The sequence below is a fragment of the Saccoglossus kowalevskii genome, chromosome 9, assembly GCF_978046115.1.
Source record: "Saccoglossus kowalevskii chromosome 9, keSacKowa6.1, whole genome shotgun sequence".
Classification (NCBI taxonomy): domain Eukaryota; kingdom Metazoa; phylum Hemichordata; class Enteropneusta; family Harrimaniidae; genus Saccoglossus; species Saccoglossus kowalevskii.
This window is the reverse complement of record NC_140649.1, coordinates 28,370,971-28,435,641: the sequence shown is the minus strand read 5'-3', so window position 1 is coordinate 28,435,641 and position 64,671 is coordinate 28,370,971. Positions and strand designations below refer to the sequence as shown.

Genomic DNA, 64,671 nt, shown 5'->3' with positions numbered 1-64,671 from the left:
CATCACCCAGTTCTCTTCTACATGCTTCTATTGAACCACTTTGCCATAACCCCAGGTATAGATCCCATGAGTGGCTCTTCAATTCCTTGTAGACACTACTTTTTATTATACACTTCACTGCTGTATCCCTAGCTTCAGCCATATCGCTAAGGTTCTATACTTACCCTGTTTGATCTCCACAGAGTCGATGTGGCTCTTCACCAATGTTTAAGGATTCATCTACTTCATTCTATGTGAATTATTCAGAATCGTCTGCTTCATCTGCTTCTATTTTAGCATGAGGACTATTGCATGCGTAATCATTCTGACCTTGTCAGTTACATCATCCATTATGTCCAGTGTCTCCAGTGCGTGTTTGCATAACACTTACACGGACTAAAAAAATTGACATTCGGTTTAAGTCCCATCATATATTCTTCCTTACTGTCTGAGCTTGTTATTCTTGCAACAGCCATTTTTCTTTCCAACTTAGGCTTTCTGTCAAGATAGGGCTTTGATTCTGTCATTTGATTAAGGTGCAGGGAATCCAAGTAGTGTTTGAACAAGTTCCGGTGCAACTTCCTCTCCCTGCTACTATGTTCCTATCTAACCACATAAATAAGCACGTCATAATTCGGTATACTCAACACTCTGTAGGGTTCTTGTTCCCAGTCATTGGCTGTAGCCAAAGATAATTTGCATGCTCGTTATTTTTTGCTTAGGAACAATAGTGTGCAAATTGTCAGTGGCTCGTATGAGTTAGTTGTCACGCAATATGCACAAGCTCACAAACGATGAAAGCGTAAACACTATCAATTTGGGAACCGGGAATTAAAGACTACAACATAGAGTAAACTTTGTTGGTTTGACAATGCTTCCTGGTGCACACATAATTGTATAGATTATCGTCATGGTTTCTAAAGATTGGAATTGAAAATCATAATACATGCTTTACACAGAACTAAACCGAGGAAGTGTATAAGGACATTTAATATATCATAATTCGAAACACAAAGTGGATCAGTGATTTATCCCCAATATTATTTCTTAATATAGGGAGAATAGGATACCAGGAATTAGACACATGTGATAGTGAATCTGTTCGAGAAGATGGACAAGTTATAACTGTGATGGAATTCCTAAATGAAGAAAGGTTAAATGTCAGAAATATTCGTCTCTGTCTGAAGCATTGACAGGAAATAGCACCATACATCATACAAAGCCGACACCATATTATGCAGTATATTTGGAAACAAGATACATGTAGTGTAGTAGAGATCAAAATAGAATGCTAAACATATTGTTTTTATTAACCGGTATAGCAAAAGCTGTTATGATGTCTATCAAATATCCAGTCACACTATAGAGTATGTGTCATCAAACCAGACCAGACAAACAATGCTGTAACATATCACTGTTTTGCTAGCAACATTACAATAATGCTAGTCAAGACTAAAGAATTGCTACAGATTGTGAGTAGTCATAGCCTCCATGCAGTTCACAGTAAAATTCATTAGTTTCATCCCTGATGTCATATGATCTGTATAAAAGTCCTAGAACAATTTATGAAAGCAAGGACTTTGTCGAGATGGTGTTATTTCGCCAAGAGCCAACCCATAACCCTTCTGATTTTACATAGTAGATTTTAGCATTTGAGGCACATTCATATAGATGGGACGCCATTTTCCTAAATTCTCAAAATCCCTGCAGCGAGTGATGAAAAATTCAACGTCGTCTGCATAAGCTGTCAATTTGCAGTGACGGCTTTTTGGGATTTTGATACCTTCGATCTTTTTTTCTTTCCTGATTGTATCAAGTAATGGCTCGATAGCAATGACATAAATAATTGATGATAATGAACAGCCCTGACGTATGCCCTGAGAAAGTAAAACATGGGCTGTGAGGGCGCTGTTTATTCTGATTGTGCATTATAATATATGAGACGGATATAACTGATGAAACCAGTACCAAACCCAAAAGCTTTTAAAGTTTTGAAAAGGTATTCATGATGAATCCTATCAAAAGATTTACCTTTACCAAATACCTAGGGGTCAGTTATTAATGTTGGAATAACCAATACAATCACGAAGTAAGTTGATATTGTCATGAATGTGGCGGTTTGGAATACTACAACTTTGATCAGTATGTTAAATTGAACCAATAGCAGAGCGGAGACATAGTGACAATGTTTTAGTGAGTATTTTGTAGTCACTACAGAGCAGACTCACAGGGCGCCAATTTTTTAATAGTGTATTGTCTCCTTTCTTGGGAAGTAAAGTGACAACCGCCTTCGTGCATGATAGGGGCAAAATACTGTCCCGAACAGAAGCAAACATGACATCAAACAGATCTTGACCAATGACATTCCACAATTTCTGGTAGAATTCATATGGTATCCCAACAATACCAGGGGTACGCCCAGCAGCGAGAAGTTTGACCGTTTTGTTAAATTCCTCATAAGTAATGACGTCATCCAGTTCATCACGGACACTTTCGCAAAGCTGTGGTAATCATCAAGAATAATGTCTTGTGAATTTTTATCAGTAGTGGCAGAGTTATACAAGTTTTTGTAAAAGTTTCGAGTGATATGTAGTTTGTCTTTCAAGTTTTCAGCGAGACTGCCATCGTCATGTTCAATCTCAATCATATACAACTCAGCATGCGTAATCATTCTGACCTTGTCAGTTACATCATCCATTATGTACAGTGTCTCCAGTGCATGTTTGCATAACACTTACACGGACTAAAAAAATTGACATTCGGTTTAAGTCCCATCATATATTCTTCCTTACTGTCTGAGCTTGTTATTCTTGCAACAGCCATTTTTCTTTCCAACTTAGGCTTTCTGTCAAGATAGGGCTTTGATTCTGTCATTTGATTTAGTTGCAGGGAATCCAAGTAGTGTTTGAACAAGTTCCGGTGCAACTTCCTCTCCCTACTACTATGTTCCTATCTAACCACATAAATAAGCACGTCATAATTCGGTATACTCAACACTCTGTAGGGTTCTTGTTCCCAGTCATTGGCTATAGCCAAAGATAATTTGCATGCTCGTTATTTTTTGCTTAGGAACAATAGTGTGCAAATTGTCAGTGGCTCGTATGAGTTAGTTGTCACGCAATATGCACAAGCTCACAAACGATGAAAGCGTAAACACTATCAATTTGGGAACCGGGAATTAAAGACTACAACATAGAGTAAACTTTGTTGGTTTGACAATGCTTCCTGGTGCACACATAATTGTATAGATTATCGTCATGGTTTCTGAAGATTGTAATTGAAAATCATAATACATGCTTTACACAGAACTAAACCGAGGAAGTGTATAAGGACATTTAATATATCATAATTCGAAACACAAAGTGGATCTGTGATTTATCCCCAATATTATTTCTTAATATAGGGAGAATAGGATACCAGGAATTAGACACATGTGATAGTGAATCTGTTCGAGAAGATGGACAAGTTATAACTGTGATGGAATTCCTAAATGAAGAAAGGTTAAATGTCAGAAATATTCGTCTCTGTCTGAAGCATTGACAGGAAATAGCACCATACATCATACAAAGCCGACACCATATTATGCAGTATATTTGGAAACAAGATACATGTAGTGTAGTAGAGATCAAAATAGAATGCTAAACATATTGTTTTTATTAACCGGTATAGCAAAAGCTGTTATGATGTCTATCAAATATCCAGTCACACTATAGAGTATGTGTCATCAAACCAGACCAGACAAACAATGCTGTAACATATCACTGTTTTGCTAGCAACATTACAATAATGCTAGTCAAGACTAAACAAAAAGAATTGCTACAGATTGTGAGTAGTCATAGCCTCCATGCAGTTCACAGTAAAATTCATTAGTTTCATCCCTGATGTCATATGATCTGTATAAAAGTCCTAGAACAATTTATGAAAGCAAGGACTTTGTCGAGATGGTGTTATTTCGCCAAGAGCCAACCCATAACCCTTCTGATTTTACATAGTAGATTTTAGCATTTGAGGCACATTCATATAGATGGGACGCCATTTTCCTAAATTCTCAAAATCCCTGCAGCGAGTGATGAAAAATTCAACGTCGTCTGCATAAGCTGTCAATTTGCAGTGACGGCTATTGCTATTTGGGATTTTGATACCTTCGATCTTTTTTTCTTTCCTGATTGTATCAAGTAATGGCTCGATAGCAATGACATAAATAAGTGATGATAATGAACAGCCCTGACGTATGCCCTGAGAAATTAAAACATGGGCTGTGGGGGCGCTGTTTATTCTGATTGTGCATTATAATATATGAGACGGATATAACTGATGAAACCAGTACCAAACCCAAAAGCTTTTAAAGTTTTGAAAAGGTATTCATGATGAATCCTATCAAAAGATTTACCTTTACCAAATACCTAGGGGTCAGTTATTAATGTTGGAATAACCAATACAATCACGAAGTAAGTTGATATTGTCATGAATGTGGCGGTTTGGAATACTACAACTTTGATCAGTATGTTAAATTGAACCAATAGCAGAGCGGAGATATAGTGACAATGTTTTAGTGAGTATTTTGTAGTCACTACAGAGCAGACTCACAGGGCGCCAATTTTTTAATAGTGTATTGTCTCCTTTCTTGTAAAGTAAAGTGACAACCGCCTTCGTGCATGATAGGGGCAAAATACTGTCCCGAACAGAAGCAAACATGACATCAAACAGATCTTGACCAATGACATTCCACAATTTCTGATAGAATTCATATGGTATCCCAACAATACCAGGGGTACGCCCAGCAGCGAGAAGTTTGACCGTTTTGTTAAATTCCTCATAAGTAATGACGTCATCCAGTTCATCACGGACACTTTCGCAAAGCTGTGGTAATCATCAAAAATAATGTCTTGTGAATTTTTATCAGTAGTGGTAGAGTTATACAAGTTTTTGTAAAAGTTTCGAGTGATATGTAGTTTGTCTTCCAAGTTTTCAGCGAGACTGCCATCGTCACGTTTAAGATGAGAGGTGGTCTTTTTTGTACTATTCTGTTTTTCAACTTGAAAATAGTACGAGTTGAAGACATCGCTTTCACGCAAAAATCTGTGGCGCTGTTGCAGAACAAGGGGTGTTAAAAGCATTGTTTTATTATGATAGCTCTGGGGGAATGTTCCGTTTTTCATGGTGTGTTCCATATAATGAATTTCATTTTCAAGCATGTCTTTATTGTGTTTGAAGTTGTTATTTTTATTTTTCCCAATATCCCAACATTGTAGATTTCTGAAACTGTTGCGCTGGTTATTTCTGGTGGTTTCATGAAAAGTAAAGAGTGATCAGAAAAAGCACAAGGATCGTTGGTGATTTTAATTGCATTAATTTTACTGCGCATGTGCTTGCTGACTTAAAACCTGTCAAGGCGTACCCGATATTCGCGCGCTCCCATGTATAATTGGTGATGTTTACATGATAGTGACGCCATGCATCAATTAGCTTAAATCCCTCTAAGACATTATTGAGCGAGCGGGACGTGCGTATATCTGGCTCATTGCCGCCATTGCGATCAAGTTCAGGTGAAAGAGTGCAGTTAAAATCACTCCTTATTATCACTGGGTCATTGTTGAGACCGTTGAGGTGATTTTTAAGTTTTTGAAAGCATTCAATGCGTTCATTACCATTAGTTGGAGCGTAAACATTGAAAGGGTGAACCGGACTATTATTAACTTTTACATCTGCGTGTAAAAGATGACCATGAATAATATTAGTTTGTGATAAAACAACAATATTTGAGTTGGGTGCAAAGAAAATTGTCACACCAGCGTGATTGGTAGGACCATGGGAAAACAAACCGATACCTTGCCATACAACTTACCAGGCATTGACATCGGAAGCCAATGGATGAGTTTCCAGCAAAAAGTTTCAAAAATTTCAAAGTTTCAAAAATTCAAAGATTCTGTACCTTTTCATGGAATCACGGCAGCCATTAACATTTAAAGTAATTCCTGAAATGGAAACTGCCATGACAATGAGAAGAAAGAAAATATATATCGAAGTAATGGACATAAAAGTTATACAAATTCTACAAATTCTCCCGTTGTTAAAATATACTTTTTTATTTTGTTGATCAGTTTAGCGGGACGGATTTTTTGTGATGAGTTCAGTCTCTGGGAATAACGATAATTCGTAAATCAAAGCACATTTCAATGAATTTTCTGGAATGTAGTGTAGCTGCCAGAAATTGTCTAATTGCCTCATTTGATATCTGAGACTCGTTATCCCCGAGACCAGAAACAACTGGCCCCTCATCTTCACCGTTGTCGTCGTCTTCTATGTCTCCGGTTTTGTTTTCCGAGTCACTGGGAGTGATGTAAATATCTCCTGTAACAACTGATGACTCTGATGAGTTTGAAAATGAGTCCAGTGGTGAAAAACTGGGTGATTCATCTATGCAAGCTGGCGGGGAAGTAGACAAAGGCGTATCGTTCGCTGTAACAATAGAAGGTGCAGGGGCCAGAGGCGGGGATGGGGGTGGCGTTTGCGGCTTGATAGCTGCAACTTCAGCAAAGGTAGGTTGGCTGGAAATGGTCACCCATGCGTACACGCGACTCTCAATGGGAGGTTTCAATGATGTAGATGGGGTTGGGAGAGGGGCGGAGGGAGTGGTTTGTACCCTCTCTTCAACTGATGCAATCACATTTTCATTATTAGTATTATATCGATTTTCACTCAATTTTTTCACCACTAACGGATGACCGCGCGCGTTTCTTACACCTGTTCAACTGTGTATTATCATCGTCCATTTTACTGAGAACGTTATCATCGTTTGATTCTGTGGTGATTAACACATTATGCCTGACCGGTCATCTATAACAAAGGGTTAGCAGTCACTATTGTTGATAGTCATTATTATTTGCTGTGTTTGTTTCAGTTACACCTGTCTCAGTTTGCATTTTGTTGTCATTGTGTTCTTTTTCTTTGTTTTGCATATCAATAGTCTCTTTATTTGAACAGTTTAGATATTATACGTTTGTATATCATATACGATTGGCAATAGACCGTTAATGTTAGTATCTTTAAGGTGTACATAAACCTGCCTGAGAAATGATTGCACATGTTTTAGAGTAGGTCGTTTGCAACCAAACGAGATAATACTGATGCCGCTCATAACTCGTCCATATGGAGCAAGGGCCCGACGTATAAATATATTTGGTAGGAATGGCGGAACATTTGATAAAACCATTTTGGTGGATGGACGCACAAGTGGTTCAACCGAGATAGAAAAATCCCAAATAACCATCGCATAAGCACAGACCATGTCAACACATGACACTGACGACATGAAATTCCGTCAACAATTTCGCAACGAACCTTAGATTCATTGCAGGTGTGGTCGAAGCCTTTGTTTGAGCGGCCGCCATCTTGGCCGGCCTTAGCTCCGACTCACAACCAAACAAAAAACCACACCAAAAACGATAAAATGACCAACAAAATTAAAAAATTAAATACACACAGACAACCAGTAACACTATATACAACAATTAGAAACGTTAAAAAAGAAGCACTGTGCTTGCAAAGATAGGAAAAGACTCTCCAGTTGGCCGAGAGCAGGAGCGTTCAAAAAACACGTCCTCTACCAACCATTTAAAGTAGAATGGTATGCATATATTGTAGTAGTATGGGAGTGGTCTGGTTCACATATATAAATAGAATGGTATGCATATATTGTAGTAGTATGGGAGTGGTCTGGTTCACATATATAAATAGAATGGTATGCATATATTGTAGTAGTATGGGAGTGGTCTGGTTCACATATATAAATAGAATGGTATGCATATATTGTAGTAGTATGGGAGTGGTCTGGTTCACATATATAAATATAATGGAATGCATATATTGTAGTAGTATGGGAGTGGTCTGGTTTACAAACATAAATAGAATGGTATGCATGTATTGTAGTAGTATGGGAGTGGTCTGGTTCACATATATAAATATAATGGAATGCATATATTGTAGTAGTATGGGAATGGTCTGAATCACATATATAAATATAATGGTATGCATGTATTGTAGTAGTATGGGAGTGGTCTGGTCCACATATATAAATATAATGGTATGCATATATTGTAGTAGTATGGGAATGGTCTGAATCACATATATAAATATAATGGTATGCATGTATTGTAGTAGTATGGGAGTGGTCTGGTCCACATATATAAATATAATGGAATGCATATATTGTAGTAGTATGGGAATGGTCTGAATCACATATATAAATATAATGGTATGCATGTATTGTAGTAGTATGGGAGTGGTCTAGTTCACAAGCATAAATATAATGGAATGCATATATTGTAGTAGTATGGGAATGGTCTGAATCACATATATAAATATAATGGTATGCATGTATTGTAGTAGTATGGGAGTGGTCTGGTCCACATATATAAATATAATGGAATGCATATATTGTAGTAGTATGGGAATGGTCTGAATCACATATATAAATAGAATGGTAAGCATGTATTGTAGTAGTATGGGAGTGGTCTGGTCCACATATATAAATATAATGGTATGCATATATTGTAGTAGTATGGGAGTGGTCTAGTTCACAAGCATAAATATAATGGTATGCATATATTGTAGCAGTATGGGAGTGGTCTGGTTCACATATATAAATAGAATGGTATGCATGTATTGTAGTAGTGTGGGCGTGGTCTGGTTCACATATATAAATAGAATGGTATGCATGTATTGTAGTAGTATGGGAGTGGTCTGGTTCACATATATAAATAGAATGGTATGCATGTATTGTAGTAGTATGGGAGTGGTCTGGTTCACATATATAAATAGAATGGTATGCATATATTGTAGTAGTATGGGAGTGGTCTGGTTCACATATATAAATAGAATGGTATGCATGTATTGTAGTAGTATGGGAGTGGTCTGGTTCACATATATAAATAGAATGGTATGCATGTATTGTAGTAGTATGGGAGTGGTCTGGTTCACATACATAAATAGAATGGTATGCATATATTGTAGTAGTATGGGAGTGGTCTGGTTCACATATATAAATAGAATGGTATGCATGTATTGTAGTAGTATGGGAGTGGTCTGGTTCACATACATAAATAGAATGGTATGTATATATTGTAGTAGTATGGGAGTGGTCTGGTTCACATATATAAATAGAATGGTATGCATGTATTGTAGTAGTATGGGAGTGGTCTGGTTCACATATATAAATAGAATGGTATGCATATATTGTAGTAGTATGGGAGTGGTCTGGTTCACATACATAAATAGAATGGTATATATGTATTGTAGTAGTATGGGAATGGTCTGGTTCACATATATAAATAGAATGGTATACATATATTGTAGTAGTATGGGAGTGGTGTGGCTCACATATATATAGTAATTTTTCTTTCTTTCTTCGGCATTTTTAGCACATGTACATCAGTGCATTCTGCATTCTCTGTGTCTTGCTCTTAGACTTGCATCCACTTCCGTGATGACCAACTCCTAAATTGCCTCTGTGCCACCTGTGGCCTGTCATCCTTATCATAGCTTTATATGTATTTATGGGGACGTTTGGCTGTGGTAACTTGTGCTAACACTTTATCTGGGTCTTCTGTGAATTTCACACTGTTTTCTCGTTCCCAGCCCAAACCTTCATAATCCACCTGTCAAGCTTTTATGAGGTAGTTGTAATTTACTGTATATGATGCTAATACTGTTCGACCATGACTGCAGCATGCATCCCAATTCAAGTGAACTCTTGTGTTGTTAAATAAAACAGACAAATGTTTTATATTGTTTTGAATATTTAATCTACTTAGAGCCTCTTAATCTCAATCTAGTCTAATATGTTTCTTTAAGACTGGAAGTGAAAACGCGTAGCATAATAATATAATAGGCTTGGGTAGCATGGTATATGCATCATTATTTCTAACACCAGCCAGGCGACCACACACCACCAAAATTCACGGCGTCACCCGCTGGGTCAAATATTCGGGGTCCAGGCGGAACTAGATGTTCACGATACTCATCCAAGCGATGACGTAATTCTGCTACTTTGTTGGGATATACTTCGGCGAGGTTGTTTCTTTCCTCGGGATCATCTGCATTGAAAGAAGACATCGTGTTGTTAAATAACGTATAATATTTCATGATAAAATAAATACCATCAAAATTTCAATTTTTAGATATGATGGAAAATGAGTTTTGGAAGTGGATATGTGCTTATAAACTTAAGTCAAATCAGATAAGCTATTACACACAATAGGGTTACATGTAAGTGACTATTTTCATATATAATGGTATACAAGTATACCTTAACTAAAGCTGTTTACTACCATGAATCTGTTTGTTCAATTAATATTTTACCTCTTTGAAAGTAATGATGACAAGGCTATTACTATGGTCAGATTTCGATTGAATACAACATGGGAATTCTCTAGCCGTTCCTGATTGATTGCGAATGTGACATTATGGTATTAGCTGATTTGCTCCGAGAAGATTATTTCCGCTCTTTAGAATAAAAAACAGAACCATACACTATGCTATAGGATGCGATGATCATCGCAATCCAAACCATACATGCCAAGATCACACGACCAACCTAAGTTACGTCAGTCATACCTATGATATTGAACAAGTATGTCACGTTTGCTGGGGGTGGTTCATTTCCAGTTGGAGGAATGGGAAACCCGCTAATAGGTTCGTCACCATAGTTGTACCAATCACCTGAAATACCAATACATTGACATACATTATATAATGCAATTACCATTGAAATACATAAATGTACTGCCTTCAGTGTCAACCATACAGTAATTTTTCTGCATATTGAATCCATTGGGTTATATTGAAAATATATTTACCTGATCTGTTCAACAATCGAAAAGGATACACTAAATCCGGGTTTCCTGTAATCAATTTATAATCCCCAACCCTAAAAAACATGCGGAACACGAGTCAGGATGAGATTGTATGTAGCACAATATTATTATTCAATTGACAGTCAAAAAACAGTTTAATTCATTTGTTTGTAGTTTATACGAACCACAAATAGAGGCACAAATATTAGAAATAAAGTGTATACTTTGTCAATTACATGACTCTTGGGCGTTCACAATGACGAATGTAATGGCATTCAACGCGCCTCAGTGATGAAACTTACACAAACTCGAAAACACGAAAAAAACAAATAGCACATTTTCTTACTGTATACGTCATTGTTACGGATTCAATGGCTGGTACATTCTGGGTCATCAATATTTTGCAAAGTTTCCATCTTGTATATGTTGGAAATAAAGAAGGTTTACGAACCAAATTTAAACATAGTTACACCCACCCACGCGCATTGTATTAACACTTACCTGATGGCAGCACCAGGGGACAACTCGTTATCATCGATATTATATACAAATTCTGTTCTTGGCGATGGTTCACCTTTTGAAATTGTCTTCCACATATCCATACCGTCAATATCACACTCTGTCAAGTACAATACAATGCAGATTATAGAAACTATAGTTAAAGTGACCTACAATGGAACGTATTTTGAAATAGTTTTAAAATCTTACCAGTTTTAGCTCCAGCCAATTCAATTATTGTTTTATGCAAATCGACAATGTGAATTAACCTAAAAGAAACAAAGGGAAATTAACATAAGTTACAGCAGTGACGTGTTTTCGCGCATCATTCGCTGGCCAATTGATTCATTGCCGGGCATTGTCGACGGGCCACCTAGTTACAACGTCAACGTCTTTATTTTCAACTCCAAGCTCAAAGGACAGCATATTGTCATTTGATCTACCAGGATGTCAGCCGGCTTTCGAATCATATCACGTGCATGTTGTTACGAATATTCATAATTAGCATTGTAACGTCATAAACCTACGATACTTTAATATGTTCATTGAAAACAAAGACCCTAACACGTGTACACACTTACATCAACCGAACCTCTTGATCGTGTTTGGTCAGTACAAACTCTAGGTGTAAGGCGAGGATATATGGGGGTAGCCTAAAACTACCCTGATGTAATCTGAAATCTAACTAGTGGGTGAACTTTTCGCGGAATTCATCCGGACAGCTCTCATGTTACAGTACAACGTAATCTTCAGATTTACGGAGATTTTTTCTTTGGATCATTCAAATAGTGGGGGTGTCGCTCTACTGACTGAGCATGGGAGGTGATTGAAGAAAAAACAATGAGTGACCCATGTTAAAACGTATGTCATACCATGTACAGCCAGGTATACTTGTTGTTTCATTATTACATTGTTTTACGCGAAAAAGTTGCATAACGCGTGTATGGCATATATGTAAATCAGTATCGATTGTTCAAACAGAGAAAACAAATACAGGTGCCTACGAGTTAAGTGTATTCACAATTGGTACAATTCACAATTGATTAGCACATTGAAGATACCCCTGAAGTTTCGGGCTTCAGCTTCAGCCAAAACACTTTGATGTCTATTACTCGTATTTTATTTATGTATAATCATTGATTTTTACATTGATGGTCCATGCAAATTATTTACCGGTCTTCTGAATTGCGCAGCAACAATTACGTTTTATATTGCCACTGACGCCGACTACCTAATACATTATTTTCACCAAACTTGTTTGACACAAAATAGCCATACACCATAAACAATTAGATATTATCGGACGAGCAGTAAATATAGCTTACACTATAGTTTTACGGATTGTAAATGGTGGCATATTTAGGGAACGTAAATTCAGTCGTGAGCAACACTGTGATTAACTACCAGTAACTTACTCGTTATTTACGTATCCAGTCTTCTTCAACATACTCCCATGGAAAAATGTTGGTATACGAGTAGCGCCTTCAAACAGTGTTAAAATATTTCCCCGTAATGGCCAATTTGACCCGAATGCAGATGCCATGGCTCCATTCTGTGTAAATGCACATAATCAAACGGACATTGTGCTATAAAGAATTAATCTGAGTCGGATGAGAAGTCAAGTAAAAATAGTTCATCAAATAATCACTAAACTATTTGTCCAGTAAAACTCATGGCAACGAAAAGAAAACGAAGTGAACATATACCAAAACATGTTTAATGACTAAACACATTAGATTTGCAAAAACGGAAATTGATTACTTACGTCAGATGTGAATATAAATAGCGTATCGTCCCACATTCCACGTGTCTTCAACGCATCCACCAAAAGGCCAATTGAATTCCATCACAGACAACTTTCCTGAAAAAGTAAAATAATATAATGTTTTTCTATTCAACCACAGATAATAGTGTTTTTTTGTAAAACTTCTGGCTATTGTTCATCGGTACTAATCAATCTGGGGTAAACCATTTACAACGTCATGAAATTTTTTGTGATTAAGAAAATTGTGGCGAACCTGAAATATACAAGTGAAATAAGATAGGGAGCAGTTTTTATGACCATGAGATTTTGAATTATTTACATATTGATGCTCAGTATAGTGTGAATAAATTACTTGAAATGCTCTTTGAGTAATTCAACAGAAAAAATCAATCGCAGCAATACAACTCTTTTTAAATCTATTGTTTTATTTCAGAATGGAATGCTTCTATACAATGATAATCGAATGGTGTTTATTTATACATATTGAATAATGTATAAACGATTACTCCATTTTCTGAACCTAAATATACATGCAAATTAGATATGGACTTGTTGGCATCTAGATGACGGAGCGCAAAACCCATGAAGCACATTGACTTCATCATGGCAGCCATTTTAGATTGACGATAATTAGGAAAATTGCTTATTGATAACGGATTTACACAATTCTGAATCAGAACAGCCCGAAGACTTTATACTACTAAAAAAACCTTGTATATAACGGACTTTTGTCATTCAAGTCTGAATATTATGAAATTGTTTGGTTCCATTGTACATATCAATCCCCATGTTAGTAATTGATTATGATTCGGTATTTTAGTGTCTCTAGATACAAGGATGTTTAAATTATACATACCATAAAATTTCCTGGTTCGATCATCTTCGATATCGGAATACAAATCTTCATATTCCTGGGGTACCTAGGAAACAACCACACATGCACGTTATTAATATAATCTAAAACTCTGCAGTGGATATCGTTCTAGTATATCTAATTCTTAATTGTTGTACCATTGTCGGTAGTCTACTGTATATATAAAAAATAAGTAAGTTACCTCAAGATTCTTTCCAGGTAAGGCCATACTGAACTCAAGAAATAGTGGATATTCCTTGTAATGTCCCATTACTATATCTACTGCTCTTTCAGCAGTCATGAACTTTAGAGAGGAAAAAAATAAGTACAATTTCAAAAATATCATTACATTATTCTATTACACTTAATTTCTCTTAAATTAAAAAAAATAAAAATGTGCATAGATTATTGTGCAACCTGATATTTTCAAAATATGCTTATATCATTAATTATTCAACATTGTGCCAAAATCCCCGGTTGTTTTGTGTAAACAAATTATTTAGTCGTTGCGGCGATCGCAAGGTGTCGTAGTCTATTCAGTGCCTCGCAGAGGGCAATTGATCCAGTCCAAGTATGCGTTCTTTGCCGTTGCTACCAAAAGTCTCAAAAAGAGGAAAATGTAGTGATGTTCGGTTTTATGTAATGTGAACTTAAGTCAATTGAAGGAATGACTTTAAAGTAGCAAATTGATTAAAACAATTTCATGTATGATTGGAGATTAAAAAAGCCATGTAGAGCGTGTTTGGTCTACCAATAGATGATTGACTTGAGAAATTTCCAATTTGGAGCTAATTAAAACAGGTAGACGGTACCGTCGCCACTACGATCTGTGTTATATTCGTATATATGGTGCTGATATTGTTATACTCCTTCTGGAAGCTGACAATATTCGGTTTAATATAAAACTGAATAGAGCATATTTGATATCTTGTAGTTGTGCATTTGCAAACCTTGTGTGATATAAATTCACCCTAGTGACTAAAGTTTGTAACCAAAGAGACAAAACACCGATTTTCGACATTACTCACTGGGAGATACGTGTCACTTTCTTGTACCACTCCGGTGTTGTCGCGGAAATCATATCCTGAAGCTAAAGGGGATAAAATGAATGAAATTTAGCTCTGCCTGGTAATGCCTCATCCGAATATTTCTAGTGTACAAATAATGAGACGAAACATTCAGAATTCACCAAAAGCAGAGATCTAGGCAAAGAATTGTAAGATCCTAGCTGGAATTTATGAAGAGAAAATCGTAATGCTAGCCAAGAGTGATATAAAATTTAATGCAAAGCGAAACAAATGAAATATGACGAAACACACTGGGCAACGTGGAGTATGGAGTAAGAAAAAATGAAACACCATCATGCTCGTAGGTGGAAATGTATTTTTGAAGTCTTGACATTTTTTATGTTGATTGTAAATATTCTCTAACTTTAAAACAGTTGAACATTGTTGGTCGCAGTCTATACGGTTTTCCCATACTTTATTTTACTTACCGAGTGTATTCTCTTTAGTGTATAAGGTGGTCCCCCCTGCCAGCCAACCATAAAAAGAATCAAAACCACGTTTATTTGGAAGATACTCCTCCTTACAGTATCCTAAATGCCACCTATGAATAAAAACCACACACGCTTGATTATGAAAAAACATGATAAAGTGTTGGTTGTTGCGCTATCCACCATCTTCCAATGCGATGGGTTGCTACAGAGAGTAAACCTGATTCATATACTAGTATATCCTCTATATATCACATTATATTTATTGATCCAAATATGTTCAATGTTGATAACTAGGAGCTAATGTTTACTGATGCACTTTTAAAATGTAGATTGGTGACGTGGTTCAGTGGTAATACATCAGGGATCTAGACAATAAGAAATAATTGTGTTACCATCAGTCTTATATTATCTACCAAGGAATAAACAACTTCAGAATAATTTGACTGTTGCTTCGTAACTGCTATGCTATACACGTTAATCCAAAGTTTGTATATACTGCATTGAAGCGTCTGCGTCTGCTGATATGTCCCAATTTTGGCTGCCATTTTGGATAATATAAAATTTTCAATTGGCTAAGGGAACTAAATTGTGGATGCATCATCTATTTAGCATGTAGTTGATGGTTTAAACCATAACCATAAATTCATATATATTTTGATTTTAATTTTTTAATCGCACAAGCCCACAGTACAGCAGTACATATGCATTTTTTAATTCAGCCGATGTGTTCTGTAGTCTACTTACTTTCCGATAAGGTGAGTTAGATACCCAACATCTTTCAGCATTTCTGGTAATATCTTAAGATCTAATGAAAGCCCGTCAGCTTCAAGAGTGAACAGCATTTGATGCTGTAAATAACAATAATAAAAACTAAAGGTGTAGTAGAATATTGTGCCACATGTTATTCAAAATGAATGTTTTATACTTTTATTCTAAGAAGTAATCATGAATGGCAATCGATCAAAATAACAACCTGTTACTTCGAAATGTGCATATTTGCATGTATTTTCAATAATAAATAACCACAGTCATGTTTAGATGGCTACTTGTCAAACATTGCTCACAAGAAATTGTATGAACAATTAAATAGTCAATAATAATATTCTATGAATATGCAAATTAGTGTATATCGTAGATCTGACATCAAAAATATCACCCATCATAATCGTAGACTCGTTTCAGAGATTGTAGATAATGTGGTGAATATGATCAATACATCGCCAACAATTTCTTGTTGAATTAACGCATTCTAATAATTTGTAATGTAAAAACATATTTTAGTGGGAACAAAAATGTAACCACATAAATGTTGCATCAAACGTAAAACAAACTAGTACTTAGTGTGAATTATAAACTTTAATCAAATATATAGTTTAATATGTTTTAAAATAATCCTTCTATGAAAAACAATTGCTTGAATGCTACCCCCTGAAAAAGTCTTCTACATCTTCATCATGTCAAGTCAACAGGGAGGTGTAACATTATTCGGGCCATTTTATGTCAGCTTAGTCTTTAACTCTGTATATACTGCGCATACTAGACATTTAGTTGTAAATGATAGACAAACTGAAATTGTATCAACAGAGACCCACGCTATCTGGGAATACAGATAATTGTGTTATCAAATTACAAATTACCTGTCTTTTAATTTTGAACGGATAATAACCGGTAAATAAAGCAGATCTTGATCTGAAGAATAAAACATACATGTAAAACATAATTAAGCAGATGTACAGGTTATTTGTTGATAGTAAAGTTCACTGTACAATCTATAACTACATACCAGCAACATTAATAGTGTTGACACTTACGGTGTACATGCAGGCTGGACGTATGATTGATTGAATATGACGCCATCAGCGGCGAGTTGATTGAGGATAGGCATCTTGAGATCTGGGTTGTGCCATCCTACGTCATTCCACCCTAGATCCTCTGCTAATATTAACACAATGTGTGGTTGTTTACCTACCAATAAAGCAAATGAAGGAATCTAAGAGCATAACACTGGAAAATAGCTCAAAAATTATAACCATGTCTGTTGCGAGTTGATTTAGAATGGATATCTAAGATAATTTAATGTGAATAAATAAATGAATTTTTGAATGTCAATACGATGTGCAATAATGTTAAACTGTTACAGTCAGAAATGCCCAGCAAGTATTCGCAACTGAAATGCATAAATTTGATGGGAATAAATAAATGATTTTTTTTAATGTCAGTATGACACTCAAAAATATTAGACTGTTACAGTCAGAAATGCCCAGTAAGTATTCGCAACTGAAATGCATAAATTTGATGGGAATAAATAAATGATTTTTTTAATGTCAATGTGACATTCAAAAATATTAGACTGTCACTGTCAGAAATGCGCAGCAAGTATTCGCAACCGAAATGACCAATTTAATGTGAACAAAATAAGTGAATTTTCCTTAATTTTGCTTTGGAGTGGAATTTAATTTGTGTTTTAGCAAGTATTGACGAGCGACTGAAATTAATAAAATTTATGTGCATAAATGAACCTTCCTCAATTTTGCTTTAGTTGGTATATTTTTTGTTTATACTTTGTTTTTTCCTGAGTTTAAAACAGATTCAGTCTCATATAATATAGTAAAAATGTTTAAAATGTTGGTTTCAACACTGTGCACTCAGTTCACTTCATGATTCATCAACTAAACATCACCTTTGTAACACTATGTGTGACGCCTAGCACGAATAAATAGTAAGACATTTGTTATTTATAACTTGAAAACGTGTTCACAACGTTTTACTCATAATTTGTTTTGGATCTGTGTCAATTTCTGTCTGTTAATAATATATAACCCGAGTTTGAATTAATATTGAGAATATGAAATATATTCAAAATTTAAATATGCATGATTTGTCAATATTGTTTGGTTATGGTATTTAATCTTATTTTCAATGTCTATACTACAATATCATATTAACATTAATGACTCAATAAATCCAGAGTTTGTAGAACTGATATAACGAACAGATATATGGATGGACCACTAGAAACTTAGGGAGGGCAACGAGAGAAAAAAAAATGTTGTAATTTGTGCAGCACTTCAAATATATTGAAGCTCTACTTAAAGAATATTATTTTTACGTCTTACCTGATTCGACAACAACCACCTGCAATACAAGCATAAATATAGTGTTTGCGACATTGCTGAATAGCTAAGGCGATCTATGCTCGTACGGCGTTCATGTTGATGAAAGAGCTCCTATTAACAGTCTATAGACATAGAGCGTACTTACAGACACAAGTGCTACCAATACTAAACAGGTTAAACGCATCTTTATAGAACTGTATCTGCACTTCCGTCAATGTACAATTGTTATCTATCAGCCGGGTCTTGGTATAGTAACTGATAGTACATCTGAAGATGTATTTATATGCTTCTGTTATCGGACATATCAAACGTCAGCCAGTAGCTATATTTATTTACCACTTTTTTTCAAATGATTGATTATGCAAGTATAACTGCAATCAGTAATGTAGGGTCCAAGCTATTTAACAATTTCTGCACGTTGTTTCATGCTCTTTATTTTCAAAAATAAATGTGAAATTGCTATTACGTAACATCAATATAATTGGATACTTTTATTGAATTCATATACCATAAACAATTGATATTAAATTGTTATATCAAGCTCATACTACATTACAAAATACTATAGCAAATCATCAATGTAAATTTGCACATGCACAACTGTGTAAATTGATAGAACAGACACGACTGACTCGCATAAATTGCATATATGCCATAAAGTATTTGTGATGAAGTTTTTATTTCAAACATATCTTTGCAGTAATTGGAAGACATACTGTTATAATCTGTAATTGCTGTAAGTTGTTACACAGATGACACTACATTGACTTCTAATAGTGATAATTCAAAATGTTGACATGGTTATGGAGTAAATCTGGAAATTGTGTTTTTGAACGTCATTTGCCTGTGGCCTTTTTCACATAACTGAAACAAGCATATACAGTATTGATGCACAGCGTGTAAGGATGGGGTAGGGCATCTTTTAAAATTGATCTTATATTTAGTGACACATGTTATGTGTAGTTTTAATTGGAATGCTTCACGATGATTGGTTAAATTTCTCGGGCAGTATGTTCAAACAAACAAATTGTAACTACTAGTTTCGTTTGATCTATGCACAAAGATAATAAAAGGTTACTGTAATCTAGTGTTGAACTTATAATCGGATTTGTATATTGTTTGGTTTAGTTTAGTTTGTGACTGAGATGACTACAACAAGATGGCAAATGTTTCTGATATACAATAAATAATTCCTCGTATTTAATCTGGATTTTCTAAAAATGGCTTCATAAATCAGAATAGTTCTGTGGGACATCTGTCATATTTATTTGTCTGTAGCTCAATCTTTAAAGAGTCTGATGTAATCCAATGTCCATGATAGATATGATGATGTCTCTACAGACAAAGCTTCCAATAATATATTTGAGATTTGTGAATCATATTATTACAAGTGTCGTATTAAAACACTTTAGCTTGCTGGTTTCTAATTTCCCAGCTTGTATCTGATAACCCAACACAAGAAAAACACTATATAAGGCTAGTTTTATTGCTAGATCATACACATGATGACAACATTATTAGCATCTATTGTCTACCATCAAGGAGTAACTTCAAAAATACTGTGATTTCTTCTTGTCCAGAAATTAATTGTCTACATTCAACACATGAAATGTTCTCAACCATTAATAAGGTTGGTAAACAGTTTTCTGTTGAATTTCAAATGGAATGTCTCGGTCACTCTCAGCAGCACACGCACACGTGTACATTTCTAAGACTGAAAATAATCAGTTGATAGGGCGACGAAAGTGTTTGATAAAGCAAACGAAAAATCGGACATAGGTTCTGCTGTAACTTTTCAGTTATATGAATCATGGGTGTTAATCACATTAACTTGTCCATAAGAATACGAGTTCACGACAATACGAGTTCAAAGTCATGAAAGCACTGCATTAGTTCAGGAATAGTCCTCTCAAATTGAGTAAGCAGTACTCAATGGGACCTTGTTCACATAGAACATGGCAATGATCTTCAGTGTTAAATACTGGGTGACACTTTTTAAGGCTCCCCAAGTCCCATTCATTCCATAACAGAGATATACCTCGAAACACAAAAGTTGTCTATGACCCTAACACTAAGTTGTCTCAAAAGATTAATAAAAAGCAAACATATATTGTTGTATATAATTCCTGGGGATAAAAAACTTCACATGAACAAAACAATGCTACTCTAGGTGGTAAAGTGGAACATTCCCAAACGTGATGCAATATGGTATTACCCTCTAGGCCGAATTGCCTCCTGGCACTGAGGTTGCATCACACGCAAATGCATTTTTGCATCATTTTCTTACTTTCAAATAGGGTGGAACCAACAGAAATCTCATAGAATACTCTATCTGTGCTCAGAGTGACCCCGCAATGTATCGTACAACCATGTCTATAGACTTGAATAGCATAGGTCAGCATTGGTAACACCATCTTTAGCACCATCCCTAGCACCTATCATATGCGTCTCTTGAGAATGGTCACACACACCGTATGTGAGCAATAACCATAGCAATGCTAATCTGTATCAGTACTATAAAAAAGGGTTGTAGAACTGACTAAGTTGCATGCCAATTTCTATCTTAAAACTTGATAATCGAACATACACGAAACACGCAACAATACTCAGCACACTTGTTCTCAACAACACCCCTCAGCACATTCTAACACTACCTACCTGTAGACAATCAATTTTAAGAGCCATCAGCCTTCCCAATATGAAGTTTCACAACACAGTTTAACAACAATGTGGGGTTGTATTCTCCTTTGTAATCACACAACTAAACTCATGTGGGGCAAATGTCTCACTCACATCAAAATGATGTACAGCTCACAACGACTATTGAGCCACGCTTACAACAAGCCACACATCTTGTACAAATGTACCGCAAAAGCTTCCTCAAATCAACATCTTTGTTAAAAGATGAGATTGTCCAGCGACAAGTGATTTAAACTGGGCAGGGGCATAACCAACCAACTGTGAGACCCATGCTATTGAACCACTTTGCCATAACCCAAGGTATAGATTCCATGAGTGGCTCTTCAATTCCTTGTAGACACTTTTTATTATACACTTCACTGCTGTATCCCTCGCTCCAGCCATATCGCTAAGGTTCTATACTTACCCTGTTTGATCTCCACAGAGTCGATGTGGCTCTTCACCAATGTTTAAGGATTCATCCACTTCATTCTATGTGAATTATTCAGAATCGTCTGCTTCATCTGCTTCTATTTTAGCATGAGGACTATTGCAAGCTTTGAATGCACCCGTCTTATCCAAGACAATATTCTTTCTTGTAGATTCAATCTCAATCATATAGATCTCAGCATGCGTAATCATTCTGACCTTGTCAGATACAAAATCCATTATGTCCAGTGTCTCCAGTGCATGTTTGCATAACACTTACACGGACTAAAAAAATTGACATTCGGTTTAAGTCCCATCATATATTCTTCCTCACTGTCTGAGCTTGTTATTCTTGCAACAGCCATTTTTCTTTCCAACTTTGGCTTTCTGTCAAGATCGGGCTTTGATTCTGTCATTTGACTTAGTTGCAGGGAATCGTAATAGTGTTTGAACAAGTTCTGGTGCAACTTCCTCTCCCTGCTACTATGTTCCTATCTAACCACATAAATAAGCACGTCATAATTCGGTACATTCAACACTCTGTAGGGTTCTTGTTCCCAGTCATTGGCTATAGCCAAAGATAATTTGCATGCTCGTTATTTTTTGCTAAGGAACAATAGTCAGCAGCTCGTATGAGTTAGTTGACAGATGATGGCAGTTTTATTTCAGGGGAGTGTTTACGTTGCGTTCCTGATGGTAATCCCAGGTCACGCAATATGCGCAAGCTCACAAACTATGAAAGCGTAAACACTATCAATTTGGAAACCGGGAATAAAGACTACAACATAGAATACATTTTGTTGGTTTGACAATGCTTCCTGGTGCACACATAATTGTATAGATTATCGTCGTGTTTTCCAAAGATTGTAATTGAAAACCATAATACACGCTATACACAGAACTAAACCGAAGAACTGAATAAGGCGATTTAATATATCATAATTTGAAACACAAAGTGGATATGTGATTTATGTTGAATATTATTTCTTAATATAGGGAGAATAGGTGACCAGGAATTAGACACATGTGATACTGAATCTGTCCGAGAAGATGGTCAAGTTATAAGTGTGATGGAATTCCTAAATGAAGAAAGGTTAAATGTCAGAAATATTCGTCTCTGTCTGAAGCATTGACAAGAAATAGCACCATACATCATACAGAGCCGACACCATTATATGCAGTATATTTGGAAACAAGACACATGTGGTATATTATAGATCAAAGTAGCATGCTTTGTATATCACGGAGTTACACATATTGTTTTTATTATAGCAAAAGATGTTACGACGTCTATCAAATATCCAGTCCACACTATAGAGTAAGTGTCATCAAATATATTGCCAGACCAGACAAACAATGCTGTAACATATAACTGTTTTGAAGCAACATTAAAATAATGCTAGTCAAGACTAAACAAAAAGAATTGCTACAAAATGTGGGTAGTCATATCCTCCATGCAGTATGTCAGACAGCTGTGTGAAGTAAATTCATTAGTTTCATCTTTGATGTCATATGATTTGTTTAAAAGTTCTAGAACAATTCATGAAAGCAAAGGCGTATAAATGCCTTGTGACAATTTATAGAAAAAAATGATTTGAAAGAAGAAAATGAAATATTCAAATTAGGCATTCTGATTGGAAAATTGCCAAACAATAAGGCATTACCCTCTAGACCGAATTGCCCCCAGACACTGAGGCTGCATCACCCGTAAATATATTTTTGTATCATACTTTCAATAAGGGCCGGCCCAACAGAAACAAGGGGTTTCCTAACTAAGCATCAAATCATATGAAACTTTGATATGGTTACAGTAGCATTTCAAAAAATAGAAAGGCCTTTCACAGTTAAATACACAAATGTGTAACTAAGAATGAAACCTTTTGTGCAATTGAACAATGCGTCTGTTTGCTCCACCTTTGTTCTCATGACACTATTTCAAAGGCTAACTTTAGATGGCTACTGCTAAGAACAATTGCCACATATACCGCAAATACATTGGCAGAGGCACTGTATGAAGCAATACTACGGGCATATTCTCAATTAGTAATATGGAATAAATGGCAAACTCTGAATCTCCAAATGTGTATGGGGGAAAAGTGAAAGAAAATATAATACTGAAGCGGTCTATGAATTTTGGCCGAGTTAAAACTGTAATGTGATGCCTTAATCAAAAAGGGTTAAATGTCTGGCATATTAGTCTCTGTCTGAAAAATAGACACGAAACATCACCATACTTCATACGAAGCCGACACCATATCATGCAATATGTTTGAAAACAAGATACATGCAGATCAAAATAGAATGCTCTGTCTCTCTGAGAGTTACATATATTGTTTTCATTAACAGGTATAGTAAAAGCTGTCATGACATCTATCAAATTTCCAGTCACAATATACAGTATGTATGATGAAATATAGTCAGACCAGACAAGGAATGTGACAGTGGTCATAATTTATACAAATTTAAAAATGTAATATGCTCACAGACATTATATAGAAATTCTTGGGTTTGTATTAATTTGTCTTCATATGAAACTTGAGGTATATACTGTGTATAATATATTCATCATGAAGCTTGAGCGTGTGTAGTTTTGGAGTAAGTTATGATAGCAAATTATACAACTACTTTTGGTACAATTATTTGTTAGTGATTTAATCTCGCCACAATGCTGAAACATATCACTGTTTTGCTAGGAATATTACATTAGTGCTCGTCAAGACTAAACAAAAAGAATTGCTACAGATTGTGGGTAGTCATAGCCTCCATGCAGTTCACAGTAAAATTCATCAGTTTCATCCCTGATGTCATGTGATCTGTTTAAAAGTCCTGGAACAATTTATAAAAGCAGAGTCGTATTAAAGTCATGTGACGATTAATAAAAAGAAACATGTTTGAGTTGAGAAAATGACATTCAAATGGAGCATTCTGATTGGTCGAGAATCACAAAGTAGGTTTTAAGTATCGGATGAAGCTAGACTACCAGAATTTCTCTGTGATATAACTTATTTGTAAATAAAAAGAGCAATATGCATTTATATTGTCAGAAGAACAGTATCTATTCAACCTCATGACCCTATACATGTCATTGCAAGAGGAAACAGCGCATTACACTGTTACTGAGGCCAACACGTGTACCAGTGGTTTTATGTAACATCCAATCAGTGGCTTCCATCCTTTTATATACAGATGTCTGTTTATTCGCTTATAGCAATAGATATGTCGCCCCCTAGTAGTTAATATATGTTAATATATTAATATATGTAATTCATGTATAGTTAAAAGTACAGTGTTACCAATGATCATGTATGGGTCGGAAGTATAGGGGTGCTTTCACTTTTATACTACAAAACAAAACAAAGTGGTAGTATGACTAATGAAGCATTCATTGAACAATTGTTTAGTGACAAAACCCAATTTGAACAGCTTCACATCAAATTATGTGGACAGGTCTTGGGTGTACATAAAAAAGCAAGCAATAATGCTGTCAGAGCAGAGTTGGGATGCTACCCTATTATTATTGAACTCTGCACACATATGCTGAAATTCTGGAAAAGACTTAAGAATTATAAATGTAATGAATTGGTGTGTTCTGGTATCAACCAAAAAATAGCACCGATAATAATTGACAGCATTTATTAATAAACTGCTTGAAATTACTGAAACTAGTGTAGCTGGGATTGATATTTAAAATTTTAAAACAATTGTATGTAGAAAATATTTGGTTGCAAAGTCTACAAAAAGCAGAAAATAACAAATTATGAACTTACAACAAAATTGAATTAGCTTTCAAAATTAAGCCATACCTGGATCTTGAACCAGCTTAACTAGGTTTAGAATTTCAGCTCAGTGAAACTCATTCATGAACTGTAAAAATATTGAAATTAAGAATAGTCGTATAGAATTTTTAAATATGGTTTCAGTTTATGATGAAAAAATTCAAGAACTATCTAAGGATAACTTACTTAACAAATATTTACCTCAAATGATAGTTTCATTGTTAACAGTCTCGGAAAATTTGTTCATCAAATTCTAATGTCTAACAATATCTGAATGTTATTCTTTATTACTATTAATATTTTATATTTCTTTGCTTACTTAATTTGTTATATATGTTTGTTTTTTATTGTACGTTTATTGACCATAGATAATGTAATTCAATGCATAATTTCGTGCCAAATAAAATATACTATAACTTCATAACTCGTGAAAAACGATAAGTGATAAAGTAATTTATGTATATAAAACTAAAAGGCCAAACGACCCATAAATCGAAAATTGGCTGTTGGCAACTTATGTGACGGCGCAAGATAATTTATAGAACCTGTAGAAAGAGACTACAACAATGACAGCCTATGGGTGATTTAGCATCACTGGGTCCCATCAAAGGCAAAAATGGGTTTACGAAGATATTACGACTGGTCGAGTAATTAATAACACTACGATAAAGCCTTATTTGTTTTTGACAATTCTTTCGTTTTTTGGGAGAAAGAACGGGAAAAGATAATTCAGAACTTTATATTAAGAATAATTTCACAACGAAATCTGTTCCTTATGCACCCATATATAATTTTCATAATCACCAATTACATAAGAATATTACAGACAAATATAATTTGCTATATTCTCTATTTTTGCCTTTTATTTGTCTTTAATTATGACTGAAAGTAGCTGAATGAAATAAACTAAATAGTGTATTCAACAACTCAATTATGAACTTTAAATATGTTTTTCTTGGTATTTTTCTGCACAAAAACGAAAGAATTTCACAATGTCGAAAACGGGAAATCTTTATCGCAGCGTTTAATGTGTTGTGTTGCGTAGCATTGTAGTACAGTATAGTTTTATCCAGATTGTCGCTACGGACCGACTTTCAAGTTATTTTCCAATACTTGAGCAGCCTGGTGATTAGGTGATTACGTTGAAGCCAAACGTAGCGAACGCCGGAACATGGCTAGAAAGCAACAGTGACTGTAAATAAAAAGGAACATCTAAGAACAGGGGTACTTTCAGTTCTTTAGGCAATCTCGTTTCGCAAATAGTGTTATACTACTCTCTACCAAAAGCAGAACAAACTCACCTTTCTGTACTCACGGTCTGTAGATATATTATTCCAACTCTAAACTGTTACATTTGAATGTGATGTTGGGTTGAGTTAACATCAGCATTATCTCTTATATTAATGAGTTGCAGTTGGTTTTAGCACAGGTGCTGTGGACGATGTATATGTATAGGCCATTTCCGTTGTAAGAGTCAATAAATTCTTATTTCTGGCGGAAACCATGTGAAAAAATCTGACTTTTTTATTTTGCCTGAAGAGGGAGGAACAGCAGGCAAAGAATTCTTTATGCCAATTATCTGGGAGAGCTTTGCACCGGAGGGTCATTAGCGAGGAATGCAGTAAGCCAAGTTTCCATTTGTCACTTTATTGATTGTTCAAGTAGGACTTATGTTATTTACTTTAATTAGGCAGACTGAGATGTTGAAACCTTCGCAGCAATGAGATTGGGATCCTGAAGTGGACAGTGTGCTACACAAAGAACATACTACCAGGACCTGAAAACATCGGTTAAGTCTGTGCAACTATTAGAAGCTGGAAATATGTTATCCACTTGCTTCCGTGGCTACTGTTAGTTTTGATATTTTAATTTGACTTCCATGAACGGTACTGGAGTTGCGGTTTTAAACTATAATTGTGACTTTGTCAAGCTAAGTTTGGCATATTTGACGCTTCATTAAGCCAGTGTAGTTTAGAGTTTGTATACAAAGGCCTGTAAATTGATGATTACTTGTTTGAAAAATGTTTATTTTTGTTTGTATATTTGATATGGCGTGTAGTTCATTTCACCTGGCGTATATGTACAAACAGGCAATATTCTCACAAAATTGATTTCAACATTGAAATAATTATTATTAGCAATATACCATTTATTTTAGTGCTGATTTTAGTATTAAATACTTGTGTGGTTAATAATTCATCTATATATAATGATATTTATTATTCCGGACTGCACCATTATGATTCTCCCATATATCACAAATAAACTTGTATACATACATATATACTCGATAAGTATGATGATGTTCAGTCAGTTAATGATTTAATAGAATTAGATTAGGTTCTAACAGTATACAATATTGGGGTCAAACTATTACATAGGCCCAGTCGTAAGTAATACATGCATATCGGTGGATGTATGTCAGCTAGTGATTTTATATATTGATACCCGAGAACTCGCTATCTATTGGTTAGAGTGACAGGTAAATAGTTGTAAGGTTAGTGTATGTGAATGTCTTTTACAACTATAGGAAATCTATTTTATTAGGAACATCGCTTAATCATGTTTAGAATTATCGTGTTTAAAGCGAGTTTCTATACATAATACTATAGCTTTCTAAGTAGCATTAGGTGTAACCATATATACCAACTTTAAAAGTAAGTGATGAAAACCACTTATTAAAAGCGAGTCGATGACTACTTAGTGCTAATCAGTGCAGTGAATAATTAGTTTAGCTTAATAAGGGGATAATTATTGCAATAGCTTTTGCAGATATTTTCTATAATGACAACATTTAGTTGGGGGGGGGGGGAGGCATTTGTTGCAGTTTGCTTGTATTCAGATTGTTTATGAGAAGAGAAATTCAGAAAACTGTATCTTCGGGGAATCGAACACAGATTGACGGCTGTTTCATGTGTCAACTTGAACATTAAATGACCCAGTGGGAACATGAACATCAAGAACAGCTGACTGATTTAACTATGCTAATATACGTGTCACAGGGTGCTAGTTGGGTTGAGCTAAAGTTTTCAAATTGTACCAAACAAATGACACGCATAACACCCCTGTGAACTGGGTTCTTTAATAATTCGAAATTTAAGGCAGTTGTATAATTTATATGCGACATAAACAGCAAGTACACGCTACACGAGTAAGATTTAAACAACGTACTTTATTCCACACACCTAAAAGATGGGCAGGAAATGCCTGACCCGTTACAAGGGGTAGTGGGGTGCACGTTGTGTTGTTACACAAAAATATAACACTAGAAATATAATTCAGTAATAATATTGTAATATTTCCACACGGAAAAAGGGTAGGCAAGAAATGCCATACCCTCTATAAAGAGGTAGTGGATTACATTATACTACTACGGGGAAATGCCTAAATCGATAATGTAAATAATTGTCTAACATAGAATCTTGCATGCATGCATACAACTAAGAGACAAACATACATAACAAACAACGGACACAAGTAATATACTGGCGATCGGACACAACCCTACCTACATACAGTTTCTTCAAAGTAGATGAAAACGGGACTTTGCGTGGTAACGGTGCATTTTCCAGCGAGTCTCTGCTAACGGTGGCGACGACGGTAATTACAAACCGCAGTCAGAAGCACTGTAGTCGTAGAATACACTACACAAATGAATTGTATTGCTCAAATCTTGTGTTCAAATTCTAAATCTACGTCGCTGATTGGACTTAACAACTTCTTGGGGGTAGAACAATTTATTTAGACAAGTGTTGAAAAAAGACAAGCCACAACCACATAAACCACAGAATCATTAAACTTGGTGATGACATAGATAAACATCCCAAGGTTGTTTTGTTTACTAGAAGGGTATGTCTTTTGCCAGCATTTCTTGTATTTCACTCTCTGCTGACCCGGATGTTTACATCATGTTAAAAAAAAATTCAGCCAAGTCAAATATATTTATAGAATCATTTACACACATATTTATCGTAAAATAAACAGGTTTCTCCTGTTCAAAAACATTTCATGAATCAATGTCGTGTTCGCTACGGTGTTGAGCGACGGGTGTCAGGCCTGTGTCATCATGATTCAATTTTATTGTAGTATATTGGTCTTATTAGCATATTTCCCGCGCTTGTAGTTCACGCATGCGCTTGGTACCCGTCGGTTGGAAAAAACATGTTTTGAATAAAGTAAAGTCTATGTTCCTGCAAACTTTGGTTTGTTTCATCTCTGCCTTACCACAGGCCACGACATATTTGGCGACGAGGATGAAACTTTGTATTTGGAGAACCGGTACAACTGTTTTAGACATTCTGCAAGACCGTAAAGTGGTAAAACTTGTCGATAGAAAACTCATCCAGAACTGAACTGTTGGCGCTGTACGTCTATTTTGCACGTCCGTACGTTAATTACTAGTATTTGAAATGACGAGTTCACTGATAGGAACGGTGAGTCAATTTAACCCACAGGAACAGTCCATTGTGAAGTGATTTACCAGTTCTTTCACGCAAATTCTATTGATGACAATGATCGAAAACGTGCTGTGTTGTTGTCTTCCGTGGGTCCGAAAACGAACGTGTTGATTAAACATTTGTGCCAGCCAGACAGACCGACCAAAAGCAGCTATGCAGATTTAGTAAAGCTTGTGAAAGCTAACTACATGCCGAAACCAAGATAAATAGTTGAACGTTATAAGTTTAACTCATGTGTCCGTAAACCCGGTGAAAGTGTAGAGTCATACATGGCTGAATTACGTAGACTTTCAGAACACTGCAATTTTGGTATACGACCCTTGAAACTATGATACGTGATTGCTTAGTTTGTGGTATTAATGATCAGACTACACAACGTAAACTACTGATGGAAACAACCTTGTCTTTGGAAAATGCACTGAAGATTGCTGTGGCAGTTGAAACCACAACACGAAATTTGAAAGACATGAAGACATGTAGACTCTACTCTGCCTGTTAGTGTGATTGCGTTCAAGACGTCAACATGGAAGGGAAATCCTGACAAGCGAGCACCAAGTCGGAAAACAGAGTCTGTGGGCACTAATCAAGGGCAAGTAGCAGAACAATGTTATCGTTGTCTAGGAAATCACCTACCACGTGTTTGCAAATTTCGAAATGAAATTTGTCACTATTGTAAAAAAGGTGGACACATTAAAGTCCCATGTAAAAAGCTAAAGCGAGTTAAGGCTGCCAATCACATGACTGAATCAGATGGGGAAAGCAGTGATACCCAAACATACCCATATGACAATGTTTTTGGTCACTGTCAGTACGATGAACTACTTGGGAAGTGTGGCAATTCCAAGACTGGTGGTTATACAGTTAATTTAGGAATTGATGGAGTGAACACTAATTTTGAAGTGGTTATTGGTTGTCTATTTACCTTGCAGAACCAGTCATCGTTTCACAAGTTACAAGATTCACAGTTACAGGACAGTCCTATTTGTCTGAAAACCTACACTGGTGAACGTGTGAACATTATAGGTCGTAAATTTGTGACTGTTCAGTTTGACAATAAGAATGTTAAGATTTTACCTCTTGATGTAGTTGAGGGAAAGGGTCCCAACCTTGTTAGCAGAAATTGGATTGAACAAGTGCAAATTAATTTAACAAAGGTGTGTACTTCAAGCTTAAGTTCTAATGATAGGAATACTCCCACATGTAATTATTTGCGAGTAGTTTTAGATAAGCATGACAATTTGTTTGATGATTCTCTGGGAAAGTTGCGTGGTTTTGAAGCCAAAATTCATGTTGACAAAACTGTCCAACCTAAATTATGTAAACCCAGGTCCGTAACCTTTGTACAAAAACAAAAGATCGACATTGAATTAGACAGATTACTTAGTGAAGGTATTATTGTACCAGTCACACATTCTGATTGTGCTACTCCAGCTGTATCTGTACCCGAAACTGGTGGTACTGTGAGGCTTTGTGGTGATTACAAGTTAACTGTCAACAAAGCATCACCTGTTGAACAATATCCTATTCCACCTTTTGATGATTTGATGGCACAACTGGCTGGTGGACAAAAGTTCGCAAAACTTGATCTGTCCCATGCTTACAATCAATTAGTTTTGGATGAAGATTCTAAAACACTTCTTACAATAACTACACACAGGGGTCTATTTAGGTATAACCGCTTACCTTTTGGTGTGAGTTCAGCTACAGCAATTTTTCAGAGAACTATAGAGTACGTCATGCGTGACATACCTGGTGTTGTGTATTTTGATGATATAATTGTAACTGGGAAAAATGATTCTGAGCATCTTGCAAATTTAGATAAATTGTTATGTCATTTAGTCAATGCTGGTTTGAAACTCGAGAAAACTAAATCAAAGTTCATGAAAGATACAATTGTGTATTTAGGTCACATGCTAGATTCTGAAGGTATTCATCCTTTGACTGGAAAAATTGACGCAATACAAAAAAATTACAAACCTAAATCTGTGACTCAGCTTAAAGCTTTTTTAGGTCTTTTAAATTATTATCATGGGTTTTTACCTAACCTTTCAACAGTGTTAGGGCCATTACATTTGTAAAAAATGTAAAGTTGCACTGGGGTCCAAGTCAGGACAAATCGTTTGAAGGAGCAAAACAACTTCTTCAGTCACATCAGTTGTTAGTACATTTTAACCCTCAGGAAGATTTAGTACTGAGTTGTGATGCAACGCCGTTTGGTCTTGGTGTTGTCCTGTCTCAGAAATACAAAGATGGTAGTGAGAAACCAATTTCATTTGCATCCAGAACTTTAAATAATGCTGAACGTAATTGTATCTATATTGAAAAAGAGGCATGTGCTATTCTATTTGGTGTACGTAAATTTCACAAATATTTGTTGGGCAAAAAATTTACTATTGTTACAGATCATAAACCATTATGCCAACTACCTTGTCTTCCCGAATGACTAGATGGTCTTTGATATTAAAAGCATAGGAGTATACTATTGAGTACAAGCCTGGGAAATCCCATGGTAATGCTGATTCGTTAAGTAGAGTACCCATTTCTAACATAAAGTGTAATTATGAGGAACACATGTGTTTGATGTTGGAAGAGTTTACTTCTGATGATGTAAAGTTTTGGACAAGTCGTGATCCTTTGTTAGCTCATGTCCGTGAATTTGTATTACGTGGTTGGCCAGAAAAACCTCCAGATGAGAGCTACAGGCCATTTTTCAGAATTCGTAATGAGCTTACTGTAGTTGATGGATGTATTGTTTGGGGTACACGTGTGGTAATTCCACCGCAAGGTAGAACAGAACTTCTCAGGGAGCTACATGTAGCACATTCTAGAATGAACCGTATGAAAGGTTTAGCCCGTAGTTATGTTTGGTGGCCAACCATGGATGCGGAAATTGAAAATAGAGTTAGATGTTGTGATGTTTGTCAACAAAATCAGAAATCTCCAGCAAAAGCTCCATAACATCCTTGGGAAGTTCCTAATAAACCGTGGACTCGTGTTCATATTGATTATGCTGAGTATGAAAATTATAATCTTTTAATAATAGTTGATGCGTATTCTAAGTGGATCAAGGCTCACAGAATAACCTCCATCACTTCAGCTGCCACAATTTTGAAATTGAAACAAGTGTTTGCTACTTTAGGCATTCCTGAAATTTTAGCATCGGATAATGGGAGTAATTTTACTGGTGATGATCTTTCACATTTTCTTAAAGTAAATTGTATTACACAAATTTTAGTAGCACCATCCTTCATCCAATGGTTTGGCTGAAAGAGCCGTTGAAATTGTTAAAGACAGTCTTAATAGAGTTAAAGACGGTACTATTGATGAGAGATTAGCTATGATTTTATTTCGCTATAGAATCATTCCACAATCGAGAACCCAAGTTTCACCCGCTGAACTTTTAATGAAACGTAAGCTTAGGTCTCGTCTTGATTCTGTACACCCACAGTTTAATAAAAAACTTGTTGAATCTCAAAGGAAAATGAAAGTTTTCCATGATCAAAATGTTAAAGAGAGACATTTTTCTATTAGTTATACAGTTTGGACTCGAAGTTATGGTTATGGTAGTCCTTGGGTTAAGGGGAAAATAGAATCTAGGTCAGGTCCTGTATCTTACACAGTGAAATTGTCTGATGGTCGATGGGTTCGTTGTCAAATTGATCATATTGGTTCTAAACATTGTGAGTCAACTTCAATTGTATTACCAAATACTAATAGTTCAAATCCTGTAATATCAGTGGAAGATCTTAAAGTTCCACCGAGTGATATTACTTAGTACAAGTGCTATTTCTACTAGTCATAAACCTGTTATTGAAGACAATACTGTAGAAAAATCTAATCCTGTTTATGTAAATGTTACACCCAGGGTAACGTTGAGAAAGATAGTATTGCAGTGAGTAGACACAGTAGAGAGATAAAAATACCAGAAAGATTTAAAGATTTTGTATTAACAGATACTAAAAGTATAGTTGCATTTAAACAATTGTTGATGTACTTGTTTTGTATGTGCTTTTTATACATACAGTCTTGGTAAAATTTAGCGTTAAGCATTTACTTCTGTATGGTGTTATAAAAATTAGTTTTGTGAAACAAAATGTAATTTTTAGCTAAGGGTAGAGGAATGTACTATATTGGTCTTATTATTCCCGCGCTTGTATTTCATGCATGCGCTTGGTACCTGTCGGTTGGAAAAACCATGTTTTGAATAAAGTAAAGTCTATTGTTTGTTCCTGCAAACTTTGGTTTGTTTCATCTCTGCCTTACCACAGGCCACGACATTTATCACACAGACCACACAGACACAGATGTTTATAGTAAAATTCCTGTTCCTGGATCCAGGGGAATATGAATGTCTTGCGATCTAAGGTGTTGAGGGTGCCAGGGGTGTGTCAGGACAGTGTTTCGTTTGAGGGTATTTTGACTCACGAATTCATAGCTCCAGCATGTCTAAACGACTGCCACCCATTACACGGGATGAAATTACGTCCAAAATAAGGTAATTGATTCATTTTTATTTTCTGTTTCCATGTTGTAAACACTAGGCAATACTTTGGGATATGTGAGTTTTTGAGAAAGCGTCTACCCATGAGCCTTTGCGCTTTAAAGAATGCGTTATCTTTTTTATGCTATGAGAGACATTCTGATTTTGTTATAAATTGGCACAGAAATAGTAGTCTAAGTAGGTAGAAATGTATAATAATGAAGACTTGTTTACTAAAAACGAATACTACAATGTTTTCAAATGATGTCATGCAAAGGTCATTCACTTAGAATGCCCCAACACAGCGAATCTTGGCTTGGACTCAATCACCGAGCGTACCCCCCAGCTTTTGAAACAATTATTATATGCGGTGTTTTCCGAATTAGTTAGGATGTCTTTTCACTAGACTTGACCTTATTTTGTCATGAAGGTCGACATATTGTATAGTTTTACCTGTCAACATGTCTAAAAATAGCAACGTTATTTTTCCAACGCTAACTTGAAAAAATCTTTTTGAGGAAAACATCACCATCAGGATGGTATCTGTTGAAATGCCCCTTGGTGCTGGCAAAACATGTGGGAGGAAGCGACAGTTTGATACGAAAATCGCAGACAGGTTGAGAAATTCCTAATCTGTTATTGAAATCGTTTCCAATGACCAAATGTGTTGCGCTAGAGCGATCATCATCGCCATGGCACACGCCACGAAAGACGAGAATCCACCATCGGTGTGGGATTCTATAAAGAGGAAAAAAACGGTGAACTACTCTATGCAAACCGGCCGAGCTAGATAACTTTTACGGAAGGCCAGAGTCGAACATGGTTCATGTGGCATCGAAGAGATTAAAAAGTTTCAGAGCATGTTACCCGATTTCAGAATACACATATTGTCGCACGATCATTTTGACTCCATCATCTTTGTGGGCAGAAGGTTTCAAAGACATATATCTGTTTCTGAAAAATCAACACTACAACGTCGTCACAAAAATGAACGGTTTTCTGGGAAAGGACTACTATTGCACTAGGTGTGGCAAGTCTTATTCTCACCGTTACAATCACATGTGTCCAACGGAGTGTTTGAGTTGTGGAAATCAACAGGACTGCACGATGGCAAAAATGCGGAAATTGTCACAGATTTTTCAAGAAAGAAGAATGTTTCGAAAGCCATCAAATGTCAGTTAATGGGAAAAAACTCTCTGTCAGTCAGTTCAACGTCACACACTCCTCAAATATCGTGATGGGTCTCACAAATGTAACAAAGTTTACTGCAAAACCTGCAAGTCTTTTCAGACGTACGACCACCTGTGTTACATTCAATCAAAAATCTGACAATTCTATGGAAGAATTTGAGGAGGATGACTCTGACAGCCATGGTAACTACGTCTTTTACGATTTTGAATGCATCCGTCGTGCAGATATCAAATTCATTGATAGCTTGAATTTCCTGTCCATGGCTCTATCTAAACTTCCTAAGACCTTCGGCATAGAGTTACACAAGGGCCTTTTTCCCACCTGTTTCCGAGAACCACTGGAGACAATTACAGAGGGCTGATTATTTTGACCCAGATGGTATGCAGGAGGAGGCTAGAAAGACATTCTACACATGGTACAATGGAGAGGTATAAAAGAACTCTGTTTATGATTTACGTAAAGAACTGCTAAAGTACTGTCAGAGTGTTGTTTGGCATTTAGATTGATATGATGGATCTCATCAAACGTGACCCTTCAGCCATTGCATCACGATTGCTTCCGTGTGCAAAATCTTATTTCGAAAGAATTTTCTGACTCCTGATACAATCGGAGTTGTGCCTGAGAAAGGTTACCTCAGTGCCCAGAATCAATCCGCAGATGCTATAAGATGGATGGAATATGAGGCACATGTCAATAACACGCATCTTCAACAAAGTGTTTTCCCAGAAGGAATGAGATGAATCGCAAGAATGAACTCAGTATGACCTCCCTCTACGAAAGGCTACTGGCGAGGAAAGGGTGGTTGAAATCAAAAGGAGACTTGCTAGTCACTATGTGGGAATGCGATTTCAAAAACCTGATGAAGAACAATCTCAATATCTCAAATCCTATTAGAGGCAGGAAGGCTTTTCTCTACGGTCGTACCAATGCCCTGCGTCTGTATTACGACATCAAGGAAGGCGAAAAGTTGGAATATGTTAACATTTGCAGCCTTTACCCGTACATCAATAAGACTTTGCGATAGCCAGTTGGCCACCCGACAGTCGTAACTAAAGACTATTTCGGTATTATCAAGTGCGACGTTTTACCTCCGAGAAGATTGTATATACCAGTTCTACTTTTCAGGGTGAACAACAAACTGATGTTCCCACTCTGTTCCAAATGCGCGGAAACCATGAATCAAGACAAATGTCACCACAGTGTCAATGAACGTCAGCTGATGGGTGTTTGGTGCGCTCTGGAATTGGAAAAGGCTGAAAGATAGGGTATCGCATCAGCAAGGTATACGAAGTTTAGCATTATGATGAATCGGCAACCTACAACCCTGAGACTGAAGAAGGAGGGTTGTTCACCGAGTACATCAACATGTTTTTTGAAAATTAAACAAGAGTCTTCCGGTTATCTAGAGTGGTGTCACAATGAGGAAGACCAAACCATCCAAAGGTACCGCAAAAGAGAAGGTATCATCTTGGACAGAAGCAAGATAACCACCAATCCAGGCCTCAGAGCTCTCGCCAAGCTAAATCTCAACTCGTTCTGGGAAAAGCTGGGACAGAGATCAAATTTTTATACAGAGCACGTATGTAGAAACGGCCGCCAAACTGTTGGAAATGTTGATGGATAGTACATACTCGACTTAAACTCTACAGTGTTCTGGAGAAATTACATAGTAGAGTCTTGTACTTTGACACAGATTCCATCATTTACATCCAGCGAGCTGGAGAATGGGATTCACCGATGGGTGATTATCTCGGAGATTTGAAGAGAGAAATAACTCCAGCGAACAAAGGAGAAGAAGTTAAAACATACAGTTTAGTGTATGACAAACGGGTGATACAAGATGATTACTCTCCCCTCCCAAACAGCTTCAAAAATTCGTTGGTTGGTAACCCACCATTCATCCATTTGAACCTTGAACAATCACATTGATATGGGCTCTACCAAATCGGACGTGGTTCTATCGCTCATCTATTCTGTCTTATGTACACTGCCTTATTTTGTTTTAAAATGGATGTTGAAAAAGTACATTGAAGAATGTAAAAAGAGATACGATAACGAGCGAGGTCATGGATGCAAGATTTAAACACCCATTTACCTGTCTCGTGTCGGTCCCACGCAGTCTGGGAAGACGTTTTTAGTCAAACAGATATTAGAACAATGTGACAGCGTCATATCTCCACCGCCAGACATTATCTACCATCCAAAGCCAGAATGTTCAAATGATGAGATCTGTGGTGAAATCATTGACTTCGCTGGATAGAGACATGAACGACATAATGCAAATGGAAGAAGTTCTGCACAAGTACTTGTTGCTGTGGGAGAAGAAAAACGAACCGATTCCAATCTATGTTACACAGCAATTACCCAGCGCTGTTGCTGTAGCCGATCAGGAATCTCAACCCGACAAAGAAAGTTAAACAGAACCAACTGGTCGACTGATCAAACAGAACTTCATTGCATTCCCTCGATCTCACTTTGGTGCAGTCGGTCGTGATGGATCCACGTTGTCCCACTTTGCTTTCATTTATCGAACATATTCACTGCCCCTGTGCTTGTGAAATAACCACACCCGTAAATAATTATGAAGAAGATGAGCACGAGCACCAAGTGGACGAGCAGCAATGGGAGGCTGATCTATGCGATCTCTCCTCGATATCAAGAAAGAACAGAGGATATAAGTCTTATTGACGTGTATCCACGGGTTTGGTCGTGGCATTTCGGAAAATACTCGAGAAGTGGCATCGCGCCAACGTTTTGCATACGGACAGAGAAACTGAATTCACCAACAGACTTTTTCAAAACTACCTCAAGAGCGAAGACATTAAGTTCTTTACTACAGGCAATGAGACTAAAGCCAGCATTGTGGAGAGATACAACAGAACCATCAGCGGAAAAATGTTTAACGAAGAACAACAAGTTGACTTATTTGCCTGTATTAGATGACATGGTATGTTCTTACAACAATACCCATCACAGAAGTATAAATACTAAACCCTCACTTGTTACCTATGCAAACCAGAAAAATGTCAGAGACATATTGTACGGTGATCTAAGCGCAGAGAAAAAGGGGTAGAAGAAGAAGAAGATTTATAAACTCGGTGACAGAGTCAGAATCAGTAAAACCAAACACGTTTTCAAGAAAGGATACTTGCCCAATTGGATCAAAAAGGTATTCACGATTGTTGGACGCCTCAACACACAACAATCTGTTTACAAAATTACAAATTACAACAATGAAATGTTGGAAGGTACTTTCTACGAAGAAGAACTTCAGAAAATAGTAAAGGACGATGAAGCATTGTATGTTGTGGAGAAAGTACTGCGCAAGAGAAAACGTAAAGGCCGCGTGGAATATTTTGTTAAGTATCAGGTATGACGATTCGTTAAATTCTTGGACCGTGAACTTGCAACGTTTAAAAATATGATTCACACACACAATGACCCGATTCATTTCAAAGATCATCATATCGGCACAGGATTTCTTTTTGACACTCTCTAGTAATGCCCCGCTCGATGTGTTCCCGAACAACACGTTGACAAAATACCCTGTCAAACCTCCGAGAACGCTTTCGTTAGATGGCATTTGGGAAGTAGCGTTGGCCGACATCCACTACCCAAATTCGTGGTACAATGTCATAAATGATCAAAATAGGGACTTTTTCGATGCCTCACCCAATCTGAGAGGTCACTGAGAACTGATATTGAATCCGGTCTACTAGAACTCGATTGAAATGATTTTAGACGTGATTCAAGAAAAAAGATCTGTCAGATGAATACTGATGACATATACTTCGAGGTCTAGGAGAGTGGCCGTAGCGGTTGAAGAAGGGGCTTGTGTAATCTTGATGGGTGGATTGGCCGAACTGTTAGGATTTCCCTCAAATACAACAATTATAAATGAAAGATGCACTAGTCCCTATCTTGCCGAAGTTTGTATTCCCTCTACATGTATTGCAATATAGTGAAACACCAAATGGTCAGTGACATGTCCATACCTCTCTTGAGAATATTCAACATTGAATGAACCCACGGAGATAGCGTTAATCACACTTACAACAAACCATACTTTCTCCTGATTCGAACGTCGGTCGACATTCGAGACTGTGGAGATTGATACGGGGGAGAAGGTGCCATTTCAACACGGACGTGTGATCGTGACGCTGAGTTTAGAAATGACCACATGAATCTGATTGGACGAGAATCTGTATTTTCTGGTGCAAAACTGCAACTCGGATATGGAATCGGAAGTATGTTTTCTCGATTGGCGAGATCGCCCGCACCTCTGTTAACACAAGGTATGAAAGCAGTGTCAAAACCAGCCATCGATGCCGGCTAGGGTATTCTAGGTGACGGTGTATATGGGGAAAAACCTTTAAAAAGTGGCTTCGAGTAGAGCAAAGACTGCGGGTCGTCAAATTACTTCTTCAGTATTGAGCAATTTATTTGGAAGACCCTCTCAAACGGATGCACCATTAAAAGAAAGAAGACAACAACGAGACGTGTCTATTCTGCCAAGGCTAAAAAGAGGAGAAGATCTCAAGATATATTCGACTGAACATCATGGCTTTTGTACATGATCACTCCTGCGAATGCGCAGAACTCGATCTCTTTACTATTCCTCCGACACAGACAAGTATCGAAAGCGATGAAGATGTAAACCCACTCACAAATATAGCCAATGGTCCAATCGAATTCGTAATACCTTCGGTCGGAAAAGACTACATCGATATTGGTTCTACGCTTTTGCACATCTAGGCTAAAATCACGAATGCCAATGGAAGTAATTTGGCTGCGGACGCCACTGTAGGGCCTGCAAACTTGTGGTTGCATTCCCTCTTCAATCAAATCAACATGTACCTAAATGGAAAGCAGATGTCGGACGCATCTCCCACCTATTCTTACAGAGTCATGATCGAAACGCTATTGAATTATGGAGCGGATGCCAAATCAACGCAGATTGGTGTGGAGAATTTTGAGAAGGACACCGCTGGAAAAATGAATATCGCAAACCCGAGGGCCGATGATGATGACGCTAACATGGGACTCAAACGTCGATACGCGAATACATCGCCCAGTAAGACGGTCAACATGATTGGACGAATACACGGAGACATATTTTTTCAACCAAAGTATTTACTCAATGGGGTGGAAGTTAGACTGAAATTACATCGAAGTAAAAATCAGTTCTGCTAGATCAGTTCAACCGAAAATCCCGCATTCAAAGTAGTCAGCAAGTTCCTGCAAAGCCATTGAAGACGAACTTCACGGCGAGTTATGGCAGAAGTTGTATCATGGTTTATTACAATTGGTCAAGACCAAGGCAACGGCATCACTCGAGACGAATATCCCGAAGGGTACACAATCTTCGCATTTGACCTCACTCCCGACGAATCGGACAATGATTATGACCTCAATTTGATACAAAAAGGAAAGATTGGTCTTGAGATTCAGTTCAGACAAGCATTGACTGAGACTGTGTCTGTTTTGATTTATGCTGAATACGACAACGTTATCGAGATTGACAGAGACAGAAACGTATTGACCGATTTCTAGCTGCGATGGACACGAATCAACTGGATCGTATTCTGTCGACTAATCCGTACACTAGAAATGTGTTCTGCAGCGTTTATGCTAGAGATCAACTGCCTAAGGCAAAAGTATTGGAGTATCCTGCAGCGTTCGTATCACACACCGATGACAGTAGCGGAGGCGGGACGCATTGGGTGGCTTTTTATCTGAAGGATCCCTACCACGGAGAATATTTTGACACGTACGGTAGTCAACCCTAGTACATGGAATTTAAGAGATTTCTCGATAAAAACGTGTGTACATAGATCTACAATCACCAAATACTACAAGCTCCGTTCTCTACAGTGTGTGGTCAATACGTCCTGTATTACTTGCTGTGCAGATGTCGAGGGGAACCTATGAAGTCCGTAGCCGACTCTTTCACGCGTGATAGACATTTGAATGACATTTATGTGAACAGATATATTGAAAACGTGACCGGATTCAACCTCCCTATTTACGACAAATATTTTTCCCACGCAGTTTTACTAGATGACTTATGCTTTTCAAATTTCACATGTATATATATAACTTATACCCTCTATATAAAACTATCGATTTCATATTTTTTTTTATCACAGATGAGCGATTCTGATTAGAAAAAAAAGTGTGTATTGTCTTTTCGATGTTACTTGTTTTTTCTCGTTTTTTTATTATAATCGAATACTTAACCACGTTTGAAAATGTATATTCTATTTATTTCAGCCATTTTTTATATACTAGTATTACTCAGGTTTTAACCCATTCTTTTTTGATTATTTACTCAAACAAAAAAAAAGAAAGTAAAATAATGTATATTCCATGTCACTGATCTTAGTAGTTTTATCCATCTTTTGTGTAATAAACTCCGTTAGTTTAATTGACGTGTATTTATTAGCGTGTGTGTGTGTGTGTGTTCGTGTGTGTGAGAGAGAGAGAGAGAGAGAGAGAGAGAGAGAGAGAGAGAGAGAGAGAGAGAGTGAGAGCGCCTGCTACGATACATTCTGAAAATTCTTTCTTGACGTTCTAGCTCGTGCAATTAAAAAATAATTAAAAAATGTGTGCTTCTAGTATACCTAGTATAGAACATATCAAGCATTATCATCGGAGCAGGCTAAGTAGCTGTAAATATTCATAATGATCATTCTACTAAAAGTGACTGACCGATATAGTTAGTGAAGTTCATCTTGGTATCACAACTATCTAACTCGATTTACTAATGGCCAGTATAGGTATTTTTAAAGCCTCTTGTACACCGTTTTGTTGTTCTCAGCCAAAACTTTCAAGATTCACGTGTCTCATTTTCATGAGATATTATGAGCATCATATACAGGACATTACAACCATTTGACAGTGGTTGTGTATCCACACTCCAGCTGCACTAAAGCCTGCCTTAGTGTGTTGTTAAATAAAATAGACATATGTTATATATTGTATTGAATATTTTATTCTGTATAGACCTCCTTCACCCACACTAGTCTAAAAGTAACAAATGGGATACTCTACACGTCGTTATAAGACTGGAAGTGGTAATACGTAGCATAAGAATACAATAGGCCTGGGTAATATGCTTGGGGTATACGCATCAGTACCTCTAACACCAGCCTGGCGACCAAACACCACCAAAATTCACGGGGTCGCCGGCTGGGTCAATTATTCGATTTTCTGGCGGAACTAGATGTTCGCGGTATTCATCCAAGCGATGAAGTAATTCCTCTACTTTGACTGTATAGATTTCCGCGATGTTGTTTCTTTCCTCGGGATCACCTGCATAAAAAAAATGTGTCGTTAGATGGCGTGTATATTTCATGAAATACATTACTTCATTCACACAATATAAAACAATTTCAAAATTTTAGATATAATGGGTAATGTGCATGCAACGTTAAGTCAAAGCAAATGCTATATTATATTCACAAACAACGTAACCGGGTTCAATGTTAATTGTCACTTTCATCTAGAATTGTATATAAGTGGTTTTACTAAAGTATACCACAATTAAATTTTTTTTACAACAATGAATATCTGTATGTTGAATAAATCTTTGACTTCGTCTGTCATACGGTCAGTTTTTGACTGGATACAATAAAAATAGTCAGTTCCTAATTGATTGCGAGTGTGACATTAAGGTATTTACGGAAATGTCGATTATTTCCACCATCGAACTATTGCGATACATGTCAAGACACCACGACGAAATAAAAGTATGTCAATCACACCTATAATATTGAATAAGTATGTCACGTTTACTGGGGGTGGTTCATTTCCAATCGGTATCGGTTCGTCGTCACCATAGTTCCACCAATCATCTACAATACCAATACATTGACATACATTAGATTATGCAATTAATTAATATTGACATACAATAACTGCAAATTCATTACCTTCAGTGTCCACACTATGGCAGCCATACAGTAATCTTTCTGCATATTGAATCCAATGAGTTATAAATAGAAAATGTATGTGTATTTACCTGTGGTATCCAACAATCGTATTGGATACATTGAATTCGGATTTCCTGTGATCAGTTTATAATCCCCGACCCTAGAAACATACTAAACAGTCAGCACGAGATTGCATAAAACATGTTTTTATTCAGCTGGCCGCCAAAAAACAATATAATTCATTCTATGGTAAGCAATTCGAACCACAAAGAGAGGTAAAAATATCAGTAATGTTTACTTTTTCAATTACATAACAGTTGTAAGCATCCACAATGACGCATGTGATGGCGTTCAAAGCACCTCCACTTACACATACGTACACATCTCATTGTACATGTCATTGTTCAGTAATGAAGCCAAGAGGTGTTAAATTATGGATTATCAAGGTATTATATTATGCATAGTTTCAGAGGTCCCGTCTTGTATAAGTTCGGAAAACAGAGTTTACTAAACAAATTAAATGATAATTAGAGTCACATTCACACACAGATATGCGCATTGTTACCTGATGGCAGCACCAGGGGACAGCTCGTCATCATCGATATTATATACAAATTCTGTTCTTGGCGATGGTTTACCTTTTGAGATTGTCTTCCACATATCCATACCATCAATATCAGACTCTGTCAAGTATAATACAATGAAGATTATAGAAGTTAAAGCACTATGTGATGAACCATCTTATTTTGAAATAGTTTTAAAATCTCACCAGTTGTAGCTCCAGCCAATTCAATTATTGTTTTATGCAAATCAACAATATGCATTAACCTGAAATAGAAAACAAATAGAAATTAAATATGAACAAGAGTCGGTAGAGCCATGTCGATGCTGGGAAAATAAAGAGTATTTAAAGGTGTGTTTTGAAGCAATGGTGAGCAGGCAGAAAAGCAATTTCAATGACTTTGACTTGATGAAAACTTGAAGTATACTTGAGGGTACGTGTTATTATTTATTTTGGAAACTCAATGTTTAACTGAAGGAATTAAACTAAATTAAATAATCATCTTTGTTTATTTTGAACCTTAAAAATGACTACTGTTCAACTAGGGACTGTTACGTATGTTACAATGACAATCAACCAATTAGAGAAAAACAGTTGACAACGACTAAATGCATGGCCACAGCCAAATCGCTGTTTAATTGAAATAACAGAAATCAAAGAAAACAGAGAACTTTAAGACAGAAAGAGAAACACAGGCGATGTAGTCGAACAACATGCATTACGGCAGCCATGTTTGTTTCACCTCGATCAATACAGTACTACCCACGATGCACTATTCCCATAATAGTGGGTATGTGTAAGTTCTTAGCCAAGCGTACTGCGGTCAAGAGACCATCCCGATTTGCCGTCGATTTCCGGCTTCGAGTGCGTTTCATACAAGAAGATCAATACGCACTACACCGCCGAGTGTAGTAGACATAATCCCGATGGCAATAAGAAGTTCGAAGGAAGCTAATACAGTTGATTTATAACAGTGAAGTAAATGGAAAATCGCTTTTCAGCCTTCGTTGAGGCAGAAACGTATTTCAATGAGTTGGTAAACAAGAGACGGTGGCTACTCCACGTTGTGGCAAATTTACACACTACTACAGTTTGACTAAAGTTTACAAACACCACGGTCAGTCACACAAAGTCCCCCAAATTCAAAAGTTTTTTTTAATGCGCTGCGGAACACGAGACGGACAATTGTGATACTTAGATGACGACTCCACGTTATAACGCAGTGTGAAAATGGCAATTTAAACTTTGCTTGTAGATTTTCCCGGGGCTGATTTACATAATACTACAGTTCGATAACACGGCCAGTCACACAAAATCCATCAAAAGATAACTGCAAGTTGTGTAATACCGAAACAGTACCATGATTTCACAACTTCGCTTTTATCGGTGTCCACTGTACACCAGTAAATGTCTTCCCATTCGTAAGAACAAAAAAAGCCTAAACTATCAGAAATTCGTTACACATAATTCGAGTGATGATATAACAAAATAACTCATCATTTGTAAATTCAATCCATCGAAAAAGTATAAAAAACATTTTTATGAACAATTTTTAAAAGAAACAAGATTCATAAACATAAATCTATTTGAATACATTCTCACTACAAATTACACAATACTTATTTTTTTCACAGCACAAACTATTGGAATCCATGCACACGTGTGACACATTTTATTGCTACGCCCAAAATAGTTCATCATTTATTGCGCAACTGTGACCAAACGACATCATTCTGTTAACATCCACACATTTTCATAAAATCTCCATGCACTTTTTGACCTTTCATAAGTAAAATGCACTACAATTTACTCCAGAAAAACAATTTTCTTGGTACATTCCTACATTCTTGCATACTAATGAGGGGTTCACACACATTCCAAGCTGAACAATTGTTTGGGACTAATAACAAAGCTGGTCAATCCTTTCCCAGCAATACATAACCATCACTCAAGTACTGGGGTTGATGTTATACTACTGACTGGGGTGGTCAGGTGATTGGTGGGTAACGATGAGTGACCCGTGAAAAATACAAGCATATGCCATACCATATACATCCGAGGTATGGTTGCTTTACTCATCATTCCATTATTACAATGTTAATTTGCACAAATAACTTCAATAACACATAATGCGTGTGGACGACAATATGTAAATGGGTATCGAATGTTCAAACAAAGGCAACAAATACGGTTGGTTCTGACAGTGCACACCAGTTACGTGTATTCACAATTAGTGCTCTGAATAAAATGAGCTAAATATTAATTTCTGGCTTTAGATTTAGTCCAAAACACTTCGGTGTATATTACACGAACGGGGATATTTTATTTGGGTATTTCAAATAACAATGAATTGACTATATTAATATTAATAAATCTGTCCGGCAAGTACTTACTCGTTATTTACGTATCCAGTCTTATTCAACATACTCCCATAGACAAATGTTGGTATACGAGTAGCGCCTTCATAGAGTGTTCCAATATCTCCCCGTAATGGCCAATTGGACCCGGATTGAGACGCTGCTGCTCCATTCTGTTTAAATGAACATAACAAAATACATATTGTGTCATAAAGGAACAATCTGAGTCGGTCTTCTGATTCGAATGAGAAGTCAACAATACTTCATAACATTTTGAAGAAAATCAACGAAATGAAAACGAAGTGAACATGTACTAAAAACTGTCCAATGACTACACAAATTGAAAATTGATCACTTACGTCAGATGTGAATATAAATAGCGTATCGTTCCACATTCCACGTGTCTTCAACGCCTCCACCAAAAGGCCAATTGAATTGTCCATTGCAGACAACTTTCCTGAAAAAAGTAAATAATGTTTTTTTTTTCTATTTAACCGCTGAGAATATTTATATAGTGTAGACTCTTGGTCGTGCCATACACTACAATACTCAATGAAAAAGTGGTTAATACCAATGTATCTCAATATACAGTCAGGTATGGACTATTCAATGATCCGATTTGTCCCGTTAAAATACTTCATTGGCAAGCTAAAAGTGGCTGAGGTATTGGTGCATAGTAAACCTGTGCACCATATGGACCATTTTATCAGAACAGACGGAAGACTTTATATTATCGAAGAACCTTGTGTCACTGGTTCGATAATCTTGCAAATAGTTACACCACATGTTAGTATTTGATTACATATCAACAACAAGATACATACCATACAATTTCCTGGTCCGATCATCTTCGATATATGAATACAAATCTTCATAGTCCTGGGGTACCTAGGAAACAACCACGCATACACGTAATTAATAGAATCTATTATTCTAAACTATATCTTAATTGTCTTCTGTGATGGATTACACAAATTTCAAAACACTGTGCCCCCCAGCCCTCGATGCCATTGAATGTCTGCCAACAATGGATGAACTCGACGCTGAGCTCAACAAAGCCAACGACAGTCTGACCACAGGTAAATCACAAAGCAGCGATGTAATCCTGTCTGACCTACTAAAATACTGCAATACTCCCGCTGCATGAACTTCTCTATTAGTGCCGAAAGGAAGGTGCAGTCCCACAGGACATGCGAGATACCAAGATTGTCATCCTCTACAAAAACAAGGGATAGAGAAGTGACTGCAACAACTACCGAGGTATCTCACTGCTCAGCGTGGTTGGCAAGGTCTATGCTAAAGTCATCCCAGCCCGCCTACAACAACTTACTGAACGTCACCTGCAAGAGAAGTGCAGAGAACAGAGTATGCCCCTATACATCGCTTTCATCGATCTCACTAAGGCATTTGATACGGTTAGCAGAGAGGGCCTCTTCAAGATCCTACCCAAAATAGGCTGTCCACTCAATCTGCAAAGCGTCATTGAATTCTTCCACACCAACATGAAGGGAACGGTACTGCAGCATATCCGAGCCATTACACAGCGGAGTAAACAATGCTGTGTTCTTGCTCCTTTATTGCTCAGGATCTTCTTCGCCTTGCTCGTAAAACATGCCTTTGGTACCGCAACAGAGGGAATCTACCTCAGATGGCAGGCTGTTCAACATCAGTCGCCTAAGGGCCAAAATAAAGGTATGTAAAGCTCTGATTGGAGACCTAGTTTTCGCTGATGATACAGCGCATACAGAGCAGGGACTCCAGTCTTGATGGATCGCTTCTCCCAGGCATGTGTTGGGTCAGGGTGTAGAGGCACCTCCACAGTGACTATAAACTGAAGTTTGTGAATTATCTCACATACCTCGGGTCCACTGCCAGTAACAATCTCTCCTTGGATAAGGAGATTGACAAGAAGATTGGAACGGCTGCAACTTCACTTGCCCGTCTCACCACATGAGTCTGGGAAAACCCTATACTCTCTGTCAAGACCAAAATGTCTGTACAAAACTTGTGTCCACAGCACACTTCTCTATGGAAGCGAAACGTGGTCTACCTATGTCAAGCAGGCTAAATGCCTTTCACATGAGGTGTATTCGTCGCATCCTGTGGATATCATTAAAGGACAAAGTTACCAATGTCTCGTGCTGGCCTCCCAACCATGTTCACTCTTCTCAGACAATGCAGACTACGCTGGTTAGGCCACGTCCGTCGGATGGCCGAATCCCCAAAGACCTTTTCCAATGAAGAACTGATCTCAGAAAGAGAAACGCCGGACGGCCACAGCTGCGTTTCAAGGATGTTTGCAAGAGGGCTCTTGATATTGACACAGAACACTGGGAGGAACTTGCAAACAACAGATCCAACTGAAGATGTACACTGTCCAGACAACTAAAATCAGGAGAAACCAGTTTATAGATGTGCCCTATGTGGCAGGGACTGTAATTCTCGTATAGGAATGTTAAGTCACAGTCGAAGCTGGATTAGGATTTTAAAATGTCAATATTGACCGCGGATGCCATAGAGGGGGGAATTTTTGTACCAATGCGTTAGTCTGCTGTGTACCCAAATAATAAGTGAGTTACCTCAATAGACTTTCCAGGCAATGCCATACTGAACTCAAGAAATAGTGGATATTCCTTGTAATGTCCCATTACTATATCTACTGCTCTTTCAGCAAGCATGAACTTTAGAGAAGAAAAAATAAAATGTAAGTACAATTGAACAATTGTTATCATGTTTTGTAAAAAAAAAGTTATGTAAAAATAACCATAGATTTTTGTACAACCCAAAATTACCAAATTATGCTTATATCATTAATTATCATTAACTGTTTTTGCATGAACAAATTATGATGGTCAAGACTGGGCCACGCTTACTGCAACGTCCGATCGTTGGGCGATCGAAAGGAGTTTGCCATAATTGGAGACTGAAAAAAGGCTATACAAAGCGAATTTTGTTTAAAAATGGATGATTGCAAAGGGAAATTTGGACCCAGTTAAAATAGGTTGAATTGGATCATGTGGTACAATCATCACTACGATCTGTGTTATGTTCGTTATATTGGAGTTGACAATGTTATACTAATTTCCGGGAGCTGACAACATCAAGCCCAAATTAGATTTCGATTGAGAAATAACGAAGCCGAGAATAGAGAAAGTTTCACATTTTGAAATTGTATATTTTCAAACCTTGTGTTTATATTTTTGGCCACCAAGATCTAAGTTTGAGTTGAAACATCCATTTGCGACTTTATACTCACTGGGAGATAAGTTTCACTTTCTTGTACCACTCCGGTGTTGTCGCGGAAATCATACCCTGAATCTAGATGGGTGACGAAATAAATCATTATTCAAAAACGCCATACAAACAAAGATACAAATATACTGGCACGTAACTGCAGAGGAAGTCATCTATTTCATTAAAGCTTTTGAAATATATATGTCAAAATGAGGCATGTTTTATGTTAGATATTATAATAAATGCACAAATATCTTTTAGTTCATCTGACTTTTTTGGCGTTGATAAAAATATTAATTGTAGCATCATCTGCAATTTTTGGTTTCAAAAGATGAGATTCAATATCGTGTCCAGTGATAATTGTTTGGGTAAGAATCTGATCAGAAATGTAGTAGTTTCTGGCAAAGTTTCATCTGAGGATTTCTGTTTTTTTCAGCAAATTGATACAAAACATCCTTCCATTATAATAACGAAAACACTGGACAGTGACTAAAACAGTATTTTCGACTTTGATTGTTGACTCAGTTCTTTTAAATACAAACAATATGCTCGACTTTAGAACAGTTTTATATTGTTCCAATAGTGTTTTTCCCGTACTTTACAATACTTACCCAATCCACTCTCTTTACTATAGAAGCTGGTTTCCGTTGTCAGCCAACCATAGAAAGAATCCAAACCACGTTTATTTGGAAGATACTCCTCCTTACAGAATCCTAAATGCCATCTACAAATAAAAACCGCACGAACTTGATTGTCTCTGTAATGTGTATTTCTATTCGGTCGAATCTGATATCTCTACGTTTAAGCGTTATCAGCTAAGTCAATGACAGTTTCCCGAACCACAACGCCGGGGATGTTCTTAAAATCTTGATATCTAGAAGTTAATATCAACGGATGCATTTGACTTTAAAAATTGGGATTAAGGACATGGTTTGGCGGCCATAATTACGCCATATTGTAATTGCCAAAACCGACATTGATTGAAAGTTCAGTTTTTAACATGTGAATAATAAGTACGTTTAACTTTGTGAAACGTCTGATCATTGTCCGCGTAGTTTGGCTGGATGGTTTACAAGTGAAAACGTTCTATTCCCCTACTTTATATTGGCAAATAGAGCTGGAATGTTGGTGCATCATCTGTTTAGCATGTAGATGAGAGTTAGAAGTCAACAATTGTCATTTCAAATTTTAGTGCTCGCATGGCCTCTGTACAGGATGTCTCGAGAAATTACAGAAAATGTTTGTTTTAGTAAGAACCACCTATCACATTGATCTGGATTTTGGTTTGAAACATAAATCCGACTTGCGCATTAACATTCGTGAAGCATTTGACAAAAAAAGGCATGCAAATGAAATTGATATGTATTTTGATTTTGCAATCACAAAATTACAACCTAATGTTATCAAACTCAAAGTTATCAAACAAACTGTTTTTTGCAGTCTACTTACTTTCCCACTAGGTGAGTTAGATACCCAGCATCCTTCAGCCTTTCTGGCAATGTCTTAAGATCCAAAGAAAGCCCATCAGCTTCAAGGTTGAGCAGAAGTTGATGCTGTAAATAATAATAGAAAAGGATGTATTAAAATCTTAATCAAAATACATTTGTTTATACTTCATAGAATTCATAGCTATTTTTAATTATCTGAGAAAAATAAATAATCAATGCAACAGCTCCACTACTGATCTATCAATAGGCAGATAAGTGTATATCCTAGTTCCAGGTTTGACATCAAAATAATTATCAATCAAATGTGTTTTGCTCAACTGGCACTCATAAGACTAACACTCGTTCATGAGATTGAAGATGTCATAAATATTGGCAATACATCGCCAGAATTTTTTAGTAAATTTAACAACATATTTTAGTGAAAACTCAAAAATAGACATTTAAAAAAATTACCACTTGCATGGTTTGCATCAATCGTGAGACCGGTTCGTAATTAGTGTGAACTTTCATAAAATATATTATTCATTATGGTTTTAAAAAAATCTTCTATAAAAATTAAACAGTATGAACCCTGTCGATTTTGTGTCGTCAATTCGCATACCTTGTCCTAACGTTGTATTAATAATGTACACCGAAGCACTTAGTTTTAAAGCATAGACAAAGAGACAATCTGATTGACTAGATTATGTTCCATTAACAAAAAATACCTGTCTTTTAATTTTGAACGGATAATATCCGGTGAATAGAGCAGCTCTTGATCTGCAGAATGAAACATACATGCAAACATAATTAAACAAATGTACAGATAATTCCAAGATTTATACTTTAAGCAATTCATGGATATTTTACGATTTAGTATGATACATATTTGATATTAATGTTGACTGAACTACATTCCAGAAACATTAATGGTAGTGTCACTTACGGTGTACTCGTAGGTTGAACGTATGATTGGTTGAATATGACGCCATCAGCGGCGAGTTGATTGAGGACAGGCATCTTGATTTCTGGGTTGTGCCATCCTACGGTATTCCACCCTAAATCTTGTCCAAGTATTAGCACAATGTGTGGTTTATCTACCGATAAAACAAATGAGGGAAGTTCACACTAGCATAACATGAACCTTATAAACTTTAATGCGGAGAGTTGATGACCAATGGTTTGTACTGACAATACTAATCAATGATTTATAAGGTGAAATACAAAAACATAACACAGCTAGTATATTGTGTGTATAATTTGTGGAGCATTGCATCATAGTGGGAATAATATACCAAATCGCAGATCCTTGAACAATAGTCGTATACAGCAAGGATTGTCAATGTAATTTACGAAAACAAAAAAAAAAACTGACAAGTATACTGTACAGTCAAATCAGTAATAGAAAGATTCTGGTATACTGACATTGTTCGCTGCAGGTTGGCAAATATAAAAGCAGTCGTTCTATATAGCTTTGTCAATGCAGGCGAGTTATATTCACCACGACAAGTTATTCGTTATTTAATAACTTACGGTATAGATGGAGGTTCGTGGGCACTCGGAGTGAATTTTATTTTATTTATTTTTTTTTTGCTTTTTCTTACCCCGACAGTCTTGGCTAGATAGTGTTAAAATTGCAGAGCATACAGTTGTAAATGATAAGTGAACTTTTTCACCCTTATCTTCAGCTTTATTACGGCCCATTTCAACCTAGTCATATAACTTCGCACGATTCATTTCACGAGAAATGGCGAAACACTGCTTGATACAAAGTATTTTTTAAAGGTTTGAGGAAAGCTAAATTCAGACTCAAGCCACCCAATGGCGATCGCTATGTTTATATAACTGTATGTATGTATGTATTTTTGACTCCACGGACGATTTTACGTCCATTTCCCTCGAATTCTGAATATTTTTATTTCATTGTTTTATCTGACAATTGAACACCAGTAAGCGTCGGCGTATGATAGATTTTGGAATGTTGCCGTGATGCGATTAACCCCATTTCCACGAAACGGACAATATCTCCGTTCGTGTTTTCTGGTTGGTCGAATATATTGAAAATTTATTTGCTCCCACAGTTTTTGTCAGTTTGTTTTGAAATTTTCACACTATCCTGACGATGTCTCTACGAACAAAAAGACGTCTGGGCTTATTTTTAAAGCTTTGCATTCTCGGACAATGACATTAAAAGTGTGAAATACTGACCGGGATTGACTATACGGCACACATCCTGCTTGACAATTTTGTAATATGAAAACAAAACATACTATTTATACACCCAGACGTTCATTTGTTAGTAAACAACTGATAAAAGTTAGAGCTATTTAGACTTCCATGGTAAACTCAAAAACACAAGTGGAGATAATGCTAATTTGCATAAGCATTCACTCAGGAAGAAGTTTGCTAATGCTCATAATTAAAATGGCTATAAAAGTTCCAAATTTAAACCTCTTATCATTTTGTAAAAAGTTAAATATAGTACTTTTTTACCATGTTTCTTTTTAATAATTTATGTACAGCCTTGCTAAATCTTGCTGTGCATTCAAAAGAGAGAAGGTTTGTACCTTGTAAAGATAACCAATATATGATAATACATATAGCGCCCTCTAGTGGCCATATATCCAGATACTTTTGCTCTGTATGCTTGTTCGTGTTACAGTTGAGTAAACCTCATGTCTGTAAGTTTAACCTGACCTAATAGTCTGTTGTTTTATTAGCGAATATTACATGGTAGCAGCGGTGTTTTGACTCACAAAAATGGCAGATCAAAACCAAGCAATTCCAGGAACACCACAACTGGCAACTCAACTTCCAATTCCCGAGAAATTTGATGGATCAACCGGACCAAAACAAGCAGAACTGTGGCCAAAATGGCTGAAACGTTTTGAACGATACAGAATGGCTTCATGTTCCCAAAACAAGACAGAACATGAACAGGTCAGTACACTACTGTATGTCATGGGAGATTGTGCAGATGATATCCTCACAACACTGCGAATTGACGAGGAAACCTTCACATATGAGGATGTGAAAAAAAGCCATGAATGACTATTAGCAAGTTCGTCGTAATATAATAGTGGAGCGAGCACGATTCAATAAACGGGTCCAAACACATGGGGAACCCATTGATGTCTTCATACAAGATTTATATCGCTTAGCTGAAGACTATGATTATGATGTGCTGAAAGATTATCTTGAAAAGGACAGAATCGTTGAAGGAGATTTAGATGACTCATTGTCTGACCACCTGCAAATGAAATCAACCCTTACACTCGCTATTGTTGTACAAACATGTCGTCAGGCCGAAGATAGAAAACAAAGTCGTGAACTAGTTCGTGGGGACACTAGTATAAAGCCAAGTAATGTTGATTTTGTAAAACACCCAACTGCATCCCGTAGAACTAACCAGAAATATATAGCACAGCCAAAGAAAAGTGACAAACATGGTTACAGTCGTACTAGCACACAAACACAAGATAGCTGTCGATGGTGTGGGGGTCAACGCCACGATCATTGTATATGTCCTGCCAGAGACTCGCTCAACAAACAAAAGTTTGCCATGGTACAAGACAAGAAAGCAGTAAAATAAATTAGGTACACAACCTTGAAGAGTTACAGATTCCTTTTCTCTGAGAAGTATATGGAAGTGATGACTACTGGAGTGCAGAAATAAAGGTAAACGGTCATGACACACACTTCAAATTAGATACTGGTGCTACAGTGTCAGGATGATGATTCAAAGCTTCTCACAACCCTTCATAACACCGTTTGGGAGATATTGCTTTAATCGTCTTCCATTTGGTATAAGTTCGGCTCCAGAAATATTTCAACGCACCCTATCAGATGTCCTTGAAGGACTAGATGGGGTAATTAGCCATATGGATGATATTCTAGTTCTAACCAAACAGAACATGACAAACGTGTCAGAGCGGTCCTACATTGTGTACAGACTAACACTTAACGACAAATGTGAATTCTCGAAAGACACAATCAAGTTTCTCGGACACATCATTGATAAAACACGTGCACGTGGATCCTCTAAAAAAACCAACGCAATTTCTAAATTTGCTGTGCCAGCAAATATTACCGAATTACAGCGTTTTATGGGAATGGTTAATCAACTAGGAAAGTTCATCATCCCATGACTCGCGGATCGCAATGAGCCATTACGCGAGCTGTTACATAAAGAGAATGCCTGGGTTTGGGGTGAATCTCAAGAAAGATCATTCCAAGAGATCAAGAAGTGTCTAGTATCGACTGAATTCCTTGCACAACATGATCCAAATTGTCCTACTATTATAGCAGCCGATGCATCAGAAACAGGCATCGGTGCTGTCTTACTATAAATACAGGACAATGGAAAACGACGACCAGTCTGCTACACGTCACGATCACTCAGCGACACAGAAAAACGATATGCAGTTATTGAAAAGGAGGCTATCGCAGCGACATGGGCTTGCGAGAAATTCACCGACTATCTACTCGGACTATACTTCATATTAGAGACTGATCATAAACCCCTAGTACCACTCCTGAATACTACAGAGCTTTCAAAAATGCCGCCATGCATATTACGCTTTCGTCTCAGGATGATGCGATTTGACCCGACGGTCAGTTACGTACCCGGAACACAGCAAATAACTGCGGACGCCCTATCACGCGCACGTCGAAAACTTCACCAAACAATACATACAAGTACTTCCCGCAACTGCAAAACGTATACACGACATTATAGTAGCGCAGAAAGCTGACGAGGAATGCACACAAATACGAGAATATTGTCTACATGGATGGCCTGCATACATGCCTCACTCTCCATTACTACGTCAGTACTGGGAAAACAGGAGCCATCTCACAGTCACCGATGACTTACTACTGTATGATGAACGAATCGTAATTCCACGAAACATGCGACTTGAAATACTTGACTGCATTCACCAAGGTCATCTGCGAATTACTAAATGCCGTGCAAGAGCCCGGACATCAGTATGGTGGCCTGGACTCTCTACAAGCCTCGGAGATCTGGTATCTAAATGTTTTACATGTGCCTAACACCGTCCAGAACCTACTGAGCCACTGATGTCATCATCATTTCCATCTCGTCCATGGGAACGAGTGGGAATGGATCCCTTTCAATACAAATCCAGAGTAATATAATAGTGGTAGATCACTACTCTCAATGGGTGGAAATAAAGAAACTATCAACGGTAACATCCGGGAGCGTTATCACTACACTGAAAGAGATGTTTGCTGAACATGGAATACCTGAGATTGTCTGATAACGGACCACAATTTAGCTCAGAGTTGTTCAGTCAGTTTGCAGCAATATATGGATTTGTCCACAGTTCACCCAGATATCCACGATCCAATGGTGAAGCTGAAAGAGCAGTACAAACTGTCAAAGATCTGCTCAAGAAAAATGAAGATCCATACCTCGCTCTTCTCTCCTACAGAACCACACCATACCACTACAAAATAATCTTGCGCCAAGTAGGCTATTGATGGGAAGACTACTACGCACACAACTACCTATTCTCCCAAATACTCTACAAGCACGACTTCACAATGAAGATCTTGAGAAAGTGAAAGAGAGTGAAGACATCTATCGATCTGATCAACAAATTAAGTTCAACCAGCGACATTAAGCACGTGAACTTCCCATACTTCACCCCGGTGACAAAGTATGGATTCGAGATCAAGACCAACATGGTCATATAGTAAAGACCATTGAACGTCCACGATCTTACCTTGTCAAATCTAATCAAGGCAATGTTAGATGCAATAGGAGAGCACTAGTCACACTACTAATGAACCTGAATCTCCAAAATCTAAAGCGCATTCTTCTCCAGTGAAATACACACCAGATTCTACTGATCAACAAACAAACACCCAATCTATCACTGCAAATGAAAATCCAAGCAAATCTGGTAATTGTATTGTAAAAACAAGGTCAGGAAGAATTGTGAAGATGCCAGTACGTTTAGATTTATAGTAATGTCACCAAAACAGACATTATTAGTGAATACTATGTTAGTTGATATATTGCAGTTACGTTAATGAATTACATTATGTTGTGTTGTGTTCAGAGAAACATTCGTGGACTTGTTACGAACAATAGTGAGAACACTTGATACAGGACATTAGTTTCAGTTCAGCCCTTCTGTACTTTAAAGGGAGGTGTAGAGATAACCAATATATGATAATACATATAGCGCCCTCTAGTGGTCATATATCCAGATACTTTTGCTCTGTATACTTGTTCGTGTTACAGTGGAATAAACCTCATGTCTGTAAGCTTAACCTGACCTAATAGTCTGTTGTTTTATTAGCGAATATTACATTTTCTATATTTTAAATTCGTCTTTTGAGTATGTTCCACTATTCACAATGCTGCGAAATTTTAACAGTCAAGACTGTTTGGATAATAAAAAGCCAAAAAAAAACATTCACTCCCAAGTGCCCACCAACCTGCATCTATACCTTGAGAACGTGTTTACAACGTTCCACTCATAATTTTGAGGGGTTCGTTTTATTATTCTGTTTATCAATAATATGAAATCTAAGTTTGAATTAATGGTGAAAATGTAAACAATAATAAAAAAAAAATAATGACACCAAATGTAATTATAGACCATTAGAACCTCTGGGAGAGCGATGGTCTATAAGCTTTGAAATTACTGAATTACTGATGAATATACTGTTCTATATTACACCATGTGGAATATTTTACTCCAAGATTCGGGCGGGAATTGTTTTCATGTTTTTTTTTTAGTGACAACATTTCAATTTTTTTCACTACGTTCGAATGCAGAAAGTTGTTTCGGTTTCTGATTTGATAAGTCATTGTATTGTATTCTAAGACTTCTATATTCAAACCAGTCTTAGTGAACGTAATACAAAACAAATACTAGGCTATAACATTGAATTAGGCAAAGGGTCCTCCGAACCTGCCTATTCACATAGTTCATATCCACCATGATCTCCGGTCAGTCAAAATGACTATTTTGAACTGTAGGCATCAATCACCGATTCTGCCAATGACGGAGAGATAAAATATAGGTCAGGGGACGCCCCATGACCCCAAGATTTGTTTTCCTTTACGTCACAAACCACGTGACCAAGGTAATGTGGCGACGCCATCTTACCTTAATAACCAGAGTCCATAATAGTAAATACGTACTGCGTGCGTGACTCGAACCGGCGCTCGCGTACGGAAGACGTGTAGTGGCGTGAAGCTAGGCGATTAGGTGCCGTACGCGAGCGCCGGTTCGAGTCACGCACGCAGTACGTATTTACTATAATTAGACATAGTCTTTACCTTGCCGTTTATTCGGTGTTATTTGCTTACTTTACTTCCTATGTCGACAGCAACTATGAGTTTAACCAGAGTCCATGGTGGGTATGAACTATGTGAATAGGCGGGTTCGGATCCAGAGAACCCTCTGCCTAAATTCACTACGTTCAATTACCCACCATAGCCTCTGGTCAGTCAAAATGACTATTTTGAACCATAGGCAGCTTCAGATCAATAGGTGGCAAACAGAAAGAAAATGATAAGTCTTTTCCCAGTCCGGGATGATACACTCTACACCACTCACCACCTAGCTAAGACCCCCAAAAAAGGGGGGTGTCTTATCTTGCCTGTGCAGTCCCCGGAGCAAAAAGCCACAAACGCTGCTATTGTGACAGCGTGTGCCAAATTAGGGGTAGTATGCTTTCGAAGTAAAGACCGAAACAGTTCTTCATGAGGACATAGACCGAAAAAGCAAGACCTTAAAACTTCTAAGAAGTGCTGATGGTGGGGGAAATCTGTCTACAAAAATGCTGAGACCGACTTATCGCCTATGTGCAGGGATCCTTGTGGTCGTTCGGGCTGGGTCAGCATCCAGAGTCTGACCCACTACGATGGGAACCAATCTGAAGAGGCCCTCCTCAATGGATTGGGTGTCTCTTAAGTAGTAGTTGATAAAGACGTTTGCGTTCTCCATATATGTTTGAGGGGGCACTCGTACACTTGTCTGAGAAGGACAATGCCCCTAGTTCTGAACGACGCCTACCTGAGGTGAGGGCCAGTAGGAACACCGTAATGTAATGACAGCACCAGACTGTGCCTTTTCCATGTAAAAAATTGAGTGGTGCTGATCAGAGAGGCTCAAAGAGCGATCTGCCTAAAGCAGACAACACAACCGACAAATCTGATTATGGAAAGCAGTAAATAGTCTCCTAATAATAGGACAATTGGCTAGTCTTGTTCACAAAACGTTCTCAATGGTGGGAGACAAGGCCGACCTGTAGCCAACGATAACTGCGTAGGACAAACCCACTTTGTCAAAAAGGTGGATGAAGGATTCTGCTACCTGGCCAATAGAGGGATGGCATGGCTCGATCTCCCTTCTGCTACACCAATCAGCATATGCTCGCCACCTTTAATTGTAGGCAGCATTAGTGGAATCCCTGTTCGCTGGATAGGACGTTGGCAGCCTGCTGTTCAGACAAGTTTTTCATCTGTGTGAGTCTCCTGATAGCCTCTATGCGTGTAAGAGATACACCACTGGACTCATTGGTAGTGCGCTGTACGGTTGGGACAGCAGGTCCAGTAAGTCCGGAAGCACTACTGGTGTTTTGACGAGCATTTCCAACTGAAGTAGAAACTAGGCCTTGGTTGGCCAATTGGGTGCTACCAGTATCAATATGCAGGTGTGAAAGTTTTCTTCGGTACCCGATGAACTAGCAGGAAAGGAGGAAAATCGTACATATCTATGTGGGCCCACAGGATCAATAAGGCGTCCCTGGCCCAGGCTCCTGGAGTTGGCAGGAGTGTCGGGAGCTTGGCGTTCTGGGGTGCGGCAAACAACCGAAACAGCCTGGAGGCTACTCACTGGGGTATCTACCACTTCATGTTCTGAAGACAGAACCACCTCGAAAGGGCGTCTGCCTGACTGTTCCTAAACCCTGGAAGGTAGTGTGTGGTTAGCTCTACATTGTATTCCAGGCACCAAAGGAGAATTTGCTCTGCTAGGACTGACAATGATAGGGAATGCGTCACCCCCACTTTGTAGAAGGAAGCCATCGCTGTTTTGCCTGTGGTCTAGAACTACGGGTAGAGAGTGTGCTAATGCTAAGTGCACTGCTTTCGGTCCCAAAACTAATGCGGGGCCATATACCTTGGGCTTGTTCGTCCAATAGATGCGCTCCCCAACCTCGCAGGAAGGCATCTGTTACCAGAGTCATAGCTGCGGCGAGTGGGTCCAAGGGGACCCCCTGTCCGAGATTGGCCAGTGATGACCACCAGGGCAGGGCTTCCTTCACCTTGTCTGAGATCAATACCCGCCTGTCTAGTTCCCATAGGAGAGCTCGGTGTTGTAGCAACAAGCATTGTACTGGGCGGCTGTGTAATGTGGCCTAGGAAAACTACCCTTCGAACCGAGGTCATCATTCCGTTGGCCCGCATTAGTTCTCAGAGGGACACTGAAGGAACGCTGACTAGACACTTGATATAGATATACCAAGCCTACCTCTGTGTCAAACTCCATGCCCATGAACACCAACTGCTGTGTTGGGTAGGGATGGGACTTGTCTGATTAACTAAAGAGCCCAACTGGTGAAGTAAATCCTGGTTAGCTTTACTTGCTCGGCTAATAACCATTGCTTGAGTTATGTAACCAGTCGTCTAGGTACGGATTGATCTGTACCAACGTTTGGTGAAGCAGCAGCACCACCTGTTCCATCCATTCTTGTAGAACGAATGGGGGACACCCGAGATTCGAATTATTGGTCCAACTGGGCGACTTGATGGAGATGAGTCGGTATGTGCAGGTAGGCTCCCTTAAGTCTAGTGAGGCTAGCCAGTCGAAATGGTGGATGGAGAGAAGAACCCTGAACTGTACGCCCGCCACCTGTAGATTTGGTACTACAAACACATTTGAGTAGAAGCCTGGACTGATCTACCTTCTGTATGGCGCGCTTTTTCAGCAAACTGTCTACTTCCTGTCTTATTACTTCCGCCTTGCAAGAGTCCCCTGGCAGTGCCCCCAATGGCAGGGAGACATTGACGGGGGAGATTTCAGCAGTATTTTGTTACCGTTTTTAACCACCTGGAAAGTCCAGGGATCAGTCACTGGCTGCCTCCAAACCGGACTACACTGGCGCAATCTGTGTGCAACAGGGATATGTTGCCATGGGTTGGTAGTTGCTAGGTGTGGGTGCTCTCTTCTCCCATGAGGTGAGTTTCCCCCGAGGCCTGTGGAAGTCACTAAGTTGTGACCTGGCCACTGGCCGAACACATTCCTGTCGCCCCAGTCACCGAGGTAAGCATTAAACATGCTTCCCACGCTGCCAGGGTGGATGACCGCCTGAGGAGGATGAGGAGCCACCACGTGATCCCTTCTTCCCTTGGTGCATGCCGCTACTCTTCTTTCTCGCGGAAAGGTATCAGCGCTTGTCTTCTGGCTGACTCTGGCTAGCAGACATCGCTTTAGGACGTTGTGTTTTCTGTACTTGGGGCGCCCTCCGTTTACCTTTGGCAGTGGCCAACTGGCTAGCAGATTCGATATCAACCATCTGGTTCATTGCATTCTGAAGCTCCGAGACTGCACCCGCCAACTCCCCATCAAAGAGGGTGAAAGATGTCCAGTCTACGTAACTGAGGTGGTGGCGTACTCCCTGACTCAACACACGTCTAAGACTGCGTCTCATTGCACAGTAGTAGCCCTGGCCAGGAGAGCCAGGTGACACTGGGGGATGTCGCACATAGCTGCGCAGTGGTCCACTAGTAAATGTGTCGCCTGGTCTAGGAGGCTGATTCGTTCTGCCTCCGAAGTTTCAGAGTCCTGGGCGCTCACAATAATGCGTTCTAGTAACGCTGGGATACCGGGGTCTGGGGAAGGAGCCTTGGGATCCGGTTGGGGGCATTTGGTCTCATCCCACACTTTGGAGTCTGATCCTGAAACCACAACGAGCGGGTAGCGTTTGGTCCAGTTGAAATCAATGATACTCGCATCCACCGTCGAGTACTGCACGATGAACCCTGACTGGCTGAAAGTAGGGGTAGGCACAACATGTGCCCTGACCTGAAAGCCCTGCCCCGATATTGCAGGATTGGCTGCCAGCATCCCCATTAGCATTCAGTGCCCACGATCCCAGAGGAGACCTGGTGCAACTAGCCTGAGCCTCGGTCTCACCCAAATCAGCAGGAGAGTCGCGGCTGGGAACAAGGGGTCCCCCGGAAGAAACATTGTTTCTTTCTGCTTGTCGTGGGACCGCAGTGGAGACAGCTCACTCTGACTGCATCTGATCAACCCAGCCTGCTAGGGCCTCAATTTATCCCGACAGTCCTTCGACCAAAACTTGGCGCCGTGCGAGGATGGATCCACAAAGGCACCAGGAAAGGGCCTCATATGAGGAAAGACCTCCAGGGGCACAGCCACCGTCTGAAACAACAGACTGTGAGGATGCCCTCCGATCGGCGAGGAGAGACCGAAAAATATCGGTACCTCCATCAGTGCCTTCTACTCGACGTCTCAGTACACGAAGTACCGGTAGCCGAGTGTGAGGACTTTCTATCATGCCAACACGCAACTCACTTTAACCAATTTTTACTGGACGCGCGACCTTGCTGTGAAAATACGAGCGACGCAATCAGTCTCAGCGATTTTGTATGGCTCAGGAAAACATCCCAGGCCTCAGAACTCCAGTGAAAAACACACGCCTTCAAAGCAAAAACCCTGCACGCAGTCACGGCAAAAATAGCGTTTCGGATCCGGGTTCTAGCTGGTAAATTCTGATTATAACCACTGCACAGTCGCCTCGAGAAAAATGAGGAGACAAAACCGGCAGCAAGCCTCTGGTGCTGTCATTACATCTATCCATTTTTAAATACATTGGCCGCGGTAGCAACCCAAGCCAGAAACCCGGACAGGGAAAAGGCAGGCTTTCCAGGCAAAGCCGCTAGACTTCACCCCCGTTGGTAGGGAGATAAAAAAAAGAGTGGATATCAAGGCAAGATGGCGTCGCCACATTACCTCGGTCACGGGGTTCGAGATGTAAAACAAATTCTCTGTCATTTGCAGAAGTGCTGATTAATGCCTACAGCTTAAAATAGTCATTTTGACTGACCGGAGTTTATGGTGGGTAATTGAACGTAGTGAATATGGCAATGTAATCTTAATGATTTGAAAACATAACCTAAGAATAGAAAGCAGTATTTTCCATACTTTACATACGCCACCAGATCTGTAGCCATCTAATGCTCACCTGACCTCGCCGTTCTGACCAAAATAATTGGCGATTGCCAGAAGGCATATATAGTACTTATGTGACATTTCAGAACGCTCGCCGATTGATTTAATATTATTCGTTAATTATACCTATATTGAGAATTACGTTTTGAAGTGAAAAGTAATTAGAAAAAGGGTGATAAATAGTCTGGTGACGTAAATGTATTAGGCATCTATTTGGAAACTAAATTATACACATTCATATTATTTGAACAACGGGAAACGTTTTGAGAATAGATATATATTATGTATATGTCTTACCTGATTCGACAACACTGACCTGCAATACAAATATAAATATAGGGTTTGTGACATAACTCTACATCATTGGCGATCTGATCCATATATTCACCACCATTGTTTATGGTTTTTATGGGAATTCAAATGTGGTGATAAAATAACATTGCAATAAAATGCGAGCCTCTATATACTTACACACACCAGTGCTACCAATACTGAACAAGTTAAATGCATCTTCTGCAATCGATCAATGTACAAACGTTGTTAGCCGGATGCTGGTATGTAACTGATAATGTATCAGAAGATTTATATATGCTTGTAACATCAACTGAAAATTGCTATATTTATTCACCCGTTTGTTTGTTGTTTTGTTTCTCAAATAATTGATTATGCAATATAGCTGCAATCATCCTTGTTATAACTAATAACCGAAATAACTAATGAATGTCAAATTGGTATAGATTAATCATACATACATGTAATTGGGTACGTCTTCACTATATTCATATGTCAACTGATATTTACACTGTTATATTGTACTCAAACTACACTACACTATAGGTTGGTGTTACTACCACATAATAATACCACGTAATAACGTTTTAGCTAATCATCAATGTAATTTGTTGTACAAACAGCATCCATGAAAGCACACCTGTGTAAATTGAATTACGTCAACAATGCAATTACGCTATTAAATGTTTGTGATGATTTTTTACTTAAAACCATTTTAGGGTCAACATTTTGTTAGAATAAGTTGTTAGTCCCCGTTCAGGTGCAGCCTGAAAAGGAGAGTATAGTTACTTGTTTCCAGTTACCGCTCATCCCGTTTCCTTTACATCTCAAACATTTTCTCAGAAATTCTTCAGCAGATATCGATGAAACTTGGCAGATTGATGAAGGCGTCCCTGTTGACTATGCACATAATTTTATTATCTAGATCTGAAAATCCTAAGTGGGTCTTTTTACGATTTTTATCCAAAATTACCTCTAAAAACACCAATGAGTGAACAACTGAAAATGTTTAGACTAGATACTTAGATTAGACGGTAATGCTAATATTTT

At 37.8% G+C, this 64,671-nt stretch overlaps 1 protein-coding gene and 1 pseudogene across 2 annotated transcripts; both read right to left on the bottom strand.

Annotated features, from left to right (window-relative positions):
- Positions 1 to 9,758: 9,758 nt before the first annotated feature.
- LOC144361226 (arylsulfatase B-like) lies at positions 9,759 to 18,756 on the bottom strand (annotated as a pseudogene). Its single transcript, XR_014930676.1, has 16 exons — positions 18,708 to 18,756; positions 18,563 to 18,581; positions 17,258 to 17,411; positions 17,084 to 17,135; positions 16,191 to 16,294; positions 15,444 to 15,556; positions 14,977 to 15,038; positions 14,151 to 14,252; positions 13,952 to 14,015; positions 13,096 to 13,191; positions 12,746 to 12,882; positions 11,541 to 11,599; positions 11,334 to 11,451; positions 10,836 to 10,906; positions 10,594 to 10,698; positions 9,759 to 10,073 (listed from the first exon to the last, which is right to left on the bottom strand). The product of XR_014930676.1 is annotated as an arylsulfatase B-like (transcript).
- Positions 18,757 to 42,545: 23,789 nt separating this feature from the next.
- Positions 42,546 to 52,792, bottom strand: LOC144361224 (arylsulfatase B-like). The gene is made up of 18 exons (XM_085504054.1): positions 52,736 to 52,792; positions 52,035 to 52,216; positions 51,817 to 51,868; positions 51,111 to 51,214; positions 50,273 to 50,385; positions 49,684 to 49,745; positions 49,007 to 49,108; positions 48,557 to 48,812; positions 48,144 to 48,314; positions 47,546 to 47,643; positions 47,252 to 47,315; positions 46,787 to 46,884; positions 46,464 to 46,600; positions 44,278 to 44,336; positions 44,074 to 44,191; positions 43,598 to 43,668; positions 43,341 to 43,430; positions 42,546 to 42,888 (listed from the first exon to the last, which is right to left on the bottom strand). Exons 1-18 carry the CDS (start codon positions 52,790 to 52,792, stop codon positions 42,716 to 42,718), a joined length of 2,007 nt encoding a protein of 668 aa, XP_085360180.1. The 3' UTR covers positions 42,546 to 42,715.
- Between the last annotated feature and the right edge of the window lie 11,879 nt (positions 52,793 to 64,671).

Excerpts from the sequence above, each read along its gene's own strand:
- LOC144361224 (XM_085504054.1), bottom strand. The coding sequence starts at position 52,792 with ATGGGCCGTAATAAAGCTGAAGATAAGGGTGAAAAAGTTCACTTATCA. Across the intron at positions 51,869-52,034 it reads GTTCAACCTACGAGTACACC|ATCAAGAGCTGCTCTATTCA; the intron begins GTAAGTGACACT and ends TTCATTCTGCAG. Across the intron at positions 43,669-44,073 it reads TCCCCTGGTGCTGCCATCAG|GGTCGGGGATTATAAACTGA; the intron begins GTAACAATGCGC and ends GTATGTTTCTAG.